At 41.1% G+C, this 72089-nt stretch overlaps 2 protein-coding genes and 2 long non-coding RNA genes across 7 annotated transcripts; 1 reads left to right on the forward strand and 3 right to left on the reverse strand.

The window, feature by feature from the left end:
- Positions 1–6721: 6721 nt before the first annotated feature.
- Positions 6722–10784, reverse strand: LOC140593269 (uncharacterized). The gene is made up of 5 exons (XR_011993522.1): positions 10713–10784; positions 8893–9165; positions 8525–8767; positions 7507–7623; positions 6722–7300 (listed from the first exon to the last, which is right to left on the reverse strand). It is a non-coding gene; the product is annotated as an uncharacterized lncRNA (long non-coding RNA).
- Positions 10785–20625: 9841 nt separating this feature from the next.
- On the reverse strand, positions 20626–25166 carry LOC140593270 (uncharacterized). 2 transcript variants are annotated; one of them, XR_011993526.1, is made up of 2 exons: positions 22740–25166; positions 20626–22058 (listed from the first exon to the last, which is right to left on the reverse strand). It is a non-coding gene; the product is annotated as an uncharacterized lncRNA (long non-coding RNA). The 2 variants fall into 2 exon arrangements; XR_011993525.1 differs by having other exon boundaries at positions 20626–22092.
- Positions 25167–38724: 13558 nt separating this feature from the next.
- On the forward strand, positions 38725–39955 carry LOC140593160 (uncharacterized). 2 transcript variants are annotated; one of them, XM_072717073.1, is made up of 2 exons: positions 38725–38776; positions 39121–39955. In XM_072717073.1, exons 1-2 carry the CDS (start codon positions 38727–38729, stop codon positions 39833–39835), a joined length of 765 nt encoding a protein of 254 aa, XP_072573174.1. In that variant the 5' UTR covers positions 38725–38726; the 3' UTR covers positions 39836–39955. The 2 variants fall into 2 exon arrangements, with proteins under 2 accessions (XP_072573174.1, XP_072573175.1); XM_072717074.1 differs by having other exon boundaries at positions 38745–38776; positions 39118–39955.
- A 26564-nt stretch (positions 39956–66519) lies between these two features.
- On the reverse strand, positions 66520–70582 carry LOC140593271 (uncharacterized). 2 transcript variants are annotated; one of them, XR_011993527.1, is made up of 5 exons: positions 70511–70582; positions 68691–68963; positions 68323–68565; positions 67305–67421; positions 66520–67098 (listed from the first exon to the last, which is right to left on the reverse strand). XR_011993527.1 is itself a non-coding variant. In XM_072717247.1 (5 exons), exons 1-5 carry the CDS (start codon positions 69497–69499, stop codon positions 67007–67009), a joined length of 777 nt encoding a protein of 258 aa, XP_072573348.1. In that variant the 5' UTR covers positions 69500–69636; the 3' UTR covers positions 66520–67006. The 2 variants fall into 2 exon arrangements, 1 of the variants encoding a protein (XP_072573348.1); XM_072717247.1 differs by lacking the exon at positions 70511–70582 and adding an exon at positions 69448–69636.
- Between the last annotated feature and the right edge of the window lie 1507 nt (positions 70583–72089).

Consider the following 72089-nt stretch of genomic DNA (forward strand, 5'->3'; position numbering starts at 1 on the left):
AGTGACATGAGTTACCTTTTTATTTATTTATCCAACTGAATGTTGCAGCTACACCATTTAGTCATCTTCATGTAGCCAAGACTTTGGTGATCAGATATCTGGGATCAAAACAAACTTCCACCATTGCTTATTATTATGTACCTTTATAATGTTTCTGCAAGTGTTCCAAACTGCATTTTGCAATATCTATACTTTGATGTCAAATTGCAAACTTCACATAAATCTGACATATTTACAAAGCACACTAAGTCTAAGACGAGTTCAATGCCTGAACAAATATATAAGAAATCATTTATTTGCCATGAATTAAGTTTATGATATTGAATGAAATGTGTGACCATGCTCCAGTCAGTGAAAATATGTTCTCTACCCCTAGACCCCAGAGGTTAAGTACAGTCCATATTGAAAACACACACGCAGAACACATGCACACATGCCCACACCTCCCCTACACAGATGAACACGCATGCACATATGCTTACATGCGCTCATCCAAGCACACACAACTATTTTGTATGTTTGTATATGTTTTATTTTCTATATTCTTTATTTTTTTATTACTATTATTTTTATTCAAACAATGAAATACAATTAAAGAACTGGATAGATACAGCATCTTGTTTTAACATCCGTTCTGAACCCCTTATAACACCCACCCGCTTACTGACGAAAATAAATAAATAAATAGTAATTACATTTAAAAAAAAAAACCAGACCCCAAGGAGAGAGAGAAAGGGAAAGGAGGGGGGTATTGGAGGGAGGGCAAAACATATTCAGCTTGATCACAATGAGAGTGTAATACTATTCATTATCTGAAGGCAGAGAGTAGAGCCTACATCTTTGCACAGATTTGGCCTTTTAAAGGCACGTGGTCCTAAACTTTTGAACTTTTGATTAAACCTGATTCAGTTTAAGCGTTGTTTTCAATAAATTGCATGCTCAAAAAAATGTTTTGTCTCACTTCTATTTCTTCTTGTTGCATGTTGAAGCTCTACTTTGAAACTTGTTAAGATCCAACCATGCAAAATATGATTTTTTGCCATTTTTCAAGTGGTCTTAAACTTTTGATCGGGACTGTAATACATATTGTATTTGAAAACTTTTCATTTGCGGGTGTTAGCTTCACTGCTGCTATTAACACGAAAGGCACATTAGCGCAGACAAAGGGCTGCATACGGCAAACTATACATCTTGCTTGGCGGTCAAAGGCGTTTGATGTTCATTGGCGTAGGAAATGGCGGTTCTACTGCTAAACCACTACCGAAAAGACTAGAAACGCTGCGCTGGTTAAAGTAAAAGCGCCCCATCAGGTTTTAAATAATAACTAAATGTTTTGGCTGTCGGTCTGGGTCCGTATGGGACAGCTTCTGGGTCCAGACCCGGACCACGGTCCACCTGTTAGTGACCGCTGTACTATACTATATTATATATTATAGAGATAGTGGAATATGGTATTATACGGATAGCCGTTACTTCTGTTCAAAACAGTCCTGTAGAAAAGTTTTGAAAGTCAGTTTTGTTCCTTTTTAAGATACAGCATGCATATAAATCTAAATTTAGTGAACGTGTAAACTTTTTTTATCGGATGCAATTCTAGCAGCAAAGACAGGTCCATCTACAGCCCATAATTAGAAGCATAGCTGCTATGCACAAAGTGAAAGACCACAAAATAATATTAAAAACCTGTGAAAAATGTCTACCTCTGTGATAAACCTGCTCTTTGGAGTACTTTAGAAAATGCTCCGCCATTGTTGATACTGGTTTGTCCTCCCCCCATAAACTTCCGCCCTGAAGCTGGTGGCCTTGAACTGGTGGTCTAGAAGTGCGGTGGTGCGGCGCTGCAATTGGACATATCTCTCAGACCATGATTCTGCTTGCTAAAAAAAAACAAACTAATAACTGCAGGAAAACAAACTAGATTGCAGGGGATCAAACAAAAGGAAGGGCAAACAGTAACCAGGGCACATGGGAGCAACAACATTAATGTCAGGATGAGGGAGCACAGGTCTGGGAAGCACCTGTATACAGATCTAGCCTAACAAGGGGGCAGAACGAGAGGCAGCTGGAGTACATTACACAAGAGCAGGACATAACACTGCTCTATATTGCAGAAATGCATAAAACTTAAATACATAATCCCAATAAAATCTATTTTCAAGTAATATTTTAAAATGAAGCAATTATTTTTATGAGTACACTTGCATCCACTCTCAGTGGATAAAATATGTAATATTTCTCATTCTTTTGTGGTTACACTGACATTTTCAGGTGCATTCAGTCTTACCTTTTGTAAAAAAAAAATGGTGCCAATGTCATTTCAAATGACATGAAATGAACATGAATACAAATGTACATACTGTAGCTGCACTTATGCCTAGTTGGCTCTGCGACAGCATGTATGTTTGCAAAGTGATATTTGTACAACTTGCACTTCATATACATGTAAATTTACTTTGAGTTCATAGTGGATTTATTTCTGAAACCTTTATTATTTACGATTTTCTTGACAAAAGAAATATATTCAAATAATTACAGTTTGACAATTTCTGACATTTAAACATATTTCTGTTAATAACTTTGTATTTTCACGTCTAGTTACAAACAACCACAAAAAGGGCATGAAATTGTTGCCACATGGTCACACACATCCTGCCCACAGATGAAAGCATATGGCTTCTCTTAAAGACACGTCTCACTTCCTGTTATTCACCAACACATTTAAACTACATTTGATGTCATGCAAGCCAGTCAGATGCATGTTTTTGACTGTCTGACAGGTAGCTGGGAGGAAGCAAAAACATGGAACGGCTGGGTGTACCGACCAACCAGGTTAGGAAACACTGAACCACTCCAGAGCACAAGACTAACATACTGCAGAGTATCTTTGAAGAAAATCATGGGAAATTTATTGTATGGACCTAAATCATCATTCCTCATTCAGATGTACAATATTCATTTTTGCAACATTTGTTCTTAAGATTTTTTGAATCCTCATTTGATAAGAACATATAATAAGTTAGCCAGCAACCACAGCTTAAAAAACCATGACAGACAATTGGATTACAAAACAATGCATTATTTGGGTGGGGTAGATAATGTATATCACAAAGCTGCAGAATGTATTCAATGCAGCAGCCCTACATGAAGAGGGTAAAAAATGTATTATGGAGAAAGGCTGAGCCATATTAATAAATGATATGACAGCCCTTTTAAAATAAATGTTACTGTCTTTATTAAGACCCACTAACTGTTTAATACTAGCAGCAGCACAACCAGGAAAGCCAACAATTTACACGACACTCAGGGATACAGGCTAAACACGTATTACCAGGGTTGCCAGGTCTCACGCATCTGGCTCACGCTCACGCAAGAAATCTTATGGCAATTTTGTATTACGGTAAATAAAAATACTCTTTACAAAATATTGTATTTGGCGCCATCTATTCACTTTTTTTGTCTAGGCCTGAAATATAAGACGACACCACTTTTTCAGACATATTTTGAGGAAAAAAACGTCATATATGGATCTACACGGTATTAACATAAAAAATTTAGATTACAGTACAGTAGCATTAATACATTCTTCGATTGTTCACTTAGGACTGTTGTAGAAGGCGGGGTATACAAGACAGTGCAATTAACAGCATTATACATCTTTTATTGAACCGTAAATCATCAGTGCTGCTTTACAATTCGGACTTCGTTGTAAACAATGTCTTAATTAATTGGTCTTGGTAAGAAACTGTGATCTTGTGTCATGAATTCTACAAAACAAAATAAAATGAATGTTCACTGAAGCATTTTGAAATTAACACAAACACACATGCATGTGCGCGCACACACACACACACACACACACACAGATATGTTTATATTCATATCTTTGTGGGGACCATCAATTCATTTCTATGAGCAAAACCCTAACCCCAACTGTAACAACCTTAACCCCTACCCAGCCCTAACCTTAACCATAAGTAACCAAACAAAATACAAGAGTTGCCATTTTTTGCTTTTTGGTTGCCATTATAGACTTTTATAAAATCCCCTTGTGGGGACCGAAAAAATGTCCCACTAGGTCAAAATAATAGATTTTGACACCACTTTACAATAAGGCTCCCTTTTGCCACTTATAAATGGTAGTAACTCAGTAATAAAAAGAAAAGTGTTATAACTTAATTGTCTATTAATAGTGTTACAACCTAATTAATAACCAGATTATAAACCATTCATAAACCCTTTATATGGGTAGCCTTATTGTAAAGTGGCACCCAGATTTTTATGTAATATATACATGACCACACACACACACACACACACACACACACACACAGGCCTGAAATTAATGCCAGAGCCTGGCCCGTATCTGACAGTTTGAGACCGAATCTGACCTGGCACAAATAGTACTAGCATATCTAACACCCAATCCCGTGTAGTAGCATTAGTCATACAGGTATACAGAGACATTTGTGAGCATTTGCCGTGTTCCTTCCATTGCTGGGCGGATGCTTGTCAGGTGGCTGATAAACGAGAGAGAAAGGGGGGGCAGGTGGGGGACGGGTGTGGGGGTGCTATGGAAAGCGCAAAAGGGCAAAGGACCCGGCAAGTGCAGACTGTACATTTTCTTAAAGCTCATGAACAAAAATTAACCAGAACCCAACCAAATATATGAAAATCCTACTTAAGCTGTATTTCTTGTGCCATCTTAGAAAGCAGAATGAAATCCCAGCTACTGATGCAAGACATAGACATCGATCAGAGCGTCAACATACCAGCTTTTCCCTGTGTGCCGTGAGATTCTGTTATTTTTTTCAGGCACAAAACCAAAAGTGATTTATCAGCTTTCAACAATATTTTTAGAAATCTATTTATAACCTGTTTATTTGTAAAAAAGAAAAAACTTGAACAAGCTTCTGAAATACCCACAAGTTTTCAGATTTATAAATAATCAAGAAATCTTTTTTTAAAAAAATGATTACCAATCAGGATTAAATAGTTTTACCTTTGACGTGTTTGTCAATGGTTCAGTTGAAGCCACTTATAGTGATCACGTCTGTCTGAGTGAAATTGATCACTATAAGCAGATGATCCATCCATCACCACTTAATCCCAACTGGGGTCACGGGGGGGACTGGAGCCTATCCTGGGAACAATGTGATGTGGGCAGTCGCCAACACACCACAGGGCACACGCACACACAATTTAGACTCACCAATCAACCTGCCCTGCACACTTTTGGACCGTGGGCGGAAACCGGAGCCCCCAGCTGAAACCCACGTGAACACAGGGAGAGCGTGCAAACTCCACACATGAAGGACCCGGAATCAAACCCAGTGTCACACCCGGCTCGTACGATCCTCCTGTGTGCCACAGCCCCCTCATTAACCTCATGTGAAATCCCAGTGTTATCAGCTGTTTCTTGTTGTCTCATTAAGTCCTGTGCATTTAAGTCCACGTCAGAGTATGTATCCCCAGTCCTGTCATTGAAGTCTACTCTGTGTTGTGCCTTGTTTGCCAGCAATAAACCCTGTGTTCTTGGATTTCCGTCTGCCTGACCCTGATTCCACGCTCCCTGCTCACTCGTCCTGTGCGTGGCGTGACACCCAGGCCCTACTTGCTGTGAGGCAGCAGCAGCGCTAACCACTGCGCTACTGTGCTGCCCCAGATGATCATTATAACTGATTCTTTTCTTCTTTGTATCAGACAGATTACCATCTAATTGACATATGTATATTTATTACATGAAAATAAAGTAATAAAATGGACATCGTCGCTATTTATGTAATTTTTATTGACTTATTGATCTGTTGATTTATTTAATTTATTTCAAAATACAGTACAGCTGTTTCAAATACTTTTCAAATAATGCTACTGTACAAATTAAATTACTGAACTGTGAATAATTCAAGTATGTTACAGTACAGTATTGTACATAAATATTCAATTTTATTTACACGTTGTATTTTCACAACATTAAATTGTCTCAAATTGTCTCATTGTTATTGTAGCTTTGCTGCTGCATCTCAGTGGCTCATTTTTGGTGGTTTATCATAAGCTTTGATGAATCTATATTTGTCATTGAGAGACAATATATTTCCCATCATGTTTTCTGTGCACACAGCATTAGCCTCAGGTAGCTAGCCAGCAGCAGATGGGTTACCGCAAGGCAAAGTAGGGCTATCAAAGTAAAAAAAAAAGAATAACCGCTGTCTTACTTTTTCAATATGTTGTCCTGTTTAAAAAGATCAAAAATTAGCACTGGAAGCAGACTACTTGATTACTATAAGCAAATTATTTAAACAGTATTTGTACAGGAATGATTCTGTCCCAAGCTTTTTGATCCATATAAGCAGTTGATCACTATAACCATGATCACTGTAAGCGGTTTTCACTGTATTAATAAAATACTTTAAAAATATATGAGTCGTCCATATGTCATACCTGTGGTATCTACACATTATGGCTCTGCTACTGCACTTTTATCAGAAGCATATTCTCTATTTTTGCACTGTTTAGTATTATCTCTAGTTTTCTTGTAACCAAGTGTAGCAAACAGGCAAGCATTCCTGTTCCACATGTCCCATAAAGATCTTTAATAATCAATCTTGTTTAGGACTCTTTGACATGATCACTCTGAATATTGCAGCTCTTCCAGATATTGTCTCCACAGAAATGCGTTTACTGCTGTTACTGAACACCCTCTCCTCAACCAGGACACCATCTCTGACAGTCCAAAAAGTTTTTTTTAATAATGTAAGTGTTTTTATGTATTGTATCCATATATTTACATAATTATATGTGCACATTAATATCAATGGCCTGGGAGGAATTCAATCATTTATATGTGGAACAACCACTGTCGTTACCAGCTTTAATCATATCAGTGTAACAATGTTCATATTCAGAGACAAAGCTGCAGACCCCACAGTCCCTATAAGCCCAGAAAGGCTGGACCGCTGCTCAACTGACACTTGGTTTCACTTCCTTTATCTATACATATACCAACTTTCTGCATAAAGTCTGTATTGAATTAGTTTTAAAAGTATTCAAATAATAGAGTCAGCTTAACACAAACCTAATACACATATCCATTGTTCAGTATTGTATGGCTCTGGAGCACATCCCAAAAATCCTGGATTACCAGCAAGATATACAAGACGGTATAATCAGCTGAACACTGTGATTCTGTAGTTGAACTAAAGTTAGTTGAATCATCTGCGCTGCTTTGCAACTCTGACTTCACTGTAAACAATATCCTCATTAACTGGCGTTGGTGAGACACTGGAATTTTCTGATTTGGTGCCTAAAAGACAAAATGAAAGCTCTAGCTAAAATATACCCCGACGGGAAATGTATAGATTATTTTAAAATATGTATATGCATATATATGGTCATATTTATATACACAATGATATTTAACTATTCACTAAATTTAAAAATCACAAGCTTTAGACAAAAGGTAAAGGATATTTATAAAAATCCTATTAACATATAAAATGCACGACTTACTTAAACGGTGTTTCTTGTACCATCTTAGAAAGCAGAATGAGATCCCAGCCACAGTCAGGCACAGCATCAAGACAGAGACGCCGGTCAGAGCAGTTAGACACCAGGGAGTGGGAGTTTCTGTGGACAGACACAAAATCAAAGGTAATTTATCAGCTTTCAGCAATGTTTTCAGAAACTGTTATTGTTAATCATTTATAAAATAAATCTCATTTCTGAAATAGTGATACTATATTGATCCCTTTGGGAAAATTGTCCTTTTACATTTAGTGCATAAATTAAATGGTTTTAACTGACACATGTCTGTTAATGTTATATTTAAAATAATTTAATAAAGGTATTTGAGTTTGACTTAGAGCATTAAAAGATGACGGGTGTTTGTATGTGTAAATATACATACACACATACATACACACAGTACTGTGCAGCCAAAGAGATGATGTTTAAATGATCTTAATTTTGGTGTGTAACTATATGCTATTATGGCTGTGAAAGGGTGTCATTTTAGCCATTTCAAAACGTCTGCTAAAATCACCCCATATTTGCAGCAACCATACAATACACCCATGTATTAGCAAACTTTGTATTGCTACTCAATATCTCACTGAGTTTTTTTAACTAATTAAATTAATTAGGTGAGCTGGTGGTGAAATTTAATAAACACATGGAATGGCTGGGGAGGCTCTGCAGAGAGGTTTGGGAACTGAAGCAGTGATCATCTAGCCATCCAACTAGATACCAGTAACTTTATGGAGAACAGAAGAAATTCTTAGTAGTTTTTATTCTGTTACTCTTAATTTGCACATGTTCTAATTCTAAATAATGTTTTTTTGTTCTGAGCAAAAGTACACTTACTATAAGGATAAATAGCCTTAAACATTTCTTTTGATTCTGAGACTTTTGCACAGTGCTGTATAAACTGTATGTGTGATGTGTGTGTGTGTGTGTGTATATACACATACATACACACACACACACACACACTATAATGAATGTATATGAATTAGTTAATCAAACTTACTTGTACAGTTAAAGCTGACAGGTTCACTCTGAACAGTGCAGTTCTTCTTTTCCACAGTGCAGTGGACGCTTCCTGAAAGCACCTCCACAGAAATGTGTTTACTGCTGTTACTGAATACCTTCTCCTCACCCAGGACATCATCTCTGACAGTCCATGTGTACAGAGTATCATCCCCATTGTCATCAGCACAGTAAAACACAGATGTGCCATGAGCACAAGTGAGGAATTCAACCACAGGGTGACCTAAAAATAACAGATGAACAAAAAGGATAGAAACTGTTCTAAAGATATTTTTAAGCTACTATTATAAATCTCTAATATAATGAGCACATCAGTTTCAAATTGGTAACTTGAAGTTTTAAACATACCCAGCACCACTAAATGATGTGTCTCTGTCAGCAGATGCCTCCCATCCGAATCATAGCCGTATGCAGTAATGTCACCACTCCAGTTCTTATGGATGTTGCTAATTTTAAGTGTCCAGTTTTGGAAAACTTCAATTGAGGGTGTAGATTTATTTTCAAATTTGTTGTTGTTTTCATGTTTCCATCTTATATCCCCGGGTTTTCGGCTCGTGTTCTGTATGTGCAGATAAACAGTTCCTCCCGTGCTGCAGCATTTCAGGTTCGCGCTGGTCTCGCCTTTGAAGAAACAAACACACTATGTTTAGCCAGCAACATTGAAATATGTTTGAAGGTTCACTTACATGTTTAAATATCCATCCATCCTTCCACTTGTCCTGTACAGGATCGCGGGGGTCTGGAACCCATCCTGGAAGCTATGAGTGCATGGCAGAGAATAACCCAGGATGGGGCCCCTCCCCATTGCAGGTGTTTAAATGTGAAACTTTAAATACTTCGTTACTGAATTTTCACATTATTTTGCATTTTTGTATAAAAACATACATTGTACAAGTTCATGTCACATTATTGTCAGTTGTCTATTTTCTTTCACATGTATTTCACAAAGACAGTTTGTGAGAGTTCAAATCTTGAACAGTGCTCAGTAAAATGACTTATTTCAAACAATAACCTGAGATCGAATTTGTGTAAATCAAGTGTGATATTTCTAACAACCAGCACTAACAAATTATGTTTCTCATAGAAAAGTTATCAAAAACATTACCTGAGAGGACAGACAAAATAACCCAGGAGAGTAAATGTGCTTGATTGTCCATATCGATACTCGTACTGAGCAGGAGTTCAACGAGAAATGTGGCACCTCAGATTAAAGCTGTCATGTGACCGGATGCTGAGTATAGCACTACATTTTTCCATTACTATACAATACTTTCTATGTGTGTCTTTGTTTTGTTACAAATACCTTTGCATTCAGTTAATGGGTTTAAAATGTACGCCTTGCTACAGATTTTATTAATTACTTTTTATCTGTGTGACATTTACATATCATCACAGTATATACTGAAATGGAGAATGAATATTAAATATTTACAGAAAGCACAACTTCATTTTTGTCGTCACTGATTTTAATGTTTTGTCAGAATTTGGTTTTGGATGACAGGAGATCAACAGATTCCTCCTGAGATTTTCTCTATTCTATCAAGGTACAGATTATAACAGGGGTAGCTAATCTTATCCGCAAAGGGCCAGTGTGTTTGCAGGTTTCTAGGATAACCTTTTGGTCAGCTGTTCAAACCCAGGTCTGAGGACTCTTCAGCCAATCAGTCCTCTAATTAATTAAGTCACTATGGTGTCACAGCGTCCTCCTATTTAATGACCCATGAAGAATAAGAGCACAGAAAATGCAAGTAAGTGACAGAGAAGAGGAAACAGCAGAGAGCAGGGTTCACAACCCTATTTATAAAGCCCCTCAAAATAATTCTTACATTTTAGGCTACGGTCTTGGGGGCTCTATGTGCGTGTCTACAGAGAGTTAACTCTGGGAGCAACAGATTGCTTATATACACTCCAGTGAAATTATGGCGTCATTGTTAAAAAGGTATTGCTTACATTTTATTCAGTTGTATTTTTATAAGTTAAATTGCTTTGTGTAATAAAGGCTGCAGTACTGTCTCTGAAGGTTTTAAACCCAGAGGAAGATGAAGTTGCATCAGGAAAGCAAATTAATCTAAAATGTATAATATAATTACATTTGATCATTTTACTCTAATATTTCCCAATGTACTCTGATGTTAAAATATCAACTGCATATTTATAATCTCACTTACTTGTTTTTCGAAAGCTCTTGTTCCCCTCCTGCTCTTTGGCCTCATGCTTCTGTTAGTGATGTCACTAACCACAGATACATTCAGAGACTAATTATAGGTCTCAGTGAACCAATCACATAGCCTGATTTCTTAAAGTAACTTAAGAGATGTGGGTTTTAGACATAGTCACCATAGCAACACACATAGATAAACATAGATTAGCGGGAGAACATTTCAAACTGGATTTAAGGAAGCACTTCTTTATACAGCGTGTAGTCAGAGTATGGAATAGTCTTCCTGATAACGTAGTGCAAGCTGAATCCTTGGGTTCCTTTAAATCAGAGCTAGATAAGATTTTAACAACTCTGAGCTATTTGTTAAGTTCTCCCCAAGCGAGCTCGATGGGCCGAATGGCCTCCTCTCGTTTGTATAGTTCTTATGTTCTTAACTGCCAACAAATGATAAACATGTAGTCAAACAGACAGTTCTTTCCCAACAAAGAAAATTTCTTTTTTAATTTTGTTTGCATACCATTCAGTCCCACAGGTAATGATATCGAAATGAAAGACCTTGGCCTGGGTGGATTCCAGTTATTAATTTCATAACTCAATCACCAAATGGGATTATTTGCGTTAATGTAAAATGTTCTTACTCAGAAACTGTATAATGTTCTGTTGTGAATATTAGAATTTTGAACGACAGGGACGCATTCTGTGAACTCAGAATTTTACCTTATTTTATTTACTCTCCAGTCTCTGTATGTCCTATTCCCCAATACTTTAGTGCCCCCTAGTGTCCTGACATGGTTCTACTACACCTCCCACTTTAATGAATTAACATACAGTGATCCCCCGCTATATCGCGGTTCAACTGTCACGCCCCCGCTGTACCGTGGATTTTTCCCCAATGCGTCACAGTTCTCTGCGTATCGCGTACCTTGCTTGTGGTCCAATTGTTGTGAGCAAACTTTTTGTGAACTTTTCATTTTTGTTTTAAGCCCTACGATTTAAGGCTTAAACTATAAAAAAAATGTTTATTTATAATAAACTTTCTATATTGCGGATTTTCACCTATCACTTTTAAAGCATGTGGGAGGGGTATTTTAAGGCCTAAACTATATATATATAAAAAAACGTTTATTTATATGGTCTTTCTATATTGCGGATTTTCACCTATCACTGATGGGTCTGGAATTTCTTTACTCTTTTTTTCAGTCTTATCCTGCTGGTAATAGAACAATAATACCTAATTGCATATAAGTTGGCGTCTGGAAGGGGATGGCGTCTGAACTGAGGCGATTCGGCAAGCCAGCTGTAGTGGGGCAGCGGGGCTGCATGGTTAAATTGTGCTTCCCCTACTGTTTCACGGATTAAAGCGGTTCGTACCACGGGATGCCGGTGTTCTGTCGATATATGCTGCCTTGTCGAAAAATGCTACCGTAGTGCTAATCGATAGCCTAACCCTAACTCTTACCCTAACCCTAACCCCGCAAAAACCCCTAAAACCCTTACCTTAACCCTAACCCCAACCCCTAAAACCTAACCCTAATCCCAAGACGGTGGAACTGCACATGCGCAGAAAGGCTCAATAGGTAGTATTTTATGACAGAACACCAGCGTATGCAAAGGTTATTCTCCCGGTAAGCCTGTTGCAAGCATGATTTGATGCGGTCCCATTTAGGACATTATTCGATGGGTCTGCAGTCAACAGAGCTGTAGGAGCAGGTCCGTGCTGCTGTCATCTGCCTGCAGAATCAGAATCAGAATCAGAATCGGGTTTATTGCCAAGTACGTTCACACATACAAGGAATTTGCTTTGATGGTTGGTGCCAGAGATGTGGAGGTAGATATATCAGTATATAAATATATAATATAAATAAAATGTACATTGGGTATGTTCAGGGTGGAATATATACATATGTAACATACTTGAGTTAGGATGGGGAAATGGGATTTGAGTGAGTGTTCCTGGCCTTATTGATGAGGCGGGCCGCGGTGGGGAAGAAACTGTTCTTATGCCGTGATGTTTTGGTCCCAATGGACCGCAACCTTCTGCCAGAGGGAAGAGTCCGAAGGAGTTTGTGACCAGGGTGAGAGGAATCGGCCATAATCCTTCCTGCCCTTTTCAGAGCCCTGGACTCGTACAGGTCCTGTAGAGGTGGAAGGTTGCAGCCGATTGTCTTCTCAGCGGAGTGGATGATGCGCTGTAGTCTGCTCTTGTCCTTAGCAGTGGCAGCGGGGTACCAGACAGTGATGGAGGTGGTGAGAATGGACTCAATGATGGCAGTGTAGAAGTGCACCATCATAGACTTGGGCAGCAGGACTACCTGCAGCAGGTAATATGTACCCATTTGGACCATCAGTTGGCCAATGTATAGTGTTTATGGCTGATTGTGATAATGTGTTCCAGGGTTATCCTGGGGCGCTGGACCTCGCTGCTGTTTTGTTTTATCCCTTTGATGCGGCTTTTACAACATTGTAGCCTCAGCGCTCCTCAGTGTGTGTTTGGTCATCCGGCGCCGAGTGGGGTCGGTGTGGAGTACGCGTAGTCCAGTGGTCCCCAAACTGGGGGGCGCGCCCCCTTATAGGGGCGCAGAGGTATTGCAGAGGGGCGCACCAATGGGATAACCTCAGGGGCATGTGCCACCCTAAAATAATCTCTTCACAGACTGGACGATTAAACAAATAAAGCAGCGCAACATTACAGTAACTAACAACGAGAATGATGGTTAGCTGAGCTGAATCTGTTTAGCCTTGAGCAAAGGAGACTAAGGGGGGACATGATCCAGGTCTATAAGATTCTAACGGGTCTGGATGCTGTTCAGCCAAATGGCTATTTCAATATTAGTTTAAACACTAGAACTCGTGGCCATAAGTGGAAATTAGCAGGAGAACATTTTAAAACAAATTTGAGGAAGCACTTCTTTACACAGCGTGCAGTTAGAGTATGGAATAGTCTTCCTGCTAGTGTAGTGGAAGCTAAAACCCTGGGTTCCTTTAAATCAGAGCTAGATAAGATTTTAACAACTCTGAGCTATTAGATAAGTTCTCCCCAAACGAGCTTGATGGGCCGAATGCCCCCCTCTCGTTTGTTTATTTCTTATGTTCTTAACAAATAAACCACTAACTTACGTGTACTATTAGGGCATTTATGTAATTTATTTAAACTTTATTTTACCAGGTAAATTAACTGAAAACCAGTTGTCACTGCTTTATGTGTTATTCGGGAGAAATAGCAGATAATGCATCGGAACTTCCTGGGATACAAACGTCATACAAACGACACGTTCTTCAGCCAATAAGGGCAAAGTTGTGTCGTCACGGAGGCTGTTCCAGTTTGTTCAGCCGGCTGAGAGGTGCTGTACCATCTGTCTTAAGTCATCTTGCTCTTGCAAGGTTTTTGTACCATGTGACATGGTGACGCGTGACGACGTTTTGCAGCGCCGGACAAATCATGAAAAACGAGGTTTAGAATTTTCTATATGAAGTGCAGGGAGACTATCAATTAATGGGTATGATTTAGTGTTGTTTTCTGCTATAGTATATGCTGAAACCTGCGGTTATCATTAAAAACAAAATGCGGTAAGACAAACTTTAATTTGTGTACGCCAATGAATATTAACAGGAATGTTAAATCTGCATTTGTATAATTTCAAACTTATGCTGGACTTTTATTTTTAATTGATTGATCTTTTTTCTCCCACAGTGGTGAAATTGCACCATTTGTATTTTGTAATTGCATTTGTTTCGCTCAATTAGAAAAGGGAGTTGTATTTCAAATAAAGTTTGAATCCGAACCTGTGTAGTTTGAATGGGGGGGGGGCTCAATAATGTTCCTATCTAGTAAAGGGGGGCCCTGCAGAGAAAGTTTGGGAACCACTGGCGTAGTCCAATGCGGACGAGCTGCATGTGCACTGTCATGGGGCTGGATTTATCGGGGATTTGGATTTATTTATTTCGGCGGCATAGCGCTGCCTGAAGTCCTTTTGATTATTTGTATTTCCCGTTTGCATGTTTTTGTTTTGGCTAAGTTTGTTATTTTGGTTTTTATATGTAATTTAGTTTGGTTAGCTTTCTGGTTTGTTGTGTGGGTTTGAGTATGATTTGCCCTGTATTGGGGATGTTTATTTGATTGCTGTGTTGTATGTTTTGGGGGAAATTTTATTTGTATGTGCCTCTCTCGCAGTATAACCGGCCCTGGATTGTAGTTGTAATCCCAATCCTCTGTTTTATTTATACACTGCTCAAAAAAATTAAAGGAATGCTTATTAATCAGAGTATAGCATCAAATAAACTAAACTTCTTGGATATTCATCTCGTCAGTAAAGTAGCGGAGGGGGTTGTTAATCAGTTTCAGCTGCTTTGGTGCTAATGAAATTAACAACAGGTACACTAGAGGGGCAACAATGAGACGACCCCCAAAACAGGAATGGTTTAACAGGTGGGGGCCACTGACAGTTTTCCGTCCTAATCTCTTCTGACTGTTTTTTCACTAGTTTTGCATTTGGCTACAGTCAGTGTCACTACTGGTAGCATGAGGTGATACCTGGACCCTACAGAGGTTGCACAGGCAGTCCGACTCCTCCAGGATGGTGCATATTGATGTGTCATTGCCAGAAGTTTTGCTGTGTCTCCCAGCACAGTCTGAAGGCCATGGAGGAGATTCCATGAGACAGGCAGTTACTCTATGAGAGATGGACAGGGCCATAGAAGGTCCTTAACCCATCAGCAGGATTGGTATCTGCTCTTTTGTGCAAGGAGGAACAGGATGAGCACAGCCAGAGCCCTACAGAATGACCTCCAGCAGGCCACTGGTGTGCATGTCTCTGACCAAACAATCAGAAACAGACTTCATGAGGGTGGCCTGAGGGCCCGACATCCTCTAGTGGGCCCTGTGTTCACTGCCTGGCACCGTGGAGCTCGATTGGCATTTGCCATAGAATACCAGAATTGGCAGGTCCGTCACTGGCACCCTGTGCTTCTCACAGATGAGAGCAGGTTCACCCTGAGCACATGTGACAGACGTGAAAGGGTCTGGAGAAGCTGCGGAGAACATTATGCTGCCTGTAACATTGTTCAGCTTGACTGGTTTGGTGGGGGGTCAGTGATGGTCTGGGGAGGCATATCCATGGAGGGACGCACAGACCTCTACAGGCTAGACAACAGCACCTTGACTTCCATTAGGTATCGGGATGAAATCTTTGGACCCATTGTCAGACCCTACGCTGGTGCAGTGGGTCCTGGGTTCCTCCTGGTGCACGACAATGCCTGGCCTCATGTGGCGAGAGAATGCAGGCAGTTCCTGGAGCATGAAGGAATTGATACCATTGACGGGCCCCCACGTTCACATGACCTAAATCCAATAGAACACCTCTGGGACATTATGTTTCGGTCCATCCGACGTCACCAGGTTGCACTTCAGACTGTCCAGGAGCTCAGTGATGCCCTGGTCCAGATCTGGGAGGAGATCCCCCAGGACACCATCCGTCGTCTCATTAGGAGGATGCCCTGACATTGTCAGGCATGCATACAAGCACATGAGGGCCATAAAAACTACTGAGTACGATTTTGAGTTGCTGCAATGAATTTTCAGCAAAATGGACTAGCCTGCTGCATCATTTTTTCACTTAGATTTTTGGGGAGTCTTTGAATTCAGCCCTCTGTAGGTTTGTCATTTTCATTTCCATCAAACGATGTGGCATCCTTTCACTCTAAACACATCACCCAGTTCATATCAGTATAGATATCCAGCAGGATTTTTTCCCCATTGAAATCTGATGCGTTTTCAAAGTGTTCCTTTAATTTTTTTGAGCAGTGTATTTCAGAGGTAGCGGCCTGAGTCGGGTCCGGTCTCGCTGGTGGTGGTCCTTATTCTAGGTGGTGCAATGCACTTGGCCTAGGTTTCCACTGTGTATGTGCTTGTGGGGGGTAGGGGCCCTGCGAAATGTCCAGTGGTCCAGTCTGAGCGAGTGTCATCTGTCCTTCGATTGGGGAATGCCATGTTGCCAGCCCTGGAACCGGTGTTGACTGCTTCAGGGGAATAGCAATCCTGTGTTGCGCCAAATAAACTGTTGATTTGTGCTGTGTCTCTGTCCTCCTTCGGTTACACGAACCTGTGTGCTTTTGCACTATCTATATTCCTGGGAGTATGTCTCCGGGTGCAAAGCCCGGGGTGGCGTAGTCTGCAATTTTGGGTATTTCTTCAGGGTCTTGGTTGGACCGCTCCACCACACTGTGCATAGGGCAACTTCTGTCCATGAAGACACTTATTTGCCTCATGGTTCTGTCTTTGTTCTGCATGTATCTAATCTGTTCTAGTTTCATTTTCAGTGCTGGTATGCGCTCCATGACATGATCAATGCACACTGCCTTTCCAGTGTGTTACTCTCCTAGTGCCAATGCATCACCTGTCACCAGTTGTCTTCCTGCAACATGAATGCTTCTGTACTTGAATCTCATCGCCCTCAGTCTCAATCTGAGTATTCATTGAGGTAAATCATCAAGTACTCAAGAGATTAGCAAGATCAGAGGCTTGTGGTCTGTATGCACCGGGAAGTCAAAACTCAAGAAATATGCAGTCAGGCGTTCACACGCCTACGTCGTGGCAAGGGGCTGTTTTTCGATTTCTGCATATTGGGTTTCAGTGGGTGTCAGACTCCTGGGTAAGTACACTACTGGTCTGTATTCTACATCTGCTGTTTCTGCATTAGCTCTCCTCCGAAGCCATATGATGATGCATCTGCTGACACCAGTTTCTCTTTTTGCACTGTACTGCACTAACACAGCTGGGGAGCTGAGTTCCTTCTTTACTTCCCCTAAAGCATCCTCTTTTGCTCTATGTCCATTGTCCAGGTATTGTCATTTTCCAATAGGTCCCTCAAAGGCTTTGTGTGATTGGGCAGGCAGGGAGAAAACTTGCCAACATAGTTCACTATCCCTGTGGAAGGAAAAATGATCTATTCAACCTTTCTAATTATCCTAACACCCCCTTGGTAGAACTACGAATCAGACTCCAAACCTTGCAGATGGTGAGCAAAGTTTTCTCATTTGTTCTGCAATCCAGCACAGCGTTCTGGCTACACAAAAATCAATGTTAATATACTCTAACTCCAAATCCTCTACAAGGACTTCTAAGTCCTGATTGGTCATAGAATACCAAGCTTTAAACACACAACAAACATAATTAACAAACATATAACCTTTCACCTAGCACCCGCCCAGTACTCAAAATATGGTATTTTCCCAATGGGCTTCTACTATCAAGCTTATATAGTGTGGGTGCATGATAAATCGTGCTTATACACTTATAGTAAACTGTACCATATAACACTGCAACTCCATTCTAGTTCTACAACATTCTGTACACTGCCCTGGGCCTAACCATTTGCAGCAGTTTCGAATCCCTTCATGTAGGTGCCCCCCCCCCCCCAGGAGTTTCCTGCTGCCTGACTCTCCAAGGTCTTTTGGCTTGTGAAACTGACTATGTGCAGGCTGCTGCAAGGCAAGGACATGCAGTACCAGTTCTAAAACATCTTCATGCCTAAGGCCTAAGACATAACAACCGTCCCACAATGCTTCCCCCCCCCCCCCGGCCTACCATTGCTTTTAATGAAGTGTCTCACTCCTTCAGTACTCTGAAGTTGATAATGGCTTTAATTTTATCTGGGTTTGCCTCAGTCCCTTCATCACTTATTTTATGTCCCAGGAAGTTCACATAATTCACCCCAAACTCATGTTTTTCATTTAGAGTGAATCCAGCATTATCAAACTTCTGGTGAACTTCGCATTGTCTATCGTCATGATCCAGCTGGTCTTTGCCAAACACCATAATGTCATCACCATGACCCAGTGTTCCTGGTGTCCCTGAAACAATCTGAAATATTCTCAGCTGGAAGTGCTCAGGTGCTGAGGAGATCCCAAAAGGCAATTTTTTAAAACTACCTGTCGAAAGGTGTAATATCTGCCAAAACCCCGGTGCCATATGGAAAAGAGAATTTGTGGCAAATAAGATGCAGCAGGCAGTTAATGCAGTGGGAAATGGGCCCTTCAATGCGGTTTTAGGATTTCACTGGATAAAACTAAGACCCCTTTTTTTCCAGAAAGGAAATAGCTACGAATCAGAAGATTTAATTGTCTGAAACTGAACTAGAAAAGGTTGAATATTATAAATATTTGGGTATATGGTTTGATAAAAGACTAACATAGTCAATGGATGTACAAAAAATGATTGACAAATGTAAGAAAGTGTTAAATGTAATGAGGTGTTTATGTGGAGTGGAATGGGGAGGGAGTGGGACGCCTTAAATACGATCTACACGGGACTGATTAGGTCTGTACTCGATTATGGAAGCATAGTGTATGGATCTGTGACTAAAACATTACTTAATAAGCTGGATGTGAACCAAAATCAAGCGCTAAGGCTCTGTTGTGGCAGCCATCCAGGTGGAGATGGAGGAGATGCCCCTCCACCTTAGGAGAGGTCAACTGGGCCTGGTGTATTGGGCAAATCTGAGGGGTCACAGTGAAAGTGCAATGTCAAGAGTGAGAGAAGGGTTTAGTGAGAAGTTATGGTTGGATGATTAAATGAAACGTGAAGGAAATGAAATTGAATTCATTTAAAATAAGTCTCACTGTAGTCTTTCCAACAAAACCATCATGGATTCTTAAAGAATTGTCTGTTGACTTGAGGCTATTGGAAGAGAAGAGGGCAGGTGTTGTGGATAGATAGAGGGTGGAGAGCTGTGATATGTGGTGGAAAAATACAGAGAAGATGTAACTCTGTATACAGATGCATCTAAGAAGAATGATAAGAGAGTGGTAGTTGCCTATGTAATTCCATGGCTAAAATTAGTAACCGCTACAAGATTTGACATGACTGAGGTGTGTACACAGCAGAATTGGTCACAATATGTTTGGCTCTGCTTTGGGTGGAAGGCAATAAGCGTAAGATTCCAGTAATTGCTTCTGATTCCAGTTCAGCATTAAAAGGTGTCATTCAGAATCCAGACAGCATATTATATTTGAAATAGTACAGCTAGCAGACAGTCTTCTACAATCAGGAGCTTATTTAACTTTTGTTTGGGTGCCAGCCCATATAGGAGTTGAGGGGAATGAAATGGCAGATACATCTGCCAAGACAACAGCAGGAAGATCCACTGTTAAAATGCCCATTTCTACTTTTAGGGCAATAACAAAAAAATGGACAACAACTGGAAGCCCCCTGGAAGAGGACCCAAGATTGTTTTTCCCCACTTAAAGTGAGGAGGATTGTAAGAGAGGCAAAAAATCCCCAAGGATGACTGTTGGTGAATTACAGGATCAAGTAAAATCTTAAGGTTACCACATCTCTAAAAAACTATCAGACGCTAACAGATTTGTGCTAACAGATTATTTGGAAGGTGTGTCAGGAAAAAACTTTTTTTTGTCCTTCACAACAGTCAGACGACACATCAGGACAACATGCACCAGGTGGCAAGATAGTTTATGTGGTACATATAGATAACTGGTCCTTCCAAAACCAGACAAGGCTTATGTTTAGTTATAGCTTAAAAACCTTCAAATTACAGGCTAAATTAAATGTTTTACAGGGTATTTAACTAAAATTGAGTTATCCTTTTTTTTTAACAAAAATATTTAGTGATTTAACAACTTATTTTTACACAGATAATCATTCAACCTTGAAAAATTTTATTAAACTTACTTAATGTGTTAGAAAACTTACAAAACCTGTTGAAGTATGGTATAAATTTGTGTTCCTATCAGTTAAAGTTACTGTATTCTAACAGTTTTTAATCATCTTTTCTGAAAATATTTTTCACCGTTAACAGCTTTTGTCTGACACGCCTGCTGCCAGACTTTTGACTTATTTTACAGATTTTTTTTACACTGTGATAACACAGAGAGTTACCTAGAATACAAAAGTCTGGACCTCTCAGTTTGGTGAGTAAAGAAAATCTCTTTTATTCCAGCAATTCCAACAAACGCTCCCGTCACACTCTGGCGCTCGGTACCAAGTACCCCGAACACACAGAGCAACCAGTTGGTAAAGCATAACTCCCAATTCCCTATAAGGACTTCTAAGCCCTGATTGGTCACAAAACACCAACAAATGGAGCTCAAACGTACAGCAGTATTCAAAACAATCTCTTCTTGCCTAAGGCCTAAGACATAACAGACCCAATATGCCTCCCCTCCCGGGCCTACCAATGTCCAATTGTTCTTCTACACTCCCCGCTTTTGAACACGCGAGATCCGCGCTGTTCACAAATAATCAGAGTCCACGGTGTAGTAGTCCTCCGGACGAAAGCGCAACGGGTAGAAGCGGGCCGGTGGCGGTTGGATGGAACACGAGTCACCAGCGGTGTTGGTGTTGCTGGTGACATTGATGACGACCGGGGGCTGAGGCCCGTAGAGCCAGGCAGGAATGGGAGGATCATCCACGTATGGAAAAGAGGGAGCCCGCAGGAACATACAGTAAGAGGTTTTGCCTGAAAAGACAGAACTAGCAATATGATTAGTAGCAACACTACAAGCAAAAGCAATATACTAAAAACTAATGGTTTAATCACCCCGGAATCAGTGAGGAGAACCAATTGTCCCAGATGTACTCAAACAGGCCATGCTCTTCATGTATCTCAGACAGCTGTTTGTGCACTGCGTCCTCTAGATCCTGCACAGCCTGAGAGGAATCAGGGATGTACGTGCAACATTCTTTCCCCACTATAGCACAAACACCACCTTTCTCAGCTAATAGGAGATCCAATGCCTCACGGTTTTGCAGAGCTACCTGCTTCACTGTGGATAATTCACCTTTAACGGCCTTTACAGTGTCAAGTGTCTGACTGGTCACTTTTTCAACTGCAGTCTGCAGGGCAGCCACCTCTGTCTGAAGGTCTGCTACACTAAGGGATGGAATAAACCCCAAACCATTGCTCAGTTCGACTAAGAGACCGTCTGCTCCGTGAATAGGCACGCAGTCAGCAGAGCAGCCATGACGGACAAAGAGCCGGGGCATGTTTGATTTAGGACTGCCATATCATGATTGGTGTATGGAATCCCGTAGATTCCACACAATTGTGACCCTCTCGGGGGCCAGTCTCGAAGGAACCACCAGGGTCGGACACGCGTCTGCAGTGGACCCGATGGACCCAAGCGTCGATTCCCTCCACTTTCACTGCGTGAGGGGTCACCATCAGGACCTGGTGTGGTCCCCTCCATCTCGACGTGGTCCATCTCTTCCCTCTCAAGTCACGAACTAACACCCAGTTCCCAGGTTCGAGCGGTGTCACAGCTTGTAACGGCTTACCGTCCGCATTCCTCCAATTGGCACGAACCTGGTCCCAGGCTGCACCTGTCGCTCACCGCAGACCTGTCAGATAAGTCAGCAAATCCCCATCCACGGTCTCCAGTGTAACATATCGTGAGGGAGACAAAACACGCATCGGCCTTCCTGCATCGACCCAGGGCAGGCCCGTCGTCTCTGAAATTTTGGCCAATTTTGGAAATTTTGTTTGATTTGCCCTCTCCACCATCCCTCTAACCTGAGTTCCCCACAGCATGTTTTGGGACTGTGGGGGGGAACCCCATGATGACACGGGGAGAATATGCAAACTGCACACATGGAACCCTGGCAGAAACTCAAACACAGGTCCCAGAGATGTGAGGCGACAGTGCTAAGCACTGCAGCACCGTGCCACCCGCCTCTGGGAACATACTGAGGTTAACTGGAGTTACCAAGTTGACCATAGGTGTGAATGGTGCACACAGGTACGCACATACACAGGCAGGCACTCATGCACACAGGCACGCACGTACGCAGGCATACAGGCATGCATGCACACAGAGACACACAGGCATCATCGGCGATCACTCGGAATCGAGTAGGATGGTCCACCTGGGGGGTCCTTATTGTGGATCTTCAGATGGCTGAAGAGGCCAATTATCGAACCACAAACCTTATCCCAACAGGTGGACGCCTGTGCGTGGCTTCTTTTAATGTGGGGAGACTGGGGCATAAACAGCCACCACACGGTCCTTGACAGAGACAAACCTATTATCAACGGCATGGACTCCAAGACAGCTGAAGGTCCATCTCTGCTGCAGCCTTCTTCCACCTTCACAGCCGTTGTTGTGATCCACCTGCATGCCTGGACACAATCCTCCGCCTGCTCCGCTCGAGGTCTTTCTTGAGTCGCGCTTTGTCTGGCACCTCCCCCTCAACCTTACCGCCAAGGGTGACCCTACCAGGAGCGTGGCTCCAGACGGTATCGCTCTGGGATCTTTGGCACACGCAAGCCTCCCCACCACGACAAGGTGGCGACTCTCCGGAGAAGACACACACAGGCACACAGACAGGTACACCGACAGGCACGCATGCACGCGCACAGGCACGCATACAGGCACATACACAGTCAGGGACGCATGCACACAGACAGGCAGGCACACAAGCAGGCACGCACGCAGACACACACAGGCACGCACACACATGCATGCACGGACACACACACAGGCACGCACGCAGACACATACTGGCACGCACGCAGACACATACTGGCACGCACGCAGACACATACTGGCACGCACGCAAGCACAATTGCACGCAGGCAGGCACGCACACACACAGGTACGGACACACGCATGTACATAGGCATGCACACAAGAACACTGGCACGCGCACACACACAGGCCCACACACACGCACAGGCATGCACGCAGACAGGGATGCACGCACGCAAGCACACAGGCATGCATAGTTACACTTGCACACAGACACACACACAGGCATACATACAGGCAGGTACGCAGACACACACAGGCACGCATGCAGACACATACTTGCACGCATGCAGACACATACAGGCATGCACGCACACACAATTGCACGCAGGCAGGCACGCACACAGACAGGTACAGACACACGCATGTACATAGGCATGCACAAGACCACAGGCAAACGCACACACACAGGCCCACACACACGCACAGGCATGCACGCAGACAGGGACACACGCACGCAGACAGGGATGCACGCACGCAAGCACACAGGCATGCACAGTTACACTTGCACACAGACACACACACAGCCATACATACAGGCAGGTACGCACACACACCAGCATGCACGGACGCACACACAGGCACGCACGCAGACACACACAGGCACGCACGCAGACACACACAGGCACGCACGCAGACACACACAGGCACGCATGCAGACACATACTTGCACGCATGCAGACACATACAGGCATGAACGCACACACAATTGCACGCAGGCAGGCACGCACACAGACAGGTACAGACACACGCATGTACATAGCCATGCAAAGACCACAGGCAAACGCACACACACAGGCCCACAGACACACACAGGCCCACACACACGCACAGGCACGCACGCAGAAAGGGATGCACGCAGAAAGGGATGCACGCACGCAAGCACACAGGCATGCACAGTTACACTTGCACACACACACACAGGCATACATACAGGCAGGTACGCACACAAAAACTCTGGTTCTAAGCTAGGTATCCTTAACCCAGGACTTCCAAACATAAGCAAAACAGTTACATTACTATTAGTTAGCATTATTATTAGTAAGATTCCCTTTACATTGCATAATAGATAAGAAATAAATGGATGTAGAGAAGAAACATGTTTACAATTTAAAGTATTTTAGAGATGCTATAAGTATGCATGTGAATGGTTCAATGGGGCAAATTCAAATAAGAGGCTGAGAAGGATGTTCAGCTTCAGCCACCGGCTCTCGTGGTTGGCAGTGGGCTCTAATTTTGCCGGTTCTTTCCTTTCTTCTGTTTCCCATGCCCTGTTTGCAGGGGCACCTTCACCGCATTGCCAATTGATGTGGACACCTTCACACTGCCTGCTTCTGGATCATTTACGTTGAGGTGTTCCACTGATAATTTATCCACTTTAGTTTCAGCAATGTCCCAATTAACAGCATTCAGCTGGAATTCACTGTCTACAACTTCTACTGTATCTCTACATCCATAATTTCCAATTCAACTGCTGAATCAAAACCCCTCTCTGCAGTCTCCTCTAATATCACTTCTCCAATCTGTACTTCTACTATTTCAAAATTAACATTACTTTGATCTAAATATTCAAGATCAAACTGGTAGAGGTCTACCAGTACAGCTCCTACTGTACCTTCAGCCTGTCTTGGTGGTCGTCTGCAGGCTTTATGGAGATTGTCCTTTTATTTAGCACAAAGGCCTCCAACCCATGTGCATCTAACCTCTTATCCCTCCCAGGCTGGTTGGTGGGTGCAGTTACTGGGAAGCACTCTTCTCCATCGCCCCAGCAGATGATCTCCTCCCACTTGTCCCAGGCTGCCCAATACACATCATCCGTCCAGCTAACTGCCTTGGCAATTGGCTTTCGGGTGTGTGACACGATGGAACCGTCAGCCTGGTCAGAGGGTGATTCTGCTGGGGAGCACAGCTCTTCCTCTTCTCCCCAGTCAATCACCTCTCCCCACTTGTCCCAAGTCACCCAGTACTGGTCGTCGCTCCAGCTGACAACTTTAGCCATTCTTCTGATTCTGAATGAGGAAAAACAACATACAGGCAATGCAATGGAGCTGTCAGTCACTCCAGACACACAGAATACTGGTCTGCACAGACCCAATCAACAACCGCATTACTGCATAGGAAACTAGCTATCTTTCACATAAAATTTAAAAATAATCAAAACAGAAGCCTGGGACAATTTAAATTTTATTTAATAGCAATGTACCGATTTCAGTCACCAGACAAAGTTTACCCGTTTCGCTACACTGCCTTTATTTGTGTTTGTTGCAACACATCCGCCCTCTCCTGGTCTGGTGGAATATCACTGCTGTAGGCAGCACCGACCGCAACCATCCGCATCCGCAGCCCAACGCAACATGAAAGCGCGGGAAGGCGGACGCGGAAAAGGGACATATCAACTAGACTTTGCGGCACAGGAAACTAGCCGACTTGCACATAAAATTTAAATGTAATTAACACAGCAGCCCAGAACAATATTCACTTTATTTAATAGCAATATACTGATTTTACTCACAATCAAGCGCAAATTTACTCAAGCGCAGGAAAGCACACGCGGAAAAGTTTAATATCAACTAAAATATACTGATTTTACTTAGAAACATTTTAATATACATGCAAGCTTGACAGATACTAAAGTGTAAGATAATTAACATAATAAAATGGGAGCAGACATTTATCGTACCTCGCCATCTTGGTCCAGAAACGGAAGTGAAGCTGCGTGTTTCAAACTTGCAGCGTCCCACGTGCCGAGACGTCTAATGTAACCAAGCAACGCAGCGATAACATAATTAAATAATAACATAACAATAATTATAGTAGTTGTATATAATAATAATAAGAATGGAATTTTATAAGGTGAATCGTACAGCGATACCGATACATGTTGATATCGGTATGCTGAACAAGGTTATGCCAGACAAGCCTCCTACAATTCAAGAACCTGAAGTTAGATTAATTCACAATTTATCCGTTTACATTTTACCGTGACTGAGCACGATTGCCCCCCCAAACAGGAAGGTTTGCGCAGTCGCACAGCAGAAAGAAATTCCTGATTAATGCCCTTATTTTGTGACTTATTTGGAGTCGTTTTGACCACGACGATCGACACACATAGATTTATTAAGTATGCAGCGCAGTGATTTTAATTCATTCATGCTGCACGTATAAGAAGTTACTTCTATATTTTACTAATTATCTTTGAGTTGTAAATGTAAATCCCGCTGCATGGGATACCGATATAGAAAAGGGACTGTGGTACCGCGTTTTTGAAAGCTGTTCGGTATGTATTACATTTCTTAATTAGTACCGGTGTTCTGAGATTATATTATACCGATCAGAATAGCACACTCTGATTTCGAGTGCATGCCTAGAACAGAATTACAGGATGTTCTCCGCTAGCCCATAAATTCAACAGACTGTTTCCACGGAAAGTAAGCAATTATACTTTGCTGTTTTTACGTGCAGTTACAGTTATAACTGTATACGTACAAGTAGCATTTATGCTGTTTCTCGAATGTGAGCTAATACATAAACTAAACCCACCGCTGCAAAAACATTCTAGCTTTAATTCTGTCATGCATATTCTTTTATTTGTTTGCATTGTCCGGTTTTGTTCATAATTTGTAATATCCCGAATAAAGCCAATTTCAGATAACTAGATATGTTGATCTAATGCCTTTTCAGATTTTCAAATGACTTTGTTTTCAAAACAACATGGATATTGTGATTTAGGAGCGTATTTTCATTGTTAGTAGCTTAAAGTGCAAAAATAGCCCATCTTCCTATTACCTGCCTGATAGACACACTGTCCTATGACTGACTGACCACATTTAACTGGTCAGTATGAGCCTAGTTGGACCCGTTTATAGCACCCTCCACAATTATTGGCAGCCCTTGTAAAGATTTGTAAAAAGGGTTAGAAAATATCCACCTTTTGGTGAAGCAGCTTCATGTGACACTGAAAAAATGAGAAAATCATTAACATTAATTTATTCAAAGGAAAAATCCCTTCATCAAGAAATAATTATCTTTAACAAAACACATGTGCCACGATTATTGGCACCCCTGGAAATGATAGTGAACACAATGTAACTGAAGCATGTTTCCCCTTTAATTTGCACATCTTTGAGTTGAGTGGAGTGAAGAGGAACCTTCAAGCTGTAATCCATGACTTCCTGGTTAACAGGGATACGAACATGAGGTGACACAGAGCCCAAATTCCCTTAATCATCCATCAACATACAAACCAAATGTGGGAGATGTGTGTTGACCTTCATAAGTCAGGGATTGTGTATTAAAAAATAGCTACTTGCCTTAAAATGCCCATTTCTACTGTTATGGCAATAATAAAAAAGTGGACAACAACTGGAAGCCCCCTGGAAGAGGACCCAAGATTGTTTTTCCCCACTTACAGTGAGGAGGATTGTAAGAGAGGCAAAAAATCCCCAAGGATGACTGTTGGTGAATTACAAGATCAAGTAAAATCTTAAGGTTACCACGTCTCTAAAAAACTATCAGACGCCCCCCCCCCTTTGTGCTAACAGATTATTTGGAAGGTGTGCCAGGAAAAAGCTTTTTTTGTCCTTCACAACAGTCAGACGACACATCAGGACAACATGCATGATGCATATTTTTGGCACAAATGGAACCAGAATTTGGTGCTACGCCCCTGGCGACTGCTCACAGTTTTTCATTTTTCATTCCATCTACCAATTAACTGTGGAAAGGATTTTATTGTTGCTGTTTTTCTTGCGTTTCAAACTGCCTTTCCAAAGTGATGGGTGTGGGGTGCAGTGACATTCCAGACTGATGGGCCATTGACAGTATGCAAACTACTACAGGTGTGGGGACGCCTATTTCATCAATATTCATTGTGCAAGCTGAGCACTGAGTTTGAGAAAAAGAGTGTCACTCCAAAGTTCTAACACTTTAGTAGTCAAACCACATAAAATTTCAGAATGTCTCTTACACCTATGTGTAGCCAACCCCTGTGTCTATAAGCTTCAGAGCTGAAAAGTCTTGGCTAGAAATGTTTATAATGTGATTTTTTACAATTTCTCAGCATGTCTGAAATAGGTTTTTGAAAAGTATATGTTTAAAGTTAATTAAAAAAAAAACAGAATAATAACATTCTAAGTGGTCTCAGATTATTGATGCTGAGTTGTTGCTGAATAAAAGCACATGTAACGCTTTGGGATAAATGTTTTTTAGATAGGTGAAATATTTTAAAATGTCAAGGCATGTCAGACTACCCCGAAGGTGGCTGAGAGGCCTCAGACCCCAGAGGGTTAAAATCATAATAAAATCTCCACAATAATACTAGTAGTCACTCGTGTAATCTTTTGCTATAAACCAACCCGGCCCCCCATTAAAGCAGGAAAAAATTATGTGGCCCACACAGAAAAAAGTTTGGGGAACCCTGGTGTAGCGTCACCGAACAACGAAATAGGGAACTGCTTCCCCGCACGCAAATCCGCCGTTGATGACTGGCGGATTGTCGGTGAGATTTGATCGCGGAAACGTCATTCCAGGTTAGATTTAGAGTTTTTTTTGCATATACTGCAGAAAGCTTTCCATTCATTCACCATGACCGGCTTAAGGCAGTCTTTAAATGATGGGTTATCAAGCCAACTTTTAGAAAACTTACATTTCCCCATTTCACCGCCAAGTGCCTACTAGCTAATTTTAGAGGCTCTCCTAATATCAACACGTTAAATCACCCTGGCACAACTGAGGTAAAAGGCGGAGAAATGGTGTCAGCGTCACTCTGATAGGCTATTAATTCCGACTCAGGTCCTGTTAGCATGTATATTATATATTTTTTAATTAGATGAAGTTAAAACACGTAGACAAATGGGAAACTCATAATATATTGAGGTGGATGATGAAAAATTTACTACCAAGTCAAATTCCATTTACTACCTTTTAATACCTTTCAAGAGCCTTAATTTTGTCTGATTTAATTTACTACCGCGCGGACACCCTGTTCTTGGGAGTTTTTCCATGCCACTGTCTCCTATGGCTTACTCACTGGGGGCTTTGGGTGGGGATGCTGTAAAGCGCTTTGAGACGATGTCATGTTGTGATAATGTGCTATACAAAAATAAATTTGTTGTTGTCATACCAGTTGTGTGAGAGTTGGCGCGTGTTTAGCGTGTATCCCACAGTGTCAAGTAAATTGCTGGTTTCCCTGGCTGTGACGCTGCTAGTATTTAACTGACAGTGGCTGTTAAAAAGGATACTGTACCAACATTCATCTTACAAGAGCTGTCATATCATTTATTAATATGGCTCGACCTTTCTCCGCAATAGTTCTTACCCTCTTCATGTGGGTCTGCTGCATCGAAAACATTCTGCACCCTCAAGGGTTGTGGAGTTTGTTATATATATTATGTACCCCCCCAAAATATATTTTTTTTTTGTAATGTTTGCTGTGTAATTCAATAATTGTAATCCGATTGCATGTGGTTGTTTTTTAAGTGGTGGTTGCTGGTTAATTTACACTGCCCGTCCAAAAAAAAAGTCGCCATTTGAATTTATATCAGCAAATACTTAAGAGCCAATGACTGGATCATTATTACAGCTCAGCAACATTTTGCAGCAATAAAGTGAAGTCAGTTGAGTACCTGAATCTACTGAATGGCCAGGTTACACCTCCATCCCTCATCAATGGATTTTTTCTTCCCTGTTGGCATGGGCATATTCCAGGACAAGAAGGCCAAGATTCATTGGGTTCGAACTGTCAAAGAGTGGTTCAGGAAGCATGAGCAATCATTTTCATGCATGACTTGGTCACCTCAGAGTTATGACCTTAACCTCATTGAAGGTCTTTGGGATGTGCTGAAGGCGGCTTTATGGAGTGGTTCAACTCACTTGTCAACACAGGATCTTGGGGCGTTTTTCCACCGCACCAGGTACCGTACTTTCAGTACTTCCATAAAGTGCCGAAAGTTTGGTACTTCTTTCATGTCGGTTTTCCACTGGCGGAAAAAATGGTACCGGCGCCAAATGACATCATCAGTGACCGCCCCTGACTGACAGCCCAAAATTAAAACAGTTGAGGCTGGAAAATGCGGTTTATTGTTATGTCAGCTTCTATCAGTATAAGATTTAGTAAAATCCAAATCATGCTGCCATCAATTACGTTTATGTAGGTACACTTACTTTGGCTAAGTCGATCAAAGCAGTAAGAATTAGCTGACTGCTAATTCAGTCTTTTGAAAGCAAACAAATTATTTAATTATGTTTTTTGATTTTCAAGCGGCATCGTTCGGTGTTTCGCGTGTGCCCCATTTCGGGTGAGGGTAAAATGCGGAATCCGCCGGACGTAAACAAAAGAGAAATTCGAGGAGCTCAGCATTGCGGTGCAACTGCGCAGTCAGTACAATACGGTTGTCCGAAATCGTATTGTTCTTAATGTTAACATTAATTTCATTGTTAATTTGTTAAACATGTGAAAATGTTCTATATATTATCTGTTGAGCGTTCTCTGGTCGAGGATAATCTGCATTTTTCCCCTCTCTTGTCCCGTCAGACAGATGTGGATGTCCATGGCTACCAACGTCACTGTTCATGGATGCCTGTTCCTGACGAATAAAATAAATCATAATAAATCAATAAATAAATATGTCTTTCACCAAACATGTCAGTATTTTATTGTAATTCTGTATTTCTGTAGATCTCACATCCAAGCACTATTGAACTGTTTTGGTGTTATCTGATTAAATTTTCTCATATAAGTACAGCTATACTGTACAGCTTGAAAGCACTCCTGTGAAATATCTACGTAGAAACGTGGTTGCCACTCTACAAGCCATTTTATCAGAATTAATACACGAAATAAATAAAAGAAAAAGGATATTGCAATTAAAGCATCTGTTATATTGAAACATGGAAGTGGCACGTAGAAATCCTGCCCTGGGACATGTGATATACTGCCAGAAAGCTGGCAATTTGTACTATACGGAAATGCATGGAAGTTCCCAGGGCAGGATTTCTAAATGTGCATTTCGCCCTCTACACTGTAACCATGGGGAAGCTGGCATAAATAATCTTCAACTAAAAGTCCACAGAAGTGGCACATAGAAGTGAGGCCCCAGCACATGTGATATATTGCCAGGAAGGTCGGAATTTGTACTTTACGAAAATTCAAGATTGAAGATTCAAGATTCAAAAGGTTTATTCGTCACGTACACAGTTGTTCTTCATGTTCGTGTAGGTGGCCTTGAAAAAGGACTTTTTGTGTCTCAGTGATGGCTCAGTATCTGGTGGGCCACACTTTATTCTTCATCACCTGCCTGCACCGTGTCGGCATTGAGTGAACCAGTTTGATGAGGTGATCATGGCTGATAACATGATTCCAGGCTGCATTGAGTGACTCAATCAACTCATGTTTTGATTTTGGATGTCTCTTGGATATCTCCAAAGCCACCTTGTGCCACAAGTTCTCAATCGGATTCAGATCGGGAGATTGGGCAAGCCAGTCAATTGATCGATGTTGTTCTGACGCTTCCAGTTGATCACCTGTTTGGAGCAATGGCACGGTGCATTGTCATCTTGGAACAGGAACCAGCTTGTAAACAGCTTCTGCACTGACGGCACCATACACTTTTGCAGTACTGTGATGTACTTGGTCCCACTGACCATTCCGTCAACGATGTGCAGACATCCGACGCCACTGGCAGCCATGCAGCCCCAGACCATGACCTTCAAAGGATGCTTCACAATGAGGTTGAGGCACTCAAGCTTGAACTCCTCTCCAGGAAACCTCCTCACATAGGTGTCTGCCTGGCTACCAAACAGGCAGAAAGTGCTTTCATCACCGGAAAGCACCTTTTCACATGGACCTTTCACATGTCCAGCGTGAGTTCTTCCGTGTCCAGTCAACCCGGTTGCACCTTTTGACATCAGTCATCAGTGGCTTGTTGCGTGCCTTGCAACCCCACAGACCAAACTGCGGGCACCGGCGACAAAACTGTTGATGAGGTGACACTGACATGGCAGCTGTCTGACCACTCACGCAGTAGCGGAGGTGAGGTCAACTTGCGATTGCTCAATGGAATGCGTCAAAGTGCATGATCCTAGCATGATTGTCATGCTTGTGGATGACCAGACCGAGGCGTGTCTGCCACCAAACTCACTTTCTTCTTTTGTAGAATCTTTACAAGTGCTCTGTGACTGCAGCCGACTTTGTTAGTAATCTGGCAGCATTAAAATCCATGAAAATTTGTTGTTCCAAGGAATATTTCTTAAATAATAGTTTATTTTCATTTGTAATTCTTCATTCTGCCAATGCATATTTATTTGTTTAATAAATTGTGTTGTTCACAAAACTACAAAAAGTAATGTGAGAACATAGTAATTCACTACATTCACTACTGTTCATGGCTTAAGGGCCATTTGTTAGACTGCACAACACAATTGTGAAAGAAGGTGAGAGCTCCCCTAGTGGCTATGGGAGTGTATTTCCATAGAGCAGATATTATGTATGGCAGCCTCATTGCTTTTAGAGCACAAGGTGGGATAGAAGGACAAATCAAATCAATTTGCTCATTTAATATTTAAATTTTTTTTAGGCTTGATTTTTGGAAGCCCAAATTTAGAAACCCACCGCAACTGAAAATGGAATGCCACAGATATAAGTCTCTTCCATATATTGTTAACCATTTGTTGGCCCAGAGTAATAGCTTTTAGGCTAGGGATCTGTGTCAGCAATTGGAATATTGCTGGCTTAAATCATGGTGAAAGGTTAAAACAAAGGCAGTACTCTGTCATGCTATGCAAATATATATCAGAGCTATTGGTCTTCAGGAGAGTGGGCAGGTCCAGGAGCTGCAGAGTGAAACAAACTTTATAATCTGTGTCAATGAGCACTGCCTTGCCTGAAATGCTTACCTGGAAATTAACTTAAACGTGTATTACATATTATAGGAGAAATACTTAAAAATGTATTAGATTGGCTGGCTGGCTCTTGAAAGTAGGAACTGTAAATAAACTGACCTTAATGAGTATTACAGTCAGGTACATTGCAATTCATTCCACTTGAAAAGTTACAACTTAAGCTAGTTCAGTGTAAGTGTATAGCTCAGTAGTCTAAGTATGTGGCCTTGTAATCCAGAGGTTGCTGGTTCAAATCCAGCTTCAACTAGATAAGTGCATGTTTATGGGCCCTTGAACCATGAAAAGTAATGAATTGCCATGTTCTCAAATTACTTTTTGTAGATTTCTGAACAACACCATTTATTAAACAAACAAATCCGCATTTGCAGAATGAAGAATTAAAAATGAAAATAAACTATTATTTAAGAAATATTCCTTGGAACAACAAATTTTCATGGATTTTCATGCTGCCAGATTACTAACAAAGTCGGCTGCAGTCACAGAGCACTTGTAAAGATTGTACATGAGAAGAAAGCGAGTTTGTTGGCAGACACACCTCAGTCTGGTCATCCACATGCATCAAAATCATGCTAGGATCATGCACTTCCTGTTCCAAGATGACAATGCACCGTGCCATTGCTCCAAACAGGTGATCAACTGGAAGCATCAGAACAACATCGATCAATTGAGTGGCTTGCCCAATCTCCCGATCTGAATCCGATTGAGAACTTGTGGCACAAGGTGGCTTTGGAGATATCCAAGAGACATCCAAAATCAAAACATGAGTTGATTGAGTCACTCATTGCAGCCTGGAATCATGTTATCAGCCATGATCACCTCATCAAACTGGTTCACTCAATGCCAACATGGTGCAGGCAGGTGATGAAGAACAAAGTGTGGCCCACCAGATACTGAGCCATCACTGAGACACAAAATGTCCTTTTTCAAGGCCACCTACAGGAACATGAAGAAAACTTGACGCATGTCTGTTCTACTATATAGTATTACTCATTTATTTTGCAACTTTGGCGAGAGAAATACATTACGCAAATTACTCAAAAAGACGACTGACATGGGAACTTTAACAAACAAACTCAGAAAAGTAAAGCCAAGCTAGAATAAAAACTTGATTTTTATTACTGTGTCCCCTGTAACACTGTTTTCAAATAAATGCATTGGCTCAACGAAGGGGTTAAAAATAAAAGGTCAAAAGTTGGAATAAATGCTAAATTAACAAGCGGTTGCAGACTTTTGCATGCCACTGTAGTGTGGCTGCGTTTTTATAGCGAAGACTCCTCTTCACAAGCTGTGCAATACCATTTAACATTTGTTATGTGTTTGAATTGGCTCTTGGTCATGCCAGTACAGACACGGTGTTGCCACCTCTGGCATCCATCACAGAGTATCTACAGTGGGATTAACAACATACAGTTTAGGACAAGTAGCCATATTTTCCCATCTATCAAATGACTACATTAATTTCCTCACCCAGTCACCATCTTCATTTTGAAACTGTCCACACCATTGGCAGGCCTCCTCAAGAGATAATGTAAGGAAATAAGCATGAACTTACTGGTGAGCAGGCATTCATCATTATACTTATCACCCAGTTTGCCAATCATGTTCACACACCCTTCTGACTGACTTTGCCTGAATGACTTGCCCTTTATTGTGCTGTTGTGGTTTTTTTCCATTGTAACACAATTCAGTCTTCAAATGACTTCACACACACTGTTTTTTGCATTATCTCAAATTAGTTGTACTCTTGGCATAGCAATCTGACTTTTCCAGCTCAGATTCTGTGAAAACATAGCTATAAGGCCCTTCTGTCAAAAGGGGCTGACAGACATTCGCTATAGTCATGTTAATATAATATAATATAATATAATATAAAATTCTTTAAAACCTGTTAAGTCTAAAACTGTAAGAGTAGGTGTACCTGTTTACAAGACAAAAAACAAAAGTTCTCTTACATAACTTTTGTAGTATTTGAAGGATTTTATACCCCATTTTAAGCACAACTGTACAATTGATTAACCCTGCCCATAACAGCCTTTTACCCCTAACTGTGCAGTATCTGTATAAACTGGACACATCTGGTTTGACCGCCCCAAGGAGCTTTGGTAAGTTAAAGTTTACCTTGCCTTATGTTTCTGTTACAGTTTTTCTGAATTGCTAAAAGACTAAACCTCATTCTTGGAACAAAATTTCCAATTGCCAAAACTCATTTATTGAATCTATCACTCTTCTGGTGAAACTTTAAACACAATTTGCAGATTTGAGCAAAACTCTAAACACATTCCCATTCATCAAAACACATTTTGCACTGTGGTGAACTTTGATGCAAAATAGAAAACACAGGCTGCAGAAGTTCAGTACAGCCACCATACAGTAGCCATCATTTAAACACAATGACTCAAAACTGTTCACACATGTTTCTAAACATGAGAAGAAGCCAAAGAGTGACTAGAACATACAATATGTGCTAGATGAGAGTGCAAGTGCCACTGGTGAGTTGAATTTTGACGTCAACGTACAGACGGGTCACACAGAGGATTCTTCCCGCATCACCCAGCAAGGTGTCCCTATTGCTCACTACCGACAGTTACTGTACTGTACTTATGACCAGAGACCCACACAACAATTACGTTTCAAACTACATTTTCAGACAACTTCACATTATATGTGATTGTAGAGCTAAATTATTCCCTATTAGTTATGAAAGATTATTAAATTTCTTACTTACACGGTGACTATACGCTTATTAGACTGCATTATCCACCATCGCTGATGTATTTACCCGGGACTAAGCTTCTAACTACAGCTCAAGAACTGTAGTTCAAACTACGCAACTTTACAACAGTGTTGCTCCACTATGGTCTTTGGAAACGCATCCCAGAACGGAAAGGTTAAAGAGGAGCTTTTTCCCCCAGGTCATAATGCTCCTAAATCAGGACAATACTCAATGCCTCTAAGTACTGCTTCACCCTGTCCAAATCATTGGCACATACCTCAGGCCTCTTGCACATTGCACAGCAAAATACCTCTTACCTATCACTTATGTATAGATTATGTACAGCTGAACATTTCATATATTTTTTATCATATTATTTTTCTTATTTTTTTCTATATTTTGTTACTCTCTTATCATGCACAGCTGCTCAGAGTGACCAGGGTTACATTCCACTACATGTTGTGTGTGTACAACTGTGTACATGACGAATAAACCTTTTGAATCTTCAATCTTAAATTTTTGTAAAGTACAAATTCTGACCTTCCTGGCAATATATCACATGTTCTGGGGCCTCATTTCTACATGCCACTTCTGTGGACTTTTAGATTATGTAGGGCAGCTTCCCTATTGTTACAGTGTATAGGACAAAATGGATAATTACAAATCCTGCCCCAAACACTTTTAAATGTTTTCGTAAAATACAAATTTAGCCTTTTCCACTACTACTGTATATGCCAAGCCTGGGGGACTTATTTCTACATGCTACTTCCATGTTTAAATGTAACAGATCTGCTTTGCAATGTTCTTTTTCTTTCTTGTATTAATTCTGATATAATGACTTGTACAGTGCCAACCAATGTGACGTTTCTATAATAGTGTAGATATTTCACATGAGTGTTTGCAAGGTGTACAGTAGCCTTACTTATATGAGAAAATGAAACCAGACAACACGAAGATATAGTTCGATAGTGTTTCGATATGAGATCTACAAAAATACTTAAGAATACACTTTATTGGTGAAAGAAACATTTTTATTTATTGATTTATTACGATTTATTTTACTCATCCAGAACAGGCACCCACAAACTGTGACGTTCATGGTAGCTGGACGTCCAAATGCAAATTATACGCGACTAGAGAACGCTCAACAAATTATATATTTTAAAAAAAAAAATTCAAAAAAACCAACAATTAAATAATTGTTAAACATTAACAACAATAAGGATTTCGGACAATCGTATTGTACTCTGTAATATGGATGACAAAATTGCACTGGCTGAACGCGCAGCTGCTGCGCCTTCCTGAGCTCCTCGAATACCCCTTTGTTTACGTCCAGCGTATACTCCACCCCTGCAGGCGACGGCAGATCGCGCTCCACGTCACGTCAGCTGCAGACACACCTCGAACGCACCCCGTGATTAGGTAACGTCGTATGGGTTTCTTTCTATGCCACGTGATCTGTCTACGCGGCGTGCGTCTTTTGCGACACGTCTGTTTATAAACACGGAATCCGCTGTTTGTAAACGGTCCGCATTTTACCCTCACCCCTCCATTTCTTCCAAGCGGCTTGGTATTACGGTGTTCCCGGCAATTCAGTTGCCCTATGTTTCTCCTGTCTATCAGGAAATAATGTTTCCCCTAATATTAAAGCAAAGAGGTATGTGAAATGTCTGAAAATCACTCAGGTACATTATTACATGTGAATACAGTAGATCGTCACACATAATATAGTCTTATAAGCAATACTATACCGTTTTCATCAAGAAATAGCTCTATCGAGCGAAATAAGTAATTTCATTTATTATCGGTAAAAACAAAAAACATAGAAAAGGCATGTGATGTTTTAAAATTAATATATGGCTTGTTTACCTCAAGAGCTTCGTAAAAAGACATGAAAACAACAGCGAAACCGTGTACAAATCAGCGCGCGACAGGGGAAACAGGGAAACTGAATTGCCCGGAACGGCAAAAACTTTTTTATGTCGAGTCGTGCCATCCAAATCCCACTGGATCTGTGGCCTGTACTACGAAGCGGGGTTACTGGCTTATCGGGGTAACTTGTTGGATTTAATGTAGTCTGGGCAAAATGTAAGTGAGCGAATATGAAGTCCATTTAAACTGTGGTACCTTAAATCCGACAAGTTACCCCGATAAGCCAGTAACCCCGCTTCGTAGTACATGCCACAGAACGGCAAAAACTTTTTTATGTCGAGTCGTGCCATCCAAATCCCACTGGATCTGTTCATACGACCATATGGCGATTAAAGCCTGTGTTTCCTCGTTTGTCCATCCTTCCATTTTACTTTTTTATATTTTTGTTTCTAAGGCTTTTTATTTTGTTTCTCGCTGTGATCGCTCTGTTCGCTGTGTTTCAAAAGATGGCGGTTGTATTTTGTGTTTCAGCGGTAGGCTATTTGCATAACCAATCGACAGCAAATACATTTGTAGGTCCCACCCCAAAGTACCGAAGTACCAAAGAAGTACCCCAACTGGTTTGGCACTTTTCGTACTCGAGATTTCGGTACTGGTGAGAAATAAATGCAAATCTGGATGAAAATAAAAGGGTGAGATGTTGCATAAGCCTATGGAAACAATGCCATGACAAATGTGCGCCATACTCAAAGCTAAAGGCGGTCCAACTAAAAATTTTAAATGGCGACTTTTTTTTTGGACGGGCAGTGTATTATATACATGCTCTTGTCAAAAAAAAATCTTTATAAAGGTAGGATTTAGTATTCCAAAAACTTTTTAAATAAAAAAATAGCTGATAAAAACGCGTGCGTGTGTTTCTGTGTGGGCGGGGGGGGGCGGGGTGTCTTATATTCGGCCAATACGGTATATTATACACATTCTAGAACGTTCGCGCATTCTATGATGTTGACCCATCCCCAACGAATCTCATTCTTGATCAAGATGGCAAGGTAAGTGGTAGACTCCCCCTCTTCCAGCAAATTTTCGCCAAGATGGGGATGCTAATTATTATTGTTAATGACAATTAATATTGATTAATTGCAATCAGTTATTATTGTTAATTATTGTACTGCCAAACTAGCTAGCAGAGGTGTTTGGAGGATAGGTGATGAATGTGTATATGTAACATTAAAATGCTCTGGCCGTCTACTTTGATGGTACTTAGATGTTTGTTATTAAATATTATTTGACTAAACCGGATTATGCAGCTGTTTGTTCTCTGTGAGGTTTTCACTGTTATCTCTTTTCCTGTACTGCTACCTTTTTAACCGAATGCTGTTTCTTCTCTCAGCAGCAGGCGAATGGAAAAAGCGGTTTCCTGGATTGACGATGCTTACTGGGCAGCCTGGGATAAATGGGATGAGATAATCCAGTGGGAAGATGACCTGGTTAGCTCACGTAATGGAGGCTTGGATGCTGGTGTGGCAGAAACCGCTGTGGAAGAGAGTCTGCAATATTATCAAAAGAAAAAGTGTCGAAAGACCAAGAATCAGACACCAGCAGCAGAAGAAAAGAGAGCTGAGGTTGGCCTTAGACCAAAAGTGGAGACCGAAGGGTTCATGAAGCTGCAGCAGGTGGAGGTTGCAAAAGTGGAGGGAGGGAAGGTCATCATAAGAGTCAGAGATGAAAAAAATTTGAAAATTGAAGATCTCGACATTGAAATAGGCCTGACAGACCTTCAAGAATTCAAAGGTGACGCCCATTTTGAGATTGTTGGGCTTGACATTGGCGATGTCATTGTGGAAGTGGTAGAGGATGACATACAAGAGACAGAAATAAAAGTGGAAGTCACAGAAGTGGAATTTGCAAACTGCGACGGGGTCCCCTTGAATGACGTAGCAGTGGATATCTGTGACCTGCTAATGAAGGAAGTGCAACTAAGGCAAGATGACTTCCATGAAAATGAAGCAGGAAGAGTGAAAGTGGCAGCCAAGGGTGGGAATGTGGTGGAGCTGCCATTGAAGACCTCCGGCACCCGTCGACGAAAGAAAAAGAGGAGGCAAAGTTAGGATTGGAAGCCTGACCTATCCAGTGCTGTCAGCAAAAAGAACAGCAGGCAGAAGGTCAGCATCCTTCTCAGACTTGTAACCAAGTGTTACTATTAACTTTTAATAAATGATTACATTTAATGTGGCGAGTTTGAAGTGTGTTCCTGAAGACTGAATATCAGGATGATGAGAGAAAAGTTTTGAGTTTAAACAGGAACTGTCAGACCATGGCATTGGTGCAGATGGGAAAAAGACAATGATCCACTTACAGCTCCCAGACACACAGGATTTATTGATGAAACAATACTACTAAAACAAAGGACCACAAGGGGTCACAAACAGATGGAGCAACACTAAGGTAAATAACTAAACAAGACCCTCGTGTAATTACATAGGCTAGGCTTGCATGGGCTACATTTAAATAAAACAGAATAGAGGTACTTTATTCATCCCTGTGGGGAAACTGTGTTTTCATCTGTCCTGTCTTGGTATCAGTGAAAGAAACATACAGTACAGGTGACAGCAAGTTTGGCTGTTTATGCTTGAAATGATTAAAGTCAGTTTTTAGACCAAAACTCAGCCTTATATTAACTATCCAGATAACTAGCCATCACACCCCCAAATTATAACGGATCTTCTTAAATTCTTTTATAATTCACCTTCCTCTTTGCACATATCGACAGCAGCTGATGCCAGATCTCCTGGTGAGCTGCTTCAGACAGAACAATCCTCAATTCACCACTAGGGGGTGCCAACGCTGCAGCTTGGTTCAGTGATTGATGTTTGACAAAGACAAGTTAATTTCTCTCCACATATTCTTAAATTACAACATAACTGAATCACTTTCAAATTGTTTTTAATCCATGTTAATCTTCTGAACAAGGACTAATCTTTGAGGTTTCTGTGGTAACAAACCTATAAATCAAGATTTTATCAAAGTGTTTAAAACACACCATCTATTTTCTGATGACAGATGCCAGACCTATTCACTTTTATATCTAACAATTTGTACAGCTCCTTCAGTATGTTACATAAAACACGTGCCTTCATCAATGAGAATCTGCATATCCTCAAGATTTTTTTGGTAATATTGCATAATGGCACTACTCAGAATGAAACACATGGTGTATAACAACACAAGAGAGGAATGCAAAAGCTGCAAATTTGAATTGTTTAAAGAATTAAGCGGTTCATGAATCAGCAAGCCAGTGTTCTGATGCTGCAAAATCTCCAACCAGACTGCACAGGGGTGAAGAGTCTGTGGGTGGTGGCTCGGGTCCTGGATTATAGACTGAACCTTGTTACAGAGGCAGTTAAGGTACAGTTGGTCAGTGGAGGGTAGGTCAGTCCCAGTGATGTTCTGAACAGATTTCACAATGTACAGAGAGATATTAGCGATGTAGGTAAAGACAGGGGCTAGCTGTGGTTGGATAATGCAGGCAGGGACGCCGTCAGGGCCAGCAGCTTTGCATGGCTTGACCCTCCTAAACATTCTCCACACATGCTGTTCAGGCAGCGGCAACAGAAATTCCCCCAGCTAACTTTATGCTTTCTGTGGGAGAGTGTTCTGTGTTCTGGTCTCAAACCCTGCATACCTGGGGACAGATGACCATGTCGAGCTGTAATCCACAAACAGCAGCCTGAAATAGTAGTTGTTTTTTTCTATATGAATCGGGGTGATTTGAAGGAAACAGCATCTCAGTGACCTGTTGTGGCGGTGGGCAAACTGCAGAGAGTTTCAGGAATGACGTCCCAAAACAGAGAAAACATCTAAGGAGACTGCTGAAACTAAAAAATTTGGGTTAAGAACTGTCACAAATCGCAGGGCACGGACCAGGGAAGTAGGAGAAGGAGACGAAGGATCGGGGAATGAGGGATTTAATAGGCAATCGGAGAGGCATACAGGGCAAAACAAATAACGACTTCAATGACTGGGTTACATGTGTGTGGAGTTTGCATGTTCTCCCCATGTCGTCGTGGGGTTTCCTCCGGGTACTCCGGTTTCCCCCCACAGTCCAAAGACATGCTGAGGCTAATTGGAGATACTAAATTGCCCATAGGTGTGAGTGACTGGTGTATGAGTGTGCCCTGTGATGGGGCGGCCCCCCGTCCTGTGTTGTTCTCTGCCTCGTGCCCATAGGCTCGGGACCCCCCTCGACCCAGTAGGATAAGCAGTTGGAAAATGGATGGACTTCAATGACAGGACTCGAGAAACATACTGTGACACAGACTTAACTACACAGGACTAATGAAAACAACTCGAAACAGCTGATGACACTGGGATTCCACATGACGTTAATGACGTGGCACACAGGAGGACTGGACAAACACAAGAATGGGTGTGAATGATCATGATCGGCGATCACTTATACATTTGGTGAAATAAAATCGTAGAACTCGTGTCTAAGTTTAATAGGAAAGTAAGAGCATTTCCACACGTACAATGTGAAGGGAACTCAAGGGATTGGGACTAAACAGCTGTGTAGCCTTAAGAAAACGACTTATAAGTGAGGCTAATCAGAAAAAAAGGCTCCAGTTTACTAGGGAGCATAAAGATTGGACTCTGGAGCAATGGCAGAAGCTCATGTGGTCTGATGAGTCCAGATTTTCCCTGTTCCAGAGTGATGGGCGCATCAGGGTCAGTAGAGAGGGGGATGAAGTGATGCACCCATCATGCCTAGTGTCTACTGTACAAGCCTGTGGGGGCAGTGCTATGATCTGGGGTTGCTGCAGTTGGTCAGGTCTAGGTTCAGCAATGTTATGTGCCCAAAGAATGAGGTCAGCTGACTATCTGAATATACTGAATGACCAGGTTATTCCATCAATGGATTTTTTCTTCCCTGATGGCATGGTCATATTCCGAGATGACAATGCCAGGATTCATCGGGCTCAAATTGTGAAAGAGTGGACACCATTTTTTCACATGGATTGGCCACCACAGAGTCCAGACCTTAACCCCATTGAGAATCTGTGCTGGAGAAGACTTTGCGCAGAAGTCCGACTCTCCCATCATCACTACAAGATCTTGCCAAAAAAATAATGAAACTCTGGACGAATATAAAAGTTGTGACCAGAGCATGTGAGCGGAGTGGAGCGGTGAGAATTTCCGCTCCTCGCTCACGAGGCTGTTGGCTCCGCCCGCTCCTCCGCTCTAATTTGCACTAAGTCACTCCGCTCAACACCGCTCCTCGCTCCACTAAAATTTCCTCCCGCTCCAATTTAAAAGAGGGACAAATAATCTGCATGCCTAACAAATGTCACCTTAAACCGAAGCCTTATATCATAAAGAAATGTGAGCAACGGCACTCAGAACTGAAAATATTTATTTTTAAACAACATATAGGCAACAATGGACAGGTTTGGCAATGGCATTCCACACAAAATAGGCTTAAAAATAAAGGAATCAGAGGGCTTAATAGCCTAAAGAATATACAGGCTAAGCGCATCCACGTTTTAAATTCCTCAGTTATTTTCTGTTGATGCTGCTGCTGCGTCTCTCTTTATAAAATTAAATTTCACTGACAGCGTTACGTGAATTTAAAAAATCCTATTAGACCTAATTTTAATGACAAACTAATTAATTTGATTACCAAATTATAGGCTTTTATACTTTTATTTACTTTATAGACTTGATATGCTACAACCATATACAACTTGCTCACATTTTGCTCTGGCCTCCGCGTGTTCGCTTTGCACACTCGTGTTTCAGAGAAAGGTCTTTTTAGATTCCAAAGCGGATCTAAATCTTGATAATTGTATAGATGAATTCTGGGTAGATTTGGGCACGTCTCAGAGTCGTAGTGTGAGCGGTATCGGAGCAAAATTGGAGCGAGACAGAGCGACCGCTCCAGCCTTAATTAAAAAACCGATCCGCGCTCTGACGAAATTTCGCCCGCTCCGCTCCACTCCGCTCACATGCTCTGGTTGTGACATTGCAGAAGCTTATCGAAAAGATGCTACAGTGAATGCATGCTGTAATCAAAGCTAATGGCGGTCCAATGAAATATTAGAGTGTGTGACTTTTTGTTGGACGGCCAGTGTATTTTGTTTGCCATCCATATAAATCTTCATAAAGCGTATTATACATGACATTCTCCGGACCCTGCCACCATACCTGTTGTGACCAGGGGTAGCGAACAGGCAGGAAGCAGGGAAGGACGAGGCAGGCGAGGATGCAGGATACGAGGGTTTATTAGGAGGAACAGGGCAGACGGCGATGAACATCAGAGAGATGGATAATGCCGCTTCTTTCAAAAAGATTTATGACCTAAAGGTCAAAAAGGTCACGGGTCAAAAGTTCACTGGGTGGGTGTGGTTTGGGGCGGAGCCAGGTGATGTCACGACTAGTGACTATTTATTTATTTTTATTCTTATTAATATTTTTACATTATTTATTTATGATTATTATTTTTAAATTATTTATTTTTTTATTATTTAAATTATTTATTTTATTTTTATTATTTTTATTATTTTATTTTATTTTGAGGAGAGTGAATTGTGTGCTTATGAGTGGGGTTTTTGTCGGAATAGCCCTGTGCTATGAGGCTGACGGTGCCGAACACGGAGCTGAGCGCGGAGCTGAGTGGGTCGGTTACCTGATGGAGTGTGACCGTACGCCGGGGGTGCCTGTGGAGCGGTACCTTGGGAAGGTCCCGGTCGGTCCGGCGGAGCGTGTACTTGGGCATAGCGCAAAGGACTCGGAGGGGGTGCCTGTGGAGCGGTACCTTGGGAAGGTCCCGGTCGGTCCGGCGGAGCGTGTACTTGGGCATAGCGCAAAGGACTCGGAGAGAGCGATGCTGGAGAGCTGTGCTGCGCGAGACTGAAAGAAACTGGGAGAATGAGAAAGTTGCAGCTAAGAATGAGAGGAGGTGGGTCTGGGAAAATGGGTCTGACGCTATCCTCCTCCAATAAACGCTTAGCAGCAGTTTGGGAGGTGTGTCTGTGTGTGTGTGTGTGTGTGGTAGGGTTTTGTTTTCTCAAACTTGTTTCAAGTTTGTGTTTTTCCTCATGCAGCCGTTATACTACATCAGCGTAGGTCAAATCCCGGTCAAAGTGTAATTGGGCCACACATCAAATTGGACATTTTGTCTTACAAAAATTTTTTTTTTAAGTTTTGGTTTTTCCGATACGCCCGTTATGTACATCCCTGGGTCGAGCGTATCATCTGCGCACAAGTACAAATATGAGTTAAAAGAAAAACACAGCGACATACATGAAATAGACATAATTAAGAAACTGAGATAATCCTATAACTTGACAGGCTATATCTCCTTAAAGAATCCTAAGAATAACCAGTCGCAGATATTTTTATTACACTGAGCGGTCACCGTACGGATTTTCCTCCTTTGGTAAAGAAACACAAGTACCCCACTGCAAAAAGAAAGAAAAGAAAACTACACAGGACTTGCATAGAGTGAGTATATTATTTCTTTTATACATGTTTTATGATAAACGCCATACATGAAAAATAACTTATTCTAATAATAGGTATTCTCTGTTTTTTTTTTCTATGTACGAGAGACGCGCGGCGCGGACCGGTCAAGAGAAAATCTACGCAAGACCTGAATCAGCAGGTATGGACGAAGCAACACCCCCTCCTATACCCGAAGCGTTATTAAATGAAATAGACAACATCAACAACGCTAATAATGATGCGGTTTACTTTGCTCAACACGACTCGCCACCCGCGGCGTCTGGTGAAGCGACGGCCCAAGAGCCCTGTTTGCTACCATCCTTAGAGACATTATTAAATTTCCTCTGGTTAGAACCCCTCTAGTCAGGGGTGAAAGTAGTTTTCATTTCTTGCCGGTACTACAATCTTTTAATCACTTTATCGTTTTATATCTCTCTTCAGTCGCTCCTGAAAAAAACTTTAATATTTAAGTGGGCTTACGTGAAATGACAAAAATGTTTTACTTGCAATCACTAAAAAAATATACATTTTTAACAATATTCGGGTCGCGGTCGGTCAGGTCGTTTGAAATAAAGATGCCAATTAAACAATTATATAATTTACACATTTTTTATAAAAGACAAAGACTTCATTGGCTGAATAACTGCGGAAGATGCAGCGCAAGCTCGAGACTTTAGAGAGGTGACGACTGGGGAGTTCCAAAAACGCACCGACAGAAAGAGCAAAGTAGACATTTGCAGAAATTATTAAAAGCTATTGATCATAGTGCTGGCTTTGTCAACCTTTTTAAAAACAATTGGTACCTTTTAGCCTTCTTTTTAAGCCCAGGCCCTACTGTAATAAAATGTGTAGTGTGAAATTCTCGTATAATGAATTCGAGCGTCCCTGCAGCGCACCCCTTCAAAGTAGCCTAATATGCGCGCATAGGAAACAAGTCATGACAATAGTTTGTCTGACAGAAAACACCTGTGCAGCGCTCTCTGATGTCGGAATAAACACAAATCACCACAAAAGAGGAACACATTTTTATCGAGGGGATTCTTCACACCAAACGCCCTGCCAAAATCCGACAGAGCGCAAATAAAAGACCTGTCTGCAGCAGACGCGTGCAAGTGCACCACAGACTAATAGCTATTTCGAGTAGCCTAAACGCTATTCTCTTCATCGAATGCATGTCTCAAATTACATTTCGTGGGTAGACTTAAACAGCGGACGTTACTCATTGTAAATGTGTTTTTTAGACCGCATAGACCCTCTACTCTTACCAGTACTACGTACCGGCTGTAAATCTTATAACGGTACGTCGTACCGGAGCGTACCGGCTTACTTTCACCCCTGCCTCTAGTTCTATATAGCACCCCCAAGACCCCTTTTTTCTAAGAGTGATACTGGATCAAAGCTTTTTGACTTTGTCAGGAATCTCTATTTAAACTAAATAAATTAAAACAAAATCAAGGTAAGGCATGCCCATACATGTAAGGTAAGATAAGACGAGTTCAGTTTATTTATATAATTCTCTAGAGGTTTATTTTATCATTATTTTTTTATTGAAAACGAGAGGAATGCTGTCAAAGAAAGGTCCAGAAATCCACACCAAAAATATTAAAACCAATCTTTTCATGGATAAGGAAGCCTAACAAGGTAACCAAGAGGTAAGAAACAAATTGGATGAAAAATAATTGTTTTGAGGGTACTTTCCCGCATTTTCTGTAGCTGGGGCAAAATTTCCAGCGCCCCAAAACCATTTAATTCTGCGATGTTCATAGGCCAAATCTTTATTATTTTCGCCTAGCAACCATACACGATTGGCTATTTCGCTGCACTTCTGGGGCGCTTTGATGAGTGCCCAAGAAGAGAAATGATTGGTGGAAATCTGTCGGTGGAAATTCACTGTTGAATGAGTAAAACTGACAAAAAATAATATATATAATATATATATATATTTTATTTTGATATATTTTATATCCCCCCCCCCCCACATCTGGGAGGGCGATGCCCGAGCGCCCCCTATGGGCCAGCCGCTATTGGTGGAAGCAATAAAAACGGCCAATAGAATGTTAGGTTACATCTCTAGGTGTGTGGAGTTTAAGTCGAGTCGATTATATAATTCCTTGGTAAGACCCCACCTAGAATATTGTGCGCAGGTTTGGTCACCATACCTTAAGAAGGACATTGCTGCCTTAGAAAAGGTGCAACGGAGGGCTACGAGAATGATTCCTGGTCTTAGAGGAATGTCTTATGAGGAAAGGTTAGCTGAGCTGAATCTGTTTAGCCTTGAGCAAAGGAGACTAAGGGGGGACATGATCCAGGTATATAAGATTCTAACAGGCCTGGATGCTGTTCAGCCAAATGGCTATTTCAATATTAGTTTAAATACTAGAACTCGTGGCCATAAGTGGAAATTAGCGGGAGAAGATTTTAAAACGAATTTGAGGAAGCACCTCTTTACACAGCGTGTAGTTAGAGTATGGAATAGTCTTCCCACAAGCTAAAACCCTGGGTTCTTTTAAATCAGAGCTAGATAAGATTTTAACAACTCTGAGCTATTAGTTAAGTTCTCCCCAAATGAGCTTGATGGGCTGAATGGCCTCATTTGTAAATTTCTTACAGTATGTTCTTATGTACAAATATTCTCTCCTAACTTCTTTATTTAATGTATGTCTCTGCAAGGGTACTGTAGGGGCATGAGTACCCTGGCAGATTCACAGAACCCAGCACTATACAGGAGCCCTTGAATATCCATCCATCTCCTACCGCTTTTCCAGGTCGGGTCGCGGGGGCAGCAGTCTAAGCAGGGAGACCCAGACTTCCCTCTCCCTGACCACTTCATTCAGCTCGTTCCCAGGCCAGCCAGGAGACATAGTCCCTCCAGCGTGTCCTGGGTCTTCCCCGGGGCCTCCTCCCAGTGGGACATGCCCGGAACACATCACCAGGGAGGCGTCCAGGAGGCATCCTAATCAGATGCCCGAGCCACCTCATCTGGCTCCTCTCAATGCGGAGGAGCAGCGGCTCTACTCTGAGTCTCTCCTGAATGACCGAGCTCCTCACCCTATCTCTAAGGGAGAGCGCAGCCACCCTGCGGAGGAAACTTATTTCGGCCGCTTGCACTCGCGATCTCGTTCTTTTGGTCACTACCCACAGCTCGTGACCATAAGTGAGGGTAGGAACGTAGATTGACCGGTAAATCGAGAGCTTTGCCTTTTGGCTCAGCTCCTTCTTCACCATGACAGACCGATGCAGCACCCGCATCACTGCGGACGCCACACCGATCCGCCTGTCAATCTCCTGCTCCATCCTTCCCTCACTCGTGAACAAGACCCCGAGATACTTAAACTCCTCCACTTGGGGAAGGACTCCTTCCCCGACCTGGAGAGAGCACTCCACCCTTTTCCGGCTGAGGACCAAGGTCTCGGATTTGGAGGTGGTGATTCTCATCCCAGCCGCTTCACACTCGGCTGTGAACTGCTCCAGTGAGAGCTGGAGGTCACGGTCTGATGAGGCCAACAGAACCACATCATCTGCAAAAAGCAGAGACCTAATCCTGAGGTCACCAAACTGGACACCCTCAACGCCCTGGCTGTGCCTAGAAATTCTGTCCATAAAAGTGATGCTTTACAGTCAGAGGAAAATCACATAAAGCCTGAAGAATTTCCCAAATAGCCGAAGGAGAAAGGTGGATCAATCTGTCAGTGTGAACAAACTTTAAAATCATAAACCTTATACCTTATACATACAACTAAAGTATCAAAATCAATATCAATCACTATGCATGACATGTAACACATTCCAACAAGTAATATTTTATATTTCAGTTAAAAGAATGAACAAAATATGAAATCGGATTATGATACACCAAATATACCCTACTTTTTCATGATGGGGTAATGGTGATCAGGTCCAAGTATGACCACTAGAGGGAAACATAGCCTTTTGTAACATAGGCCCTGCAGTGTTCCTGAGTAAAAACATCATAAAGTAAGCTTACCCTAGATAACTAAAGCAAAGGAACTCAAGAGATTAAACCTTTCTTTCCTAAGTTAATGCTCTTAAACAGACAGGTTTATTTCCTTCTTGCTTCTAAATGGACTTTGTTTACCAAGTTGGTCTTTTTCCTATCACAATTGTGCCGGTCAAGTGGGAGAGCCTTATAATTAGCTGATGGCAAGTGCTCACATTTCCTCGTACTCTTGACAAGTTCCAGTAAAGACATGAAGTCAGTTACCCTCTTGGACATAAATGAAGTCATGGATGTCTTCCAGTATACTGATGGATGTAACACAGAAGGACAAATCTTTTATAGACGTGACATTTTAGAGTATGCACAAATCATCCTATCAAAGTAATTAATAAATAATACTACACTGTGGACTGATTGGCATGTTTATCCATCCATCCATTTTCCAACTTACCCAGTACAGGATCATGGGGGAACAGTAGCCTATCCCAGCACATGGCATAAGGCAGAGTAACACCCAGATCGAATGCCAGTCTGTCACAAGGCACTCACACACACTCACCCATAATAAAACATTATGGGCCATTTAGAGACACCAATTCACCTAACTGTTTTTGGCCTATGAGGAAGGCCACACTACACAGGGTCACCATATAAACGCCACGCATGCAGAGCGGAGCGTTGTGTAATCGTGTTCATGCAGTAATCACGGGAGCATGATGAGTCCCATGGTCTGTACCTGACCTGGGGAAACCAGCAGAAGCCCGAGGTCCTGAGCTCAGGAGGCCTATGGTGCAAAGGTACAGGAGAGCAATAAAACACAATCTTTACGGCCCATGATAATCAAACTTTCCGTAAACTAAAGCTTTACAGCCTTGTTTTGGTTAATCATTTAAGTAACAGGTGACCACAGATATTTTGTTATGAAATTATTATTATTTTTTTTAAATTATACTTATTTTTTTACTTATATTAACCATAAAGGTTGACAAATGTAATTATTTTCATCCTGGTTTTGTCTACAATCAGGGCATATTTCAAAAATGGCTGTTATGGTTAGCTAATGCCAAAATACCCTATGCTCAAGGCGCACAGGATTTGTAAGCACTGACACTGATACAAAAAGTTCTTGTACGGCCATGTCTGGACTTTGTGTCCCTTCTGCACTTATTGTGGCATATTGTCTGGTCACCATGTAAAAGTAGCAAAAGGTAGTGAAGTACATTGTTCAGTCAATGTATAAATGTTAATATGTCATAATGTGTTGTGTAGTAAATGTACAAATGTAGCACCATGGGTTGCAGGGAGAGTATTTTGTCCCAGATGTATTTTGATGGGCTGATAATGAAGTTCTCTTAAATCTTGAAACAAGCAGTCAATGATTTTAAAGACTTTCGCATCCCATTGCCCTCGAAAGCTTCTATCTTCTTACTTTTCAAATTGCAAATTTCAAGCTGGAGGTTGTTACATTCTTCCTTGGTGGCGGTCTTTCACTGATGCTGGTATATACTGTGTTTGCCTGATGATGGTTTTGCCAAATCCTGCCTGTTTATGGTATACAGTGTGCTAGCTTGCTAGTAATGCTTTATGGTGTAGTTTCTTTGTGATGGTGTACAGTACAGCTACTTCAATAAGAGATTCAGTGTGTTTGTTTCAGTGTAAGAACTGCCATTGTACAGTGGTGTGACAGGAAATTACCCACCACACTTCCTCTTTAATGAAAAAAGACTGCATCAAACACAAAGATTCAAACTGACCTATCCTTGGCATATCATTCTAAACAATACTAAATATGTCTGACCATTAAAGAGCCTGTGAATGACTAGTCTCATAATCATAAATGAAAATAAAGTGGAATTACTTTAGCACGTTTAGCCTGTTACAATGTAAATAAAACCTGAGACACAAAAGATGTCCCTATCTTGGGAGCTGTAAAATATCTCCTTAGACATACTTGCACGTATAATCAAACATAATAATACTGCAGAATAGTTTGTTTAATACAGTCTTTGATCTTCAGTCGTGTTTCAGTCATCCAGCATGCGATAGTCACTTGATGGTGTGAGCAGACAGAAAACGATGTCCCATTTCGCCGCCATACTTATCCGTCAATATTTACTGTTGCTGCAAGGACGTGGAGGAGCTGGGCAGACCTGGCAGATTGCAGCAGCAATATCCTTAAGGAGATACTGTAAGATACTGCTGGTGTGGCTGGTTTTGGACACAGGGAAGGGCCATGGGTGGTTCACGTTCAGCACCTGGTGATAAATGTCCAGGATTATGAGCTGTTGTTCATTTTGCTAAATGCTACCAACCAGGGGAAAAAATGGTTCCATTACCTATGTACTGAAAACCTGCTATTTATTTCAACAAGTTAACTCAAAGATTATGATTTATTTATATATTTGACTGTTTTACAGTTTTATAAGAATGGTTGATTGTCAGGGTCAGGTCCTGTTCCCAGTCTTTCGTGTCGCTTCCCCGTATGGCCAGCAGGTGTCGCTGGCCATCCTGTCCCTCCTGTCAGCCTTTGTGTTTTCTTTTGCTACCTGTCAGCTGCATGGCTCACTGTGTAGCGCATGCAGCTGCCTCCAAATCCCTTTGTCCTTTGTTTTTGTAGATTTTGTTCCCTTGTGTTTCAGTTGTATCAGTTTTCTAGTCCCTGTTTTTTGATTTGTATTCAGTTTTGGTCTTTTGCCCTTGTGCCCTTGATTGTGTTTTTACCCGTCTGTTGTTAGATTCTGTTTCCTAGTTTTTCATGTTTTAGTTTATTAGTTTCACCTGTGGCCTGTTTTACTAGTTCTTGTTAATTAGTCTCACCTCTCCTGTGTTAGTCTCGTTACCCCTTAGTATTAAAGTCCCTGCCTCAGTTCAGTTCCCCAGTGGTTCATTGTTTGATGTTTGTTGCTGATGTTGAATATTCTGTTATTTTGTAGCCCCCCCCCCCTGTTTCCCTGCCCCATTTGTAGTTAGTCCTTGTTTATTCCTTTTTCTGCCTTTGACCCCTCGTGGTCCGTTTGTTTTTGTAGTGTTCCTTGTGTTTTCAGTTTGTCTATAAACCCCAGTTTCCCTGCAAGCCGCCAGTGGGTCGTCCCCCTCCCTGCCTGCATCATGCCTCGCCAGCGCCCCAAGTCTGCCCTGGTCCAAGACACTGATGTTGCAGGGCAGCAGTAAACACTGCCTGTAATCATTAAAATAGCCTTGTAGAAAACAAATAAGCACAAGCAAAGAAAAGGAGGCAGTAACACTGACCTTATAACACCGTTACTTGTTCAGTTGTGCCATTTATTCCTCAAACGAATTAATAATGCAGAATCACCTGGTAGCTACAGCACCATCGTTACTGAGATTTTAAAGGAACTAACCTGTGATTTGAAAGGGATGGAAAGCCACGGCGGTGCCAGTGTCAGGCTAATGAGGCTTCAGCCCACAGTGTTTTTAGCAAAATCAGAATCTTTTTTATTCATGGTTATTCATTTATTTTTGTGTGTTATATGTGCAATGTATTTTTATTATTATTTTTTTTAATTGCCCACCCCCTCTTCGGAGGACAACTTTATCTTACATTAAATTAAAGAGTAAAGAGTGTGGCCGCTCTGAACTCACCCGTCCTAGTACCGTGAAGGAAAAAAAAGGGGGGGGGGGGGGATACAGAAACAATCGTAACAATAACAGACATTAAAAGGAAAAAAGAAAACAAGGCTATACAGAAATAATAATTATAATAATGTAGGTGGGATGGAGAAAATGAAGACTAGGGGAATACAGAATACAAACAACCATAAGAAACATAACACTCATTACAAGGACATCAAACAACAAAAATTATAACAACAACAATGTCAATAATAATAATAACAATAATAATAATAATGATAATGTTACAAATAGGTATTATATACATGTAGCATACACACACGTGATCCTACCCATACACATGTATATTTCAATTCCTATATCTACGGTTGCATTGTTTTCACATGGAACATTGTCTTTTGTGCTTCTCCTTGTTTAATAAATCCAATAAAATACCACCCTGCCCTGCCCAGCCCAAACCGAACCCCCCAATCCGCCTAGCAGCCCCCATCGCCTCCCTGTCCCATGTTGGTATGAAGTGTGCATGTACACTCACCTAAAGGATTATTAGGAACACCTGTTCAATTTCTCATTAATGCAATTATCTAATCCACCAATCACATGGCATTTGCTTCAATGCATTTAGGGGTGTGGTCCTGGTCAAGACAATCTCCTGAACTCCAAACTGAATGTCAGAATGGGAAAGAAAGGTGATTTAAGCAATTTTGAGCGTGGCATGGTTGTTGGTGCCAGACGGGCCGGTCTGAGTATTTCACAATCTGCTCCATTACTGGGATTTTCACGCACAACCATTTCTAGGGTTTACAAAGAATGGTGTGCAAAGGGAAAAACATCCAGTATGCGGCAGTCCTGTGGGCGAAAGTGCCTTGTTGATGCTAGAGGTCAGAGGAGAATGGTCCGACTGATTCAAGCTGATAGAAGAGCAACTTTGACTGAAATAACCACTCGTTACAACCGAGGTATGCAGCAAAGCATTTGTGAAGCCACAACACGCACAACCTTGAGGCGGATGGGCTACAACAGCAGAAGACCCCACCGGGTACCACTCATCTCCACTACAAATAGGAAAAAGAGGCTACAATTTGCACGAGCTCACCAAAATTGGACAGTTGAAGACTGGAAAAATGTTGCCTGGTCTGATGAGTCTCGATTTCTGTTGAGACATTCAAATGGTAGAGTCAGAATTTGGCGTAAACAGAATGAGAACATGGATCCATCATGCCTTGTTACCACTGTGCAGGCTGGTGGTGGTGGTGTAATGGTGTGGGGGATGTTTTCTTGGCACACTTTAGGCCCCTTAGTGCCAATTGGGCATCGTTTAAATGCCACGGCCTACCTGAGCATTGTTTCTGACCATGTCCATCCCTTTATGACCACCATGTACCCATCCTCTGATGGCTACTTCCAGCAGGATAATGCACCATGTCACAAAGCTCGAATCATTTCAAATTGGTTTCTTGAACATGACAATGAGTTCACTGTACTACAATGGCCCCAACAGTCACCAGATCTCAACCCAATAGAGTATCTTTGGGATGTGGTGGAACGGGAGCATCGTGCCCTGGATGTGCATCCCACAAATCTCCATCAACTGCAAGATGCTATCCTATCAATATGGGCCAACATTTCTAAAGAATGCTTTCAGCACCTTGTTGAATCAATGCCACGTAGAATTAAGGCAGTTCTGAAGGCGAAAGGCGGTCAAACACCGTATTAGTATGGTGTTCCTAATAATCCTTTAGGTGAGTGTATAATGTGGTCTTGCTGTCATGAAACACCACATTCAGAGTTACTATAGAGTTACTAATGCACTTTGTATGGGGCAGACAGATCCAAGTGCATTTACTAAGTGTAAAAAAATAGTAAATGTATTGTGTGAAATAGTTTGACGCAAGTAACATAAATCAGTGACCCCCCCCCAACAGCAAATTTGATCTTGGCAACAACCTCCCCCCCCCCCCCCCCCCCGCTTCTGGGCTAAGCCCCGGATATCTTCAGATCCTAGAGACGCCCCTGTCATAAAGCTTCATCCATACACAACTTCATTGAGATCAGAGAGGGGAATGATGCCTACAGGCGGAACAGGAGCAGGGAGGTATGGTGGAGCATGAAGACCATCGCTGGATGCAAGAACAGAAGACAGGGGGTAAACCAGAATGAATAAAAGAGTTTAATCTGTTATTGTGAGTTGAGATTTGAGCATCCACCTCTGCTGAACCCCCCAGCTGCCCCCCACCATCAGAACTGCTGCTCCTAGAGCTGCCTTCCCTCCCCCACCTGTAACAGCTACCGGTGCCCCTCACCTGTCCTCTCATCCCCCACCCAGACTCCCAGACTGGTGAGTCCCCTTCCTCCCACTACCCTGCTTTACCCAGCTCCTTTCCATCCTACACCTGCTTCTGTTTCCTGCTGTACCATCATTTCCCAGTGCCTAGTGAAGATAGAGCTGTGCAGACTCTGTCCAGGAAAAGCAGCAGGTCTTGATTGCATTGGTCCTTGGGTGCTCAGGCCCTCCCAGCTCGGCAGAGTATCTTTAACTTAAGCCTCAGTCTGAGGAAGGTACCAATACTATATAAAACATTCCGCCTGGTTCCTGTCCAGAAGGGGTGTCCCAGTGTCCCATCTGATTACCGACCACTGGCACTGATCTCACACAGCATGAAGACTGATCCTGAGTGACTGATCCTGAAGATTCTTTGTCCCCTGGTTAGGTCCTTGTTTGATCCCCTTCAGCCTGCTTACCAGGCCCAGATTGGTGAAGCCATCATCTACCTGTTGCACCATACCTATTCCCACCTGAACAAGCCAAAAGGGACTGTGAGGATGCCCTTCGATTTCTCCAGTGTCTTCAATACCATCCAGCCACACCTGCTTGGAACTGGCATAGATTATGGAGTACCTGGTCAGATGCCCACAGCATGTTCGTCTTCAGCATGGTGTGTCTGATGAGGTGCTGAGAAGTACAGGAGCTCTGCAGGGTACGGTCCTGTTTATCTTTTTCTTCACCCTGTACACCACTGACTTCAAGCACAACACGTCCTGCCATCTGCAGAAATATTACGACTGTAACATTTCCATTCCATTTCATTTTTGAAGCCAGTGGAAACGCAAGCAAGTTCTGAAAAGGCACCAAAGGGAGAACCAGCCCAGCACTGGCACTAGCACCGGCTCAATGTTGGTGGAAACGAGGTCACTGTGGAAAAGAGGAGGATGCTGTCCAGACTTATGTCGCTCACCCACTTCCCAGTCTGGCGGTTAGACAGAAAAACACATTCAGCCACAGATTGCTCGACATTAAATACTGCACCTAACAATTCAGGAAGTCATTTCTTCTGATAGCCATTAGACTGTCCATCCAGTGAATCACTCAGGGCACATCTGCAATATATCCTATTTATATGAATATTGATTTATTTATCTTCTTGCACTATATTTACTTAACACCATATTCATCCACCTGTTTATTACCATTTCTGTATCTTATACTTTTTAAATTTTATACAGAAATTGTTGCATGTGGTATTGTCTATTTTTGTGTTTGTGAGGTTATGTACTATACAGCCTGCAATCACAAACAATTTCCTCCAGAATAATAAAAGCTCTGATTATTGTTTGAGAAAGCGTTCCTAGAATCATTACTGTTTGTGACAGCTACCATTTTAATAGTACCATTAGATGAGTTTATAAACTGGTGTGATAAGTCCCATCTCCTGTTGAACACCTCAAAGACGAAAGAGATGTCTATCAGTTTTAGGAGAGAGATGACATCCTGTCTGAGAACCATCAGAGGACTATCCATGTAGTCAGGTTCTGAGTGTCTGTATCTGGGGGTGGTCTTAGATCACAAGTTGACGTGGGATCACTGTACAGAATATATTCAGAAAAAAGGGCAACAAAAAGTTGGTTTCATTTGATGTTGACCACAAAATTCTTCAGATGTTCTATAGTGCCTTTGTTGAGGGTGTTTTAACTTATTGTTTTGCGTGTTGGTTTGGCAGTATAACAGTAGCACAAAAACACCCTCAGGAACAGTAACTACTGCCAGCGAACTCCAAGGCATTGATCTGAGTAGCCATTTACAGATCCAGAGCTTTTAACAAAGCAGAGAGAATCCTATCAGTATCTAGGCACCCACTTTTTATTGCCTTGAGTTGCTACCTTCAGGCCATAGGTACCGTTATCCAGCTTTTTCTAGAAATAGGACGAAACAGTCATTTATACTGCAAGCAATCAGCTTCTTAAACACCTGAATGGTAACGTTGGGTCTTGATTGTTTTTTGTATCTGTTCCTCCTGGACATCTAAGTAGATCACGTCGTAGGCCTTTTTGTGATGTATTTCTCTTGTAGCTTCCTCAAAGAACTCAAGTCTATTAGTTAAACAGCATCTACCTCTCCTAAATACATGTCGGCTATCCCTCAGAATGGTATTTGAATCCAGGTAATCCACCATTTATACCTACTACAGCTATAAAAAGGCCTGCATGTAGATATATCACACATGGTGTTTTTCTACATATGTAGATTCTTCTCACCACCAGACCACGGCCTGATTGTAGCTCCTGGGACATTGGATATATGGACCCAGTTGACTGCTTATACACTGTGGTGCTAGACCTTTCAGTGCCTAATAGGTAAACAGTAGCACCTTGTAGTTGATACAAGACCTAACTGGAAGCCAGTGGAGTGAGACCAGTACATGACTGATATGCTCATGTTACCAAGCCTTTGTTAGGACTCTTGTTGCAGCATTCTGCATCAACTGGAGTTTATTTAATGATGCAGATGTGCCCACGACCAATTGGGCATTACACTAGTCCAGTATAGAGGTTATAAAAGCATGTTCTTACTTTTCTGCATCCTGAAGTAAGAGCATTGTTCTAAGTTTTGCAATATTCCTCATATGAAAGAAAGCTGTTTTAACCAGATTATTTATGTGAGCATCCAGAGACAAGAGTTAAGGGTGACAGTAATGCTTTTTACCACTGTGATTACATTGACTAGGCAGCCGCCCAGATTTATTCTATCAACAACACCCTGGGCTATTCTAGGGCCCAGTAGTAATACCTCTGCTTTGTCAGGATTTAGCAGAAGGAAGTTACTGGTCATCCAGCCCCTAACTTCAGGCAAGCATCCTTCAGTCTTTGGTAGCTGTAACAGCCCTTTTGTTTTAGCAGATATGTATGTACAGCCTTGTTCAACAGCTATTTAGAATGTGAATAGCGATCTTCGGGTGACAGCGGTACTACACGCCCCCGATGCAGGTAAAACAAAGTAAGGTGACATGGTTTAATTTTTTGCCAGTTTAACCTAATTTAAAAAACTTTAATACTTCTGACAATAGACATTTTGAAAAGAAGACAGATTGCGGATTTATCTAGCGTTTTCTTCATGATTCTACCTTAAGATTTCAGCGAGATATAAACTGAAATAGACACAAAAAGTACGCTGCATCACCAACTATGCACTCGACCCCAGAGGGTTAAACTAGCTACCTGGGAGAACTGAAAACAAGGCCTGGATTTGGAATCGAGGGCCTGAATTAAATTGCCCTGCTGTAAGGCATAACAAGGCACTTGTAATGTCCCATGTTGGTGATGAAGTGGTCATCCACTCATCACCCCTTCTTATGCAGATTAGGTTAACCCTCTGGGGTCTAAGGAACACACTTTCACTGACTGGGGAATGGTCACACCATCCATCCATTTTCCAACCCTATTATCATTCTGGGGTGCGGGGGGTCTAGAGCCTATCCTGGAAGCTACGGGCATGAGGCAGGGAACAACCTAGCCGGTGGGGGGAAACTAGAGTACCAAGAGGAAACCCCACGGCAACACGGGGAGAACATGCAAACTCCACACACATGTAACCCAGGCAGAGACTCAAACCTGGGTCCCAGTGGTGTGAGGCAACAGTGCCAACCACCACACCCACATGGTCACACATTTCTTTCAATATCTTAAACTTAATTCATGGCAAATAAATTATTTATTATATATTTGTTTTCGCATTAAACACATCTTAATCTTAGTGTACTTTGTAAATATGTCAAAATTATGTGAAGTTGTCATGGATGGCACTGGAGAACCCCCATCGGCATCTCAGCCACGCCCCCCCGGGGATTCCGGTCGATAGGGCTTCCCCGAGGTTTTCGCACCCTGTCGTCCAGTTTTTCTTGTTTTACCAGTTGTTCCTGTCTCAGACACTCCTCTCCCAGCTGTTCCTAGTTTTCCCCGGTTTCGGTATTCTATATCTGGCAGCTCGGTTTTCCGATTCGTGCGAGATCTTCATGGTGTGCCCAGAGTTCGAGTGTTTTCTCCTGTGTCTGATTTCTGGTGTTCTGACTTCTGCTGCGATTACTAGACTCCGAGATTTTGCCTGCCCTCTTCAGTACCGACGCCGATCGCCTGACACCTGCCTTAAATAAACGGAAAGACCTGAAGCAGATCCGCGTCAGTGTCCATCTTCTTGTCTACACAACAGAAGTTTGTAGTTTGACATCAAAGTATAGACATTGCGAAATGCAGTTTGGAACACTTGCAGAAACATTATAAAAGTACATAGTAAGCAATGGTGGAAGTTTGTTTTGATCCCAGATATCTTTCTTGTGTATTTCAGTTCATAACTCGCTGAAATCTTATTATAGAAACATGAAAAAAATGCTGACTAAATCTGTAATCTGTCTTCTTTTCAAAACGTCCATTGTCGGAAGTATTAAACTTTTTTAAATTAGGTTAAATCAGCAAAAAAGTAAACCATGTCACCTTACTTTGTTTTACCTGCATCGGGGGCGTGTAGTACCGCTGTCACCCGAAGATCGCTATTCACATTCTAAATAGCCGCATTAGCGCGCATTCAAATCGCATTTGCATGGTAATTTGATGAACAGCGCAATGGTGAAACGCGATCCAGATACATCCCCATCAGCGCCATAAAAGGGGGGGGGGGGATGTGGCCAGGTGTCAATGGCTCATTCATTCACATGAAAGTTGCTACATATTCAATTAAAGGAGCCAGAAATAGTGACATGAGTTACCTTTTTATTTATTTATCCAACTGAATGTTGCAGCTACACCATTTAGTCATCTTCATGTAGCCAAGACTTTGGTGATCAGATATCTGGGATCAAAACAAACTTCCACCATTGCTTATTATTATGTACCTTTATAATGTTTCTGCAAGTGTTCCAAACTGCATTTTGCAATATCTATACTTTGATGTCAAATTGCAAACTTCACATAAATCTGACATATTTACAAAGCACACTAAGTCTAAGACGAGTTCAATGCCTGAACAAATATATAAGAAATCATTTATTTGCCATGAATTAAGTTTATGATATTGAATGAAATGTGTGACCATGCTCCAGTCAGTGAAAATATGTTCTCTACCCCTAGACCCCAGAGGTTAAGTACAGTCCATATTGAAAACACACACGCAGAACACATGCACACATGCCCACACCTCCCCTACACAGATGAACACGCATGCACATATGCTTACATGCGCTCATCCAAGCACACACAACTATTTTGTATGTTTGTATATGTTTTATTTTCTATATTCTTTATTTTTTTATTACTATTATTTTTATTCAAACAATGAAATACAATTAAAGAACTGGATAGATACAGCATCTTGTTTTAACATCCGTTCTGAACCCCTTATAACACCCACCCGCTTACTGACGAAAATAAATAAATAAATAGTAATTACATTTAAAAAAAAAAACCAGACCCCAAGGAGAGAGAGAAAGGGAAAGGAGGGGGGTATTGGAGGGAGGGCAAAACATATTCAGCTTGATCACAATGAGAGTGTAATACTATTCATTATCTGAAGGCAGAGAGTAGAGCCTACATCTTTGCACAGATTTGGCCTTTTAAAGGCACGTGGTCCTAAACTTTTGAACTTTTGATTAAACCTGATTCAGTTTAAGCGTTGTTTTCAATAAATTGCATGCTCAAAAAAATGTTTTGTCTCACTTCTATTTCTTCTTGTTGCATGTTGAAGCTCTACTTTGAAACTTGTTAAGATCCAACCATGCAAAATATGATTTTTTGCCATTTTTCAAGTGGTCTTAAACTTTTGATCGGGACTGTAATACATATTGTATTTGAAAACTTTTCATTTGCGGGTGTTAGCTTCACTGCTGCTATTAACACGAAAGGCACATTAGCGCAGACAAAGGGCTGCATACGGCAAACTATACATCTTGCTTGGCGGTCAAAGGCGTTTGATGTTCATTGGCGTAGGAAATGGCGGTTCTACTGCTAAACCACTACCGAAAAGACTAGAAACGCTGCGCTGGTTAAAGTAAAAGCGCCCCATCAGGTTTTAAATAATAACTAAATGTTTTGGCTGTCGGTCTGGGTCCGTATGGGACAGCTTCTGGGTCCAGACCCGGACCACGGTCCACCTGTTAGTGACCGCTGTACTATACTATATTATATATTATAGAGATAGTGGAATATGGTATTATACGGATAGCCGTTACTTCTGTTCAAAACAGTCCTGTAGAAAAGTTTTGAAAGTCAGTTTTGTTCCTTTTTAAGATACAGCATGCATATAAATCTAAATTTAGTGAACGTGTAAACTTTTTTTATCGGATGCAATTCTAGCAGCAAAGACAGGTCCATCTACAGCCCATAATTAGAAGCATAGCTGCTATGCACAAAGTGAAAGACCACAAAATAATATTAAAAACCTGTGAAAAATGTCTACCTCTGTGATAAACCTGCTCTTTGGAGTACTTTAGAAAATGCTCCGCCATTGTTGATACTGGTTTGTCCTCCCCCCATAAACTTCCGCCCTGAAGCTGGTGGCCTTGAACTGGTGGTCTAGAAGTGCGGTGGTGCGGCGCTGCAATTGGACATATCTCTCAGACCATGATTCTGCTTGCTAAAAAAAAACAAACTAATAACTGCAGGAAAACAAACTAGATTGCAGGGGATCAAACAAAAGGAAGGGCAAACAGTAACCAGGGCACATGGGAGCAACAACATTAATGTCAGGATGAGGGAGCACAGGTCTGGGAAGCACCTGTATACAGATCTAGCCTAACAAGGGGGCAGAACGAGAGGCAGCTGGAGTACATTACACAAGAGCAGGACATAACACTGCTCTATATTGCAGAAATGCATAAAACTTAAATACATAATCCCAATAAAATCTATTTTCAAGTAATATTTTAAAATGAAGCAATTATTTTTATGAGTACACTTGCATCCACTCTCAGTGGATAAAATATGTAATATTTCTCATTCTTTTGTGGTTACACTGACATTTTCAGGTGCATTCAGTCTTACCTTTTGTAAAAAAAAAATGGTGCCAATGTCATTTCAAATGACATGAAATGAACATGAATACAAATGTACATACTGTAGCTGCACTTATGCCTAGTTGGCTCTGCGACAGCATGTATGTTTGCAAAGTGATATTTGTACAACTTGCACTTCATATACATGTAAATTTACTTTGAGTTCATAGTGGATTTATTTCTGAAACCTTTATTATTTACGATTTTCTTGACAAAAGAAATATATTCAAATAATTACAGTTTGACAATTTCTGACATTTAAACATATTTCTGTTAATAACTTTGTATTTTCACGTCTAGTTACAAACAACCACAAAAAGGGCATGAAATTGTTGCCACATGGTCACACACATCCTGCCCACAGATGAAAGCATATGGCTTCTCTTAAAGACACGTCTCACTTCCTGTTATTCACCAACACATTTAAACTACATTTGATGTCATGCAAGCCAGTCAGATGCATGTTTTTGACTGTCTGACAGGTAGCTGGGAGGAAGCAAAAACATGGAACGGCTGGGTGTACCGACCAACCAGGTTAGGAAACACTGAACCACTCCAGAGCACAAGACTAACATACTGCAGAGTATCTTTGAAGAAAATCATGGGAAATTTATTGTATGGACCTAAATCATCATTCCTCATTCAGATGTACAATATTCATTTTTGCAACATTTGTTCTTAAGATTTTTTGAATCCTCATTTGATAAGAACATATAATAAGTTAGCCAGCAACCACAGCTTAAAAAACCATGACAGACAATTGGATTACAAAACAATGCATTATTTGGGTGGGGTAGATAATGTATATCACAAAGCTGCAGAATGTATTCAATGCAGCAGCCCTACATGAAGAGGGTAAAAAATGTATTATGGAGAAAGGCTGAGCCATATTAATAAATGATATGACAGCCCTTTTAAAATAAATGTTACTGTCTTTATTAAGACCCACTAACTGTTTAATACTAGCAGCAGCACAACCAGGAAAGCCAACAATTTACACGACACTCAGGGATACAGGCTAAACACGTATTACCAGGGTTGCCAGGTCTCACGCATCTGGCTCACGCTCACGCAAGAAATCTTATGGCAATTTTGTATTACGGTAAATAAAAATACTCTTTACAAAATATTGTATTTGGCGCCATCTATTCACTTTTTTTGTCTAGGCCTGAAATATAAGACGACACCACTTTTTCAGACATATTTTGAGGAAAAAAACGTCATATATGGATCTACACGGTATTAACATAAAAAATTTAGATTACAGTACAGTAGCATTAATACATTCTTCGATTGTTCACTTAGGACTGTTGTAGAAGGCGGGGTATACAAGACAGTGCAATTAACAGCATTATACATCTTTTATTGAACCGTAAATCATCAGTGCTGCTTTACAATTCGGACTTCGTTGTAAACAATGTCTTAATTAATTGGTCTTGGTAAGAAACTGTGATCTTGTGTCATGAATTCTACAAAACAAAATAAAATGAATGTTCACTGAAGCATTTTGAAATTAACACAAACACACATGCATGTGCGCGCACACACACACACACACACACACACAGATATGTTTATATTCATATCTTTGTGGGGACCATCAATTCATTTCTATGAGCAAAACCCTAACCCCAACTGTAACAACCTTAACCCCTACCCAGCCCTAACCTTAACCATAAGTAACCAAACAAAATACAAGAGTTGCCATTTTTTGCTTTTTGGTTGCCATTATAGACTTTTATAAAATCCCCTTGTGGGGACCGAAAAAATGTCCCACTAGGTCAAAATAATAGATTTTGACACCACTTTACAATAAGGCTCCCTTTTGCCACTTATAAATGGTAGTAACTCAGTAATAAAAAGAAAAGTGTTATAACTTAATTGTCTATTAATAGTGTTACAACCTAATTAATAACCAGATTATAAACCATTCATAAACCCTTTATATGGGTAGCCTTATTGTAAAGTGGCACCCAGATTTTTATGTAATATATACATGACCACACACACACACACACACACACACACACACACAGGCCTGAAATTAATGCCAGAGCCTGGCCCGTATCTGACAGTTTGAGACCGAATCTGACCTGGCACAAATAGTACTAGCATATCTAACACCCAATCCCGTGTAGTAGCATTAGTCATACAGGTATACAGAGACATTTGTGAGCATTTGCCGTGTTCCTTCCATTGCTGGGCGGATGCTTGTCAGGTGGCTGATAAACGAGAGAGAAAGGGGGGGCAGGTGGGGGACGGGTGTGGGGGTGCTATGGAAAGCGCAAAAGGGCAAAGGACCCGGCAAGTGCAGACTGTACATTTTCTTAAAGCTCATGAACAAAAATTAACCAGAACCCAACCAAATATATGAAAATCCTACTTAAGCTGTATTTCTTGTGCCATCTTAGAAAGCAGAATGAAATCCCAGCTACTGATGCAAGACATAGACATCGATCAGAGCGTCAACATACCAGCTTTTCCCTGTGTGCCGTGAGATTCTGTTATTTTTTTCAGGCACAAAACCAAAAGTGATTTATCAGCTTTCAACAATATTTTTAGAAATCTATTTATAACCTGTTTATTTGTAAAAAAGAAAAAACTTGAACAAGCTTCTGAAATACCCACAAGTTTTCAGATTTATAAATAATCAAGAAATCTTTTTTTAAAAAAATGATTACCAATCAGGATTAAATAGTTTTACCTTTGACGTGTTTGTCAATGGTTCAGTTGAAGCCACTTATAGTGATCACGTCTGTCTGAGTGAAATTGATCACTATAAGCAGATGATCCATCCATCACCACTTAATCCCAACTGGGGTCACGGGGGGGACTGGAGCCTATCCTGGGAACAATGTGATGTGGGCAGTCGCCAACACACCACAGGGCACACGCACACACAATTTAGACTCACCAATCAACCTGCCCTGCACACTTTTGGACCGTGGGCGGAAACCGGAGCCCCCAGCTGAAACCCACGTGAACACAGGGAGAGCGTGCAAACTCCACACATGAAGGACCCGGAATCAAACCCAGTGTCACACCCGGCTCGTACGATCCTCCTGTGTGCCACAGCCCCCTCATTAACCTCATGTGAAATCCCAGTGTTATCAGCTGTTTCTTGTTGTCTCATTAAGTCCTGTGCATTTAAGTCCACGTCAGAGTATGTATCCCCAGTCCTGTCATTGAAGTCTACTCTGTGTTGTGCCTTGTTTGCCAGCAATAAACCCTGTGTTCTTGGATTTCCGTCTGCCTGACCCTGATTCCACGCTCCCTGCTCACTCGTCCTGTGCGTGGCGTGACACCCAGGCCCTACTTGCTGTGAGGCAGCAGCAGCGCTAACCACTGCGCTACTGTGCTGCCCCAGATGATCATTATAACTGATTCTTTTCTTCTTTGTATCAGACAGATTACCATCTAATTGACATATGTATATTTATTACATGAAAATAAAGTAATAAAATGGACATCGTCGCTATTTATGTAATTTTTATTGACTTATTGATCTGTTGATTTATTTAATTTATTTCAAAATACAGTACAGCTGTTTCAAATACTTTTCAAATAATGCTACTGTACAAATTAAATTACTGAACTGTGAATAATTCAAGTATGTTACAGTACAGTATTGTACATAAATATTCAATTTTATTTACACGTTGTATTTTCACAACATTAAATTGTCTCAAATTGTCTCATTGTTATTGTAGCTTTGCTGCTGCATCTCAGTGGCTCATTTTTGGTGGTTTATCATAAGCTTTGATGAATCTATATTTGTCATTGAGAGACAATATATTTCCCATCATGTTTTCTGTGCACACAGCATTAGCCTCAGGTAGCTAGCCAGCAGCAGATGGGTTACCGCAAGGCAAAGTAGGGCTATCAAAGTAAAAAAAAAAGAATAACCGCTGTCTTACTTTTTCAATATGTTGTCCTGTTTAAAAAGATCAAAAATTAGCACTGGAAGCAGACTACTTGATTACTATAAGCAAATTATTTAAACAGTATTTGTACAGGAATGATTCTGTCCCAAGCTTTTTGATCCATATAAGCAGTTGATCACTATAACCATGATCACTGTAAGCGGTTTTCACTGTATTAATAAAATACTTTAAAAATATATGAGTCGTCCATATGTCATACCTGTGGTATCTACACATTATGGCTCTGCTACTGCACTTTTATCAGAAGCATATTCTCTATTTTTGCACTGTTTAGTATTATCTCTAGTTTTCTTGTAACCAAGTGTAGCAAACAGGCAAGCATTCCTGTTCCACATGTCCCATAAAGATCTTTAATAATCAATCTTGTTTAGGACTCTTTGACATGATCACTCTGAATATTGCAGCTCTTCCAGATATTGTCTCCACAGAAATGCGTTTACTGCTGTTACTGAACACCCTCTCCTCAACCAGGACACCATCTCTGACAGTCCAAAAAGTTTTTTTTAATAATGTAAGTGTTTTTATGTATTGTATCCATATATTTACATAATTATATGTGCACATTAATATCAATGGCCTGGGAGGAATTCAATCATTTATATGTGGAACAACCACTGTCGTTACCAGCTTTAATCATATCAGTGTAACAATGTTCATATTCAGAGACAAAGCTGCAGACCCCACAGTCCCTATAAGCCCAGAAAGGCTGGACCGCTGCTCAACTGACACTTGGTTTCACTTCCTTTATCTATACATATACCAACTTTCTGCATAAAGTCTGTATTGAATTAGTTTTAAAAGTATTCAAATAATAGAGTCAGCTTAACACAAACCTAATACACATATCCATTGTTCAGTATTGTATGGCTCTGGAGCACATCCCAAAAATCCTGGATTACCAGCAAGATATACAAGACGGTATAATCAGCTGAACACTGTGATTCTGTAGTTGAACTAAAGTTAGTTGAATCATCTGCGCTGCTTTGCAACTCTGACTTCACTGTAAACAATATCCTCATTAACTGGCGTTGGTGAGACACTGGAATTTTCTGATTTGGTGCCTAAAAGACAAAATGAAAGCTCTAGCTAAAATATACCCCGACGGGAAATGTATAGATTATTTTAAAATATGTATATGCATATATATGGTCATATTTATATACACAATGATATTTAACTATTCACTAAATTTAAAAATCACAAGCTTTAGACAAAAGGTAAAGGATATTTATAAAAATCCTATTAACATATAAAATGCACGACTTACTTAAACGGTGTTTCTTGTACCATCTTAGAAAGCAGAATGAGATCCCAGCCACAGTCAGGCACAGCATCAAGACAGAGACGCCGGTCAGAGCAGTTAGACACCAGGGAGTGGGAGTTTCTGTGGACAGACACAAAATCAAAGGTAATTTATCAGCTTTCAGCAATGTTTTCAGAAACTGTTATTGTTAATCATTTATAAAATAAATCTCATTTCTGAAATAGTGATACTATATTGATCCCTTTGGGAAAATTGTCCTTTTACATTTAGTGCATAAATTAAATGGTTTTAACTGACACATGTCTGTTAATGTTATATTTAAAATAATTTAATAAAGGTATTTGAGTTTGACTTAGAGCATTAAAAGATGACGGGTGTTTGTATGTGTAAATATACATACACACATACATACACACAGTACTGTGCAGCCAAAGAGATGATGTTTAAATGATCTTAATTTTGGTGTGTAACTATATGCTATTATGGCTGTGAAAGGGTGTCATTTTAGCCATTTCAAAACGTCTGCTAAAATCACCCCATATTTGCAGCAACCATACAATACACCCATGTATTAGCAAACTTTGTATTGCTACTCAATATCTCACTGAGTTTTTTTAACTAATTAAATTAATTAGGTGAGCTGGTGGTGAAATTTAATAAACACATGGAATGGCTGGGGAGGCTCTGCAGAGAGGTTTGGGAACTGAAGCAGTGATCATCTAGCCATCCAACTAGATACCAGTAACTTTATGGAGAACAGAAGAAATTCTTAGTAGTTTTTATTCTGTTACTCTTAATTTGCACATGTTCTAATTCTAAATAATGTTTTTTTGTTCTGAGCAAAAGTACACTTACTATAAGGATAAATAGCCTTAAACATTTCTTTTGATTCTGAGACTTTTGCACAGTGCTGTATAAACTGTATGTGTGATGTGTGTGTGTGTGTGTGTATATACACATACATACACACACACACACACACACTATAATGAATGTATATGAATTAGTTAATCAAACTTACTTGTACAGTTAAAGCTGACAGGTTCACTCTGAACAGTGCAGTTCTTCTTTTCCACAGTGCAGTGGACGCTTCCTGAAAGCACCTCCACAGAAATGTGTTTACTGCTGTTACTGAATACCTTCTCCTCACCCAGGACATCATCTCTGACAGTCCATGTGTACAGAGTATCATCCCCATTGTCATCAGCACAGTAAAACACAGATGTGCCATGAGCACAAGTGAGGAATTCAACCACAGGGTGACCTAAAAATAACAGATGAACAAAAAGGATAGAAACTGTTCTAAAGATATTTTTAAGCTACTATTATAAATCTCTAATATAATGAGCACATCAGTTTCAAATTGGTAACTTGAAGTTTTAAACATACCCAGCACCACTAAATGATGTGTCTCTGTCAGCAGATGCCTCCCATCCGAATCATAGCCGTATGCAGTAATGTCACCACTCCAGTTCTTATGGATGTTGCTAATTTTAAGTGTCCAGTTTTGGAAAACTTCAATTGAGGGTGTAGATTTATTTTCAAATTTGTTGTTGTTTTCATGTTTCCATCTTATATCCCCGGGTTTTCGGCTCGTGTTCTGTATGTGCAGATAAACAGTTCCTCCCGTGCTGCAGCATTTCAGGTTCGCGCTGGTCTCGCCTTTGAAGAAACAAACACACTATGTTTAGCCAGCAACATTGAAATATGTTTGAAGGTTCACTTACATGTTTAAATATCCATCCATCCTTCCACTTGTCCTGTACAGGATCGCGGGGGTCTGGAACCCATCCTGGAAGCTATGAGTGCATGGCAGAGAATAACCCAGGATGGGGCCCCTCCCCATTGCAGGTGTTTAAATGTGAAACTTTAAATACTTCGTTACTGAATTTTCACATTATTTTGCATTTTTGTATAAAAACATACATTGTACAAGTTCATGTCACATTATTGTCAGTTGTCTATTTTCTTTCACATGTATTTCACAAAGACAGTTTGTGAGAGTTCAAATCTTGAACAGTGCTCAGTAAAATGACTTATTTCAAACAATAACCTGAGATCGAATTTGTGTAAATCAAGTGTGATATTTCTAACAACCAGCACTAACAAATTATGTTTCTCATAGAAAAGTTATCAAAAACATTACCTGAGAGGACAGACAAAATAACCCAGGAGAGTAAATGTGCTTGATTGTCCATATCGATACTCGTACTGAGCAGGAGTTCAACGAGAAATGTGGCACCTCAGATTAAAGCTGTCATGTGACCGGATGCTGAGTATAGCACTACATTTTTCCATTACTATACAATACTTTCTATGTGTGTCTTTGTTTTGTTACAAATACCTTTGCATTCAGTTAATGGGTTTAAAATGTACGCCTTGCTACAGATTTTATTAATTACTTTTTATCTGTGTGACATTTACATATCATCACAGTATATACTGAAATGGAGAATGAATATTAAATATTTACAGAAAGCACAACTTCATTTTTGTCGTCACTGATTTTAATGTTTTGTCAGAATTTGGTTTTGGATGACAGGAGATCAACAGATTCCTCCTGAGATTTTCTCTATTCTATCAAGGTACAGATTATAACAGGGGTAGCTAATCTTATCCGCAAAGGGCCAGTGTGTTTGCAGGTTTCTAGGATAACCTTTTGGTCAGCTGTTCAAACCCAGGTCTGAGGACTCTTCAGCCAATCAGTCCTCTAATTAATTAAGTCACTATGGTGTCACAGCGTCCTCCTATTTAATGACCCATGAAGAATAAGAGCACAGAAAATGCAAGTAAGTGACAGAGAAGAGGAAACAGCAGAGAGCAGGGTTCACAACCCTATTTATAAAGCCCCTCAAAATAATTCTTACATTTTAGGCTACGGTCTTGGGGGCTCTATGTGCGTGTCTACAGAGAGTTAACTCTGGGAGCAACAGATTGCTTATATACACTCCAGTGAAATTATGGCGTCATTGTTAAAAAGGTATTGCTTACATTTTATTCAGTTGTATTTTTATAAGTTAAATTGCTTTGTGTAATAAAGGCTGCAGTACTGTCTCTGAAGGTTTTAAACCCAGAGGAAGATGAAGTTGCATCAGGAAAGCAAATTAATCTAAAATGTATAATATAATTACATTTGATCATTTTACTCTAATATTTCCCAATGTACTCTGATGTTAAAATATCAACTGCATATTTATAATCTCACTTACTTGTTTTTCGAAAGCTCTTGTTCCCCTCCTGCTCTTTGGCCTCATGCTTCTGTTAGTGATGTCACTAACCACAGATACATTCAGAGACTAATTATAGGTCTCAGTGAACCAATCACATAGCCTGATTTCTTAAAGTAACTTAAGAGATGTGGGTTTTAGACATAGTCACCATAGCAACACACATAGATAAACATAGATTAGCGGGAGAACATTTCAAACTGGATTTAAGGAAGCACTTCTTTATACAGCGTGTAGTCAGAGTATGGAATAGTCTTCCTGATAACGTAGTGCAAGCTGAATCCTTGGGTTCCTTTAAATCAGAGCTAGATAAGATTTTAACAACTCTGAGCTATTTGTTAAGTTCTCCCCAAGCGAGCTCGATGGGCCGAATGGCCTCCTCTCGTTTGTATAGTTCTTATGTTCTTAACTGCCAACAAATGATAAACATGTAGTCAAACAGACAGTTCTTTCCCAACAAAGAAAATTTCTTTTTTAATTTTGTTTGCATACCATTCAGTCCCACAGGTAATGATATCGAAATGAAAGACCTTGGCCTGGGTGGATTCCAGTTATTAATTTCATAACTCAATCACCAAATGGGATTATTTGCGTTAATGTAAAATGTTCTTACTCAGAAACTGTATAATGTTCTGTTGTGAATATTAGAATTTTGAACGACAGGGACGCATTCTGTGAACTCAGAATTTTACCTTATTTTATTTACTCTCCAGTCTCTGTATGTCCTATTCCCCAATACTTTAGTGCCCCCTAGTGTCCTGACATGGTTCTACTACACCTCCCACTTTAATGAATTAACATACAGTGATCCCCCGCTATATCGCGGTTCAACTGTCACGCCCCCGCTGTACCGTGGATTTTTCCCCAATGCGTCACAGTTCTCTGCGTATCGCGTACCTTGCTTGTGGTCCAATTGTTGTGAGCAAACTTTTTGTGAACTTTTCATTTTTGTTTTAAGCCCTACGATTTAAGGCTTAAACTATAAAAAAAATGTTTATTTATAATAAACTTTCTATATTGCGGATTTTCACCTATCACTTTTAAAGCATGTGGGAGGGGTATTTTAAGGCCTAAACTATATATATATAAAAAAACGTTTATTTATATGGTCTTTCTATATTGCGGATTTTCACCTATCACTGATGGGTCTGGAATTTCTTTACTCTTTTTTTCAGTCTTATCCTGCTGGTAATAGAACAATAATACCTAATTGCATATAAGTTGGCGTCTGGAAGGGGATGGCGTCTGAACTGAGGCGATTCGGCAAGCCAGCTGTAGTGGGGCAGCGGGGCTGCATGGTTAAATTGTGCTTCCCCTACTGTTTCACGGATTAAAGCGGTTCGTACCACGGGATGCCGGTGTTCTGTCGATATATGCTGCCTTGTCGAAAAATGCTACCGTAGTGCTAATCGATAGCCTAACCCTAACTCTTACCCTAACCCTAACCCCGCAAAAACCCCTAAAACCCTTACCTTAACCCTAACCCCAACCCCTAAAACCTAACCCTAATCCCAAGACGGTGGAACTGCACATGCGCAGAAAGGCTCAATAGGTAGTATTT

This window comes from Paramormyrops kingsleyae, chromosome 10, assembly GCF_048594095.1.
Source record: "Paramormyrops kingsleyae isolate MSU_618 chromosome 10, PKINGS_0.4, whole genome shotgun sequence".
NCBI lineage: Eukaryota > Metazoa > Chordata > Actinopteri > Osteoglossiformes > Mormyridae > Paramormyrops > Paramormyrops kingsleyae.

Coding starts and splice junctions, on each gene's coding strand:
- LOC140593271 (XM_072717247.1), bottom strand. CDS start 69,499: ATGGACAATCAAGCACATTTACTCTCCTGGGTTATTTTGTCTGTCCTC. Junction 68,964..69,447: donor TATTTTGTCTGTCCTCTCAG/GTAATGTTTTTG, acceptor GTTTCTTCAAAG/GCGAGACCAGCGCGAACCTG. Junction 68,566..68,690: donor ACATCATTTAGTGGTGCTGG/GTATGTTTAAAA, acceptor TGTTATTTTTAG/GTCACCCTGTGGTTGAATTC.
- LOC140593160 (XM_072717073.1), top strand. CDS start 38,727: ATGATGTTGACCCATCCCCAACGAATCTCATTCTTGATCAAGATGGCA. Junction 38,777..39,120: donor TTCTTGATCAAGATGGCAAG/GTAAGTGGTAGA, acceptor TTCTCTCAGCAG/CAGGCGAATGGAAAAAGCGG.